This window comes from Mirounga angustirostris, unplaced genomic scaffold (assembly GCF_029215605.1).
Source record: "Mirounga angustirostris isolate CCGP_5_RB_7025 unplaced genomic scaffold, mMirAng1.0.hap1 SCAF_7, whole genome shotgun sequence".
In the NCBI taxonomy this organism is placed as follows: domain Eukaryota; kingdom Metazoa; phylum Chordata; class Mammalia; order Carnivora; family Phocidae; genus Mirounga; species Mirounga angustirostris.
The window spans coordinates 35,627,660-35,695,871 of NW_026991715.1; the positions used below are offsets into that span (position 1 = coordinate 35,627,660).

Consider the following 68,212-nt stretch of genomic DNA (forward strand, 5'->3'; position numbering starts at 1 on the left):
CTGTCCTCTACCCTGCCTCTTGGGAAGTCGGGCAGGGGAAATGTCTTCCCCTGTGCCTTCTTCCCTGGAGGGCATCTGCTTCTCCGCATCCACCTTCTTCCCGCGCGGACCTCCAGATCACCCCGTGTGGCCCTCCCTTCCCACTGCGCTCCGGGGAGGTCCCCCCCTCCCCCTCCGGCCGAAGCCGCAGAGCGGTCAGCCTCGGTGGCCGCAGCAAGCCGTGGGGGTGGGGCTGTGGAGGGGACCTTGGGAGCAGGAGGGTAATGGGACTCGGGGGCTCCTCTAGAATGAGGATGGGGGAAATCTACAAGAGTGAGAATGAGGTGACACGCCAGAGCTCGGGCTTTTCGAGGGTCCCCCTGTCACCTGCCCTCAGGGCGGGATGGAGCTGCGGCCCCACATATTTACCAGTGACATACACACATTCACAGACTCATACGGGTCCCTGCCCCACGAGGCCGCGCAGTGTCACGGCCTGTGTCACACGCCCTCACAGTGCCACACGCTCCCTGTCACACTCACACTCACCGAGTCACACACGGTGTCACACGCAGTGTCTTACACACTCCGATTCTCAGTTTCTCCAGCTCAGCTCTGGCTCTCTGGCGCCATCTGGAGGCCTCTGAGCAGCTTGGGAACTCCCTTTCCTGCGCTCAGGGTTTGGTGCCCCAGGCTCCAAAGTGCCCCACTTCCATATGACCCCCTGCTTTTTACCACATATAGGCCTAGCCAGGGTGTTCTAGGACGGAAGGATGAGGAAGGCTATCCCTGGCAAGGCCTGGCACTGGGTTTGGAAAGGCCTATTACGGGATGACTGGTTGCCGGGCCTCTATTTGTCATAGCCTCTGTCTCTTTCCTGTCCTCCCCCATTTTCCCATCCCTACCACTCTTTCATTCCCTCTTTCCTTTTTCTCCCCTACCCCCCACCTCTCTCTGGAACACTCTTCAGGGTAAGGTGGGATCTCTGGCCAGCTACGGGGGCGAGCAAGGACTGCCCAAGATCTCTTACGGAGCAGCCCCCCTCAGCCAGCCTCCCTTTCTGACCTGGGCCTTGTTCTAGTCCCTACTCCCAGCCCTCAACCCCAGGAGCCCAGGTGGGAGGCTCTGGATGGGAGATGGGGTGCGCTAGTGAAAGGAGGATCCGTCTTGTAAGCGGCTTCTCGATCTCTGTCCCCTGCAAAACTCACACTCTCCTCATCACTGAGCACAGCTCCAAGGAAGAAATCAGTGGCCCAGAGAGAAGAAATCTTCCACAGAGGAGCGGCCCCATCCTCCCTGCCCCCAGCATGTGCCCACTGCCCACTGCAGCAAACCCTCCCCAGTCGGCTTGCTTGGAGCCATTCAAAGGCTCCTCTGTTCTCATTCCTTGCTCAGGGCTGAACAAGATAGGCAGCCGCAGAGCTGGGCAGGAAATGCTAATTTCCCAGATGTTCTCCTCCATCCTCCCTGCTCCACCACCATCAAACCCAAATCCTGCACCAAGTGGTAGGAGCAGAACTGGGCCAGAGCAACACAGGGTGTGTCTACTCTTCTCCCTGCTCCCCATCTCCTCCTACCCCAGCTGCCAGGCTGGGCTCTGGGTGGGGGGTGGGCCTGAGCCTGGGGCAATGAAGATATGGGAATGGTACCGGCTCCCCCAGAAAGGAGGGCAGGCAAAGGGCAGGGACTAAGAGGAGGCATCTGAAGAGGAGAGAAGCCAGGCTCCTGGCCTCATACCAAACTGGGACCTGGTTGGCAAGTAGAGCACTGAGCACTGGGGGGCTCCCGAAACTGATGGTGCCTGAGATTCCAGCTGAGACTGTTGCCGGGGATTGGAGCCTGGGGGATGCTACGTGTGGAAGTGGTTGATATTCTTGTGGCTTTAGGTTCTTGCTGTGATATGTGTGTACCTGGGATGGGCTATGGCTAAGAGGACTGGGGTGCTGTAGGGCCGGGCGCTGTAACAGAAAGGGGGTTGTTTCTGATGGCAGCTCACAGACTGTGGCAATGCTACGAACCTGGTGTGCATAGGCTATAGTCAGAACAACCACCAGATTACTGAAGAGTCTGTTGCCGGGCCGTGTGTGTGTACATGTGTGTGTTCACGTGTGCATTTTGAGGGGAGAGCTGTAACTGGAATGCCACTGGGTCTGGAGCTCTAGGTGTAAGGCTGGCACCCCTGAGAATGGCCATAGCAAAGAAGCAGTTCTCCGAAAATATGACGTAGGTAGAGCTGTAGCTGGAGCCATTGCCTGGGTCCTAGGAGATGAGAGGCTGTTGCTAGGAGCCTGTACCTGGGAGGAAGTCCGTTACCTGGGATCAGAGCAAAGCCACTGTTGTGTATACGATTGTAGCCGGGACGCTATTGGTCCCGAAGCTATAGCTGTGATGACAGCGTACCAGGGATTGGCTATAGCTAAGATGCTGTTGCCCAGAAGGGTGGCTGTGCTGTTACTGTGTGCAGGAGTCTAGCTGGGAGGCTGTTACGCCCGCAGCCATAGCTCTGAAGCTCAAGTGTAGCCGGGAGGCCATTTCCTAGTAATATAGCTGGACCACTGTTGTGTGGGGGCTGTAGCCCAGACTCTGTTGCCTAGGAGATGAGAAGCTGTTCCCTGGGATGCTGTTCTGGGAGGCAGCATGCAACCTGAGATGGGACTGATCTGCTGTTGGAGCTGATCTACTGTTGTGCTTGGGATGGTTCTGAGTGTCTGTTGCTGCGCTGGCGGATGGCTGGGTAGGGGAAGGCAAGCGAGTTCTGCCTTGAGGTCTGGGAGATGCCAGGAGCCCGAGGCTGGGCGGGGGCTGCCGCTCTGGGGAGGCTTCAGCAGCTGCTCTGCTGTGGAGCTGGGAAGCCTGTTTGCATTACTGTTTTAACTCTTTTTTTAACCTTGTTTTTCTCTCGGCTGCACTTTCGCTCACTCATTAATTTTGGTATTTTTCTCACGGTGCCTCAGCCCCTGTCACGGCTGCCATGGCAACAGGAGGCAGTGTGCAGAGCGCCAAAATATCTGATCAAAAAATAACCAAAATAAGCAAACACCAAACCGGCTGTGCTAGGGGCTATGGCCAAGAGAGAGCCCGTGGCGCAGGTCCAGGAAACTCGAGGCTCCCAAGGGACCCCTTTCACTCCCCCCTCTTCTCCAGGGAAGCTTTGCTGAAACTCCTGATAACCTGGGAGGCCCCTTCCCAAGAGACCCCCAACAGCACGTTCTCCCAGGACTCTGAGACTTCCAGTGGTCTCTCCCCAATAGGCAGCTTTGCCTGAGGTGGGAGCATGGGGAGGGGGTGAAGGCTGGGGCTCTCTTCCCAGGAGCTGACAGTCAAGCCCCTAAGAAGTTCCCTGCTTGCCCTGGCCACACACATGTACACCCACTGACCCACCCTTCTCCTGGCCCCTCCTGCCTTAGGCTTCATCCACGTCTCTGCACCCAACCCCTACTTGGCCACCTCTACTTTCTTCTCTTCATACCCCAGCATCCTGACTGGGTGGATGGAGGGAGGGAGCTGCAGCTTTCAGGCCTGCTGCCCAACACCTCAGTGAAGGTGCTAGGGAGGGATTCCACAAAAGTATCTGACACTCCTAGGCCTCTGGCCACCTCTAGGTCCAGCTGCCTAAAGGTGATTCCTGAGCAGCCCTGAACACCCACACCAGTTCCATTTCTACTCCTCTTTCCTGCCTTCTGGTTTCCTGGGGGCCTACTTCTCTCAAGTGAACATGTCCCCAGAGAGAGGTAAAATGATAGGGCCTCATGTGAAATAGGAGGGGGCAGAGGTCTTGGTATTACCCGTCTCCCTTCCTTCTTCACCCACTCATTTCCTCTCTGAGGGGGCCTTCAAGATGTCAGCAGCACTGAGAACTGGAGGACCAAGGAGCTCCTCGACTCTGCCTCAATCACATCGTGCAGTTATATCTCTGGCTGCTCTTCTTGATGTCCTCTCCCCCAACAGTGAAAGTTTGGTTTTTCAACAGGTCTGTGTCCCCACCTGGGAATAGCTAGAACTCACCTCTTGCTCCTTACTTTCAATTCCTACTCCCTTCCACCCCCTCCTCCTCCACTCCCAGCAGTACTGGCCTTGCCCTCCCAGCAGAGCCATCCTGGGCCTGTCTCCATAGAAACTGGGTAGTCTGTGCAGTGTGGGAAGGGGAGGGGAGACCGAAGCAGGGAGGAGGGACCAGACCCAGGGCCAGCCCTGTCCAAAGGGAGGGTGGGACCCTGATTTGGGAAAGAGAGAACGGAGGTAGCAAAAGCTTGGTAGGTTCTGTCCCCAACACAGCTTGCTCTGCTGCCTCCTGAAGAGGGGACACCCAACTGTGTTCTCCCCTGGCAAGGGAAGGGAGATCCCTCTCTCCCCAATCCCCTAAAATCCTTCTTTAATGGGAACTGCCTGATCCAGGATGCAACTCTTTCCCAGAGCCACCACTCTGTAAGACAGGGACCATAGGACACCTTCCCTCCTTTAAGAGCTCCACACTAGCTCAAGCTTAGTGGCTCCAACCTCTGGAGGCTGGGCAGCCCCGGGACCCGTGGCCGCTGCTGACCCCATGGCGTGCAGCTCTCAAAGGCCCCATTCATCTCTGGGGGCTGAAGGCGCCATTGTCTGGGGCTGGGGGGGGGAGGCAGTGGGGGGGTCTCGACTCAGAAGGAAGGAATGTGTCTGGAGAAGTTGCCCCCAGGGCTCCAGTCTCCAGATCGCCACCAGATCTCCACCCGGACCCCTTCACGACCCCGAGCCCTTTCCCCCATTAGCTCCCAGCAGCCTTCACGCTTTTCCTCAGAGCGGGGAAACTGCCCCACCCCTCCTGCTCTCTTCCAGAGAACCTTTTCTGGGGCTGGGAGCTGTCCAGCACCTCGGGTCCTGATAGACTGCAGACTCGCCTTGATGGGACAGGAGGGTGCTCAGGACTCTGGGGGCTTGGGAGCTCTCCTCCACCCAGGCCAAGACCACAAACCACACCTTGCCTGGGTGGGCTTGGGTGAAGCTCTGGACATGGGGATCCATCAGTGCTGAGAACTGACCTGAGGAGCAGCTTGACCCCTGCCCTATCTTAGCAGAATTGAAGGGTTAAGTGCCACCAGGCGACTCCCCTGGAATTCTGTCTCCAAACCCGGCAGAAGAAACAACCATGAGAGGTCAGGCCCTGCCTCTCCCTGCCCCCAGTCTCTCCCCATGCCTCTGTTTCGGTTTTCCTCCCGCTCTCTCCCTCCTCCTCTCTTTCCCTCCCTGCTGGGTTGGGGGCTGCTGAATTATCATTTCTCAGCTCTGCTAATGAGCTCCCTGCTGCGGGGAGGGATCATAATTCTGGGAGATGATTAAGTTTCAAATTGTTTTTCTTTGTGTTGTGTAGATGAGGCTTTAATATGGTCCCTCCCCAGACAGGGGGCCTGGCCCTGCCCCAGCCACCTGCCCCCATCCCTCCTTTGCTAGCCCTCTTCTCTCTTATAGGCCAGGTCTGGGACCATGTCCTTTGGGGTCCCCACTAAACTTTTGGCCGGGCTGGGGGGCATGGACCTACCCCTGACTTAAAGAGGAATACATATGATGTAGTGGTGAGGAACACTGGTTTTGAAGTCAGACAAGTTAGAATTCAAATCCTAACTCTGTTGTTTACTACCTGTGTGACCTTGGATGAGTTACTTCAACAATCTGAACCTCAGTTTCTTCATCTACTAATGGGGGATAATTTAATAATTGATTCATAGAGTGCTTGTGTGGATTTAAGATGATGCATGTAAGTGCTTTGCAGAGTGCTTGGCTCATGGTAAAACTTAGTAAATGTTAGTGGTTATTAATATACACATAACCCATCCTGTGTGATCCTGCCTTCTCCATCTTCCCTAATTTTGTTCTCCAGTTCAGTAAATGTATATCTAATGCCTAGTATTTTCCAGGCCACTGTGCAATAGAGATGAAGTTATCCAGGAGTGAGGAGGTTGGTTTGCTTGCTTATCTTCCCTAAAACACCCCTTCATTCACCTCCAGCCCTCCTTTCAATTTAAGTTCACTCTCATTATACCCTCCCACCTACTTCTAGCTCTTCCTTCATTATTCCCACTCCATTCTTCCTTCTTTCACTGCAGTCTTATCACCTCACCTTGATTCTTATCCTCCTAACACATACTCATCTTTCACCTTCTACATGATTCTTAACCCCATTTGGGGCCATCATAGGGAATAAAGGGGTTGAATTTTCAAATGAGGAGAGAGAATCCTGAGTTATACTCATGTGTGTGTGTGTTTGTGTGTATGTGTCTAAGGGTCACACATCACATACGAGTTCACATTCAGCAGTCGGTCTATAGCAGATTTCTGAACTGTCATATTTGAAGATTTTATTTATTTATTTTATTTTATTATTTTTTATTATTTTTTTATTTTATTTATTTATTTTATTTATTTACAAGCAGGGGGAGTGGCAGGCAGAGGGAGAAGCAGGTTTCTCGCTGAGCAAGGAGCCCGATGCAGGACTCAATCCAGGACCCCGGGCTCATGACCTGAGCCGAAGGCAAGCACTTAACCTACTGAGCCACCCAGGCATCCCTGAACTGTCATATTTGAACTGTGTGCTTATTTGCTTGTCTATCCCCTGTGTGTAAGCTATACGATGCTTACAACAGAAGTCTATTTCTTTGCCTACCTATCTTTCTGCTCTGAATGGGAAAGCCTGCTGTTTGTCAGTAAGAGAAGCTGATTTATGATAATGAATTTTTGTCTCTGCTCACCTGGCTTCCTCCCTTTCACCATACTGGCTTTTTTGCCCAGGGTTTCCAAGATGTCATTTCCCAGTTCTTTGAGGGCTTGGTTCAGTGCAAAAACAGAAACTACTGTATGTATTTTTTTTTAAAGATTATCTATTTATTTGAGAGAGAGAGAGGGAAAGCACAGAGGGAGAGTGAGAGGGAGAAGCAGATACCAGTTGAGCAGAGAGCCCGACGCAGGGCTTGATCCCAGGACCCTGAGATCATGACCTGAGCCAAAGGCAGACACTTAACTGACTGAGCCACCCAGGCGCCCCTACTCTATGTATTTTAAACTGAAAGGAAGTTAATATAGAAAATTCAGTGCTTACAAAAACAATGTAAACAGTTGTGGAATAGACTCCTAGTAACTGTACCAAGGAGAGCTATGTATGTACCATGATCAGGAAGATGGAGCTCAACATGTCACCACTGAAACAACTGAACTAAAGAACACATTGCCAGAGATTTGCCATCTAGGAATTAGAAGAGACAGAGAGTTGGAATGGCTGTTACAGGAGAACCCCATGTCTACAGGATCCTGCTTGCCAGCAGAAAGCCCAAAATAGCAGAAAGGAGGCCTCTTCCTCCTTTTTGTCTTCCAGTTACACAAGTGACTGTAAGAGAGTCAGGGAAATGTATTCTAGCTTTCTAGTCTCTGTAACACAGTAGAAGAAAGTAGGAATACAGGATGCATGCCAGTTGACCATATTCAAACTAAACTGGACTCTGCCCTTTAGGCATTCACAAACTAGAGGAGATAACACAGGGATCAATGCAAATTGAAAGGATGAGCCAGAAAGTGTCTGTGACAGACCAAACTCAGCCACATGAGCTCTGGGACCTTAGTAGTCTTAAACTGATTCCAGGTCTAATTTAGCTCAGGCTCTGCTAATCACTGGAGGAGCAAAGCTGAGGACAGTGTACTAAGGAGAGGGGAAAAGAAGAGACCATGATCCATTGTCCAAGACAGTTCTCACTGCCAGCAAGGAGCTGTACATGGTAATCTAGGGCCCTGAGTGCAGTCCCAAGAAAGGAGGGCCTACATTCAGTGGCAGCTCCCCCGCCCCTGCACTGACTGGTTTTGGTTTATGGGGCCTTACTGGGCTCACCTGTCACCTGATTCAAGACCATCATTCTAAAATGAGCCCCCAGGATCACTGCTGGAAGAAGAAAAGCATGGAGGAAAAAGACTAAAGTGGGCCCATCTGTTGAGCAGGTGTGCCTGCGCCCAGGAGGGTTTTGCTGGGCAACTCTGAGGAACTGGCACCTTCCAGCTAACTATATCTGCTTTTTACTGCAATTCCAGATGTTTTGGCATCTCTCCTCTTCTATGACTCCAGGAATCAAGAATCGGGTCCAGGTTCTGGGACAAGGAAATAATGGCAGCTTCCAAGATCCCCAATCAATCTCAAGTCCATAATGCCTTTAGTTTATATCTACTGAGTGAGTATGAAGGTCTAAGGATAAGGACTAGACTGGCATCTCCTTATGGGCTTAAAGTGGAAGGTAGCACATGCTGGTGGTAAAAGTGTGGCCTCAGGAGTCCTGTCCTGGATTAGCCATTTCCTAGTTGTATGACCTTAGGCCAATGATCTAATCTCTCTGAGATTGTTCCCCTTCTGTAAAATAGGAATAATATGTACTTATCTCACAAGATGGTTGGATAATTAATTGAAATAATAATACATAAATATGTATAAAGTGCTTAGCCCAGTGCCTGGCATATAGTAAGTTTCAAATAAATGGTAGCTGGTAGTATTTTTGTTATTACTGTCAATATCATATGTTCTCAGCAACAAACATCTTCCATCTTAATTACCAGGAAACATATAGAAGAGGAGGTTCTTGGTGTGCCTGGCTGGCTTAGTCAGCGGAGGATGTGACTCTTGGTCTCAGGGTCATGATTTCGAGCCCCATGCTCGGTGTAGAGATTACTTGAATAAATAAGTAAAATCTTAAAAAAAAAAAAAAAGAAGAAGAAGAAGAGGTTCCTTATGTAAACCTTGCTCCAGAAATATGAGCTCTTAGTCACATTCTGGAAAAGTGGGGAATCAGATAGGCCAGGATGCCCCACAAGCCTGCTCCCTCCAGCTGAGCAGTCTGTCACCTTCAATCCTAGTGGTGTCCCTGTGTGGTTCCATTGAGCATCTTAACACAGCCCAGGAGGAGGGGAATATGGTGTCACTTGGACAGGTGAGGAAGAGAGAGACTGGTGATATTCAGAGGCCCAAGATCAAAGCAGTTTGGAACATCTGCTCCGAACTTTTGTGCCCCTTTCCCTACTCTGCTCTCCTTTCTCCAAACCCTCCAGGTTCGTTTCAGTTTTATTGAGCATCTACTGTGTACCAGGCACTATGCTAGGTACTGCTGGTACAGTAAAGAACAGAGAGAAAGGCAATCCCTAACCAACTGGAACTCTCAGTTGAATGGGGTCACAAACTATACAAATGTAATTACACAAATAATCACTTAATTATAGTTGTAATAGGTACATCCAAGGAAAATGTCAGAGAGTAATGAGAGTGGATAATGCGGGAAATTAACCTCCCTTGTTAGTCTGGGGGAAGAGGGAGCAAGAAAAGAAGGCCAGATCAGACCTGAGGATTAAGAGTCTGCCAGTCAAGGATGGGGAAGTGCCCTGGGCAAAGTGACTTCCTGCCAAAATGTTAGATGATAACTTTATGGTGTGTTGTCTTGACCAGAGGCATTTGATTCTTAACTGGGGACTCCCAAAGGGATAAATAATTAATGGTGGGATTTTTGAGAAGCATGTGACCAGCTGATAGGGTCAGGAGGCCTTCTCCACAGCATTCAAACCAAACCATGTGGCCAGGAGGCCTATCTCTGGGTAATAAGTGTGTGTGAGAGTGTGTGTGTGTGTGTGTGTGTGTGTGTGTGTGTGTGTAGGAGTGTAAATGCATGTTTGTGATTGTAAATGTCAGTGCAGGTGTCTATGGATAAATGCAGAGCTGTAACTAATAATTTTGAGATCTGGGCCAAACAGCAGAAATATATCTTTAAATCCCGGTATGCTCCAGCTCATAGTGGAATTGGGGGAGAGCAGAGAAGGAAGACTGTTTCCCCATGTGCACACAGGAGCCCCAACAGTTGGGTTCCCTGCCCATGACTTTGGACATCCCAGATCCTCCATCTCTGCCAAGTGTCAAGGGCAAAATAGACAGCCCTGCTAGGAAAACATTGGTGTTAAAGGTGGGGAAGGAGGAGAGGCTTTAAATTTCCACAGGCTGTTAGAAAGTCGGTATTTAAAATGTTAGCACCCTCTATATTTTTGTTCCTGGGCTCCTGGTGAGCTTACCTTTATTGAGACTTTGAATGTACATATGCATATATATGTGTGTGAACGTTGATTGTATGTGTTTATGTGTGTATATGTGTATTAGGTGTGTGGTTTTTTTTTTTTTTAAAGATTTTATTTATTTATTTGAGAGAGAGAGAATGAGAGAGAGCAAGCACATGAGAGGGGGGAGGGTCAGAGGGAGAAGCAGACTCCCTGCTGAGCAGGGAGCCCGATGCGGGACTCGATCCCGGGACTCCAGGGTCATGACCTGAGCCGAAGGCAGTCGCTTAACCAACTGAGCCACCCAGGCGCCCTGGTTTTTTTTTTTAAGTTTTTTTTTTTTTTATTTGAGAGAGAGGGGGAGAGCACAAGCAGGGGGAGCGGCAGGCAGAGGGAGAGGGAGAAGCGGGCCCCTCGCTGAGCAAGGGAGCCAGACATGGGGCTCTATCCCACGACCCGGGGATCATGACCTGAGCTGAAGACAGAGGCCCAACCAACTGAGCCACCCAGGCGCCCCCAGGTGTGTGTTTACAAATAGGTGTTTGGGGACTGCAATGTAAATTGTGATAATTAGGAGTCCCTGTGTGTTTGGGGCCAGCAGACATGTTCCTGCACTCCTTCTCTCCCACTATGCCTGTCTCCACTGATCTCATGAGGAAGAGAGGCTGGGATTATCTGCTGGTCAGGGCTGAGCACCTTCATATTAACAACAGTCTGAAAATGTACTGACTGCAACAAGGCAGACAGAAATAATATGCTCGCATTCACCTCCATTCCATAAAGCAAGTGGAACCTGGGCCCATTGCAGTGAATGAGCTTCAATAATTCATCCCAGCTGCCAATGTGATATTGATATAAAGCTAATTTAACACTGGGAGAACCAGGGGAGGTAAGGAGCAATTATGCCTTCACCTGCAGCACCCTCTGCTAGCTCTCTGGTGCCACGGTGGAGAGCAGAATCCCAGAGTGGGAAAAGGGTCGGAGAGGTCACTTGCCCCCTTCTCTCTTTTCAGACAGTTGACTATCTGAAGCTGTTAGAATGGTGTTCTGTTTTCTTCTCGATGATATTTTTTTTTAAGGTTTATTTGTCAGAGAGAGAGAGCACACAAGCAGGGGGAGTGGCAGGCAGAGGAAGAAGCAGGTTCCCAGCTGAGCAAGGAGCCCAATGTGGGGGGCTCGATCCCAGGACCCTGGGATTATGACCTGAGCTGAAGGCAGACGCTTAACCAACTGAGCCACCCAGGCGCCCCGCCCCTGATATTCTTGAATAGAGACTTTCTCATCTCCATCTCAGGATTCAAACCTGCCAACAGGGAAGGAGATGTTTCTTAGATCAGACCAATGTCTCTTCTCTATCTCCTTCCAAGGAACCAAAACCACTGGCACTTTCAATGGGGTATAACAGAAAAATGAGATTGAGGTTTTTGCCAGAGAGAGAGGGAATCTATGGTTAATCTCTCTCTCTCTCTTTTTTTTTTTTAAGTAGGCTCCGTGCCCAGTGTGGAGGCCAACACGGGACTTCAACTCACTACCCTGCAATCAAGTATGGTTAATATCTTAAATGATATCTTACAACCCACTTGATTTTCTTTCTCAAAAGTAAAACTCACTCATTTTATGGCCCCAAAACATTTGAGTTCCTATCTTTCTTTTTATTCAATAAATGCTTAGTAAGCACCTACTAGCACTAGGTGAACCAAACAGTCTGGAATCTTGCCTTCATGGGTTGACAGTTTAGTGGCAGAGAGAGGCATTAAACAAATACACAAATAAGTATGTAATTGCAAATTGTTCCTATTGCTACTTATTTTTATTAATGCATTAATTCAACCATCAAGTCGATGAGCGAGAATAACTATAAGGAACAGTTTCAGAATGGGAAGACTTCTCTGGGTCCTAAAGAATGAATCGCCTGGGGAAGAATGTGGAAAGACTAGATCAGGGGGAGGAAAAGACATGGGTGTGATGTTTTGCTTCTTGCTGCAAGCACATGATTAAACTTTACTGGGGCTGGTGGGAGAAAAGAAATTGGAAAAGAAAGATCTGAATTCAGATTCTGCCTTTGCCACTTTATAGTTGGGTTGCCTTGGGCAAGTTCTCTCCTTCAAGTCTCAGTTATCTCATCTATAAAATGGAGATGATAATGTCCCCCACTTTATAGAACTATTGTGAAAAATTAAGTTAAATAATGTTCGAAAGTGCTTATCAGTGCTTGGCATATGGTGTCAATAAATTACTATTATTGCTATTTTGATAATCCTCAGATGCTCCAAGTTCATTATTACCCCCAGGCTCTGGCACAAATTTGTTCCCTCTGCCTGGATCACACTCCATTCCCTTTACTCACTTATATGCATCTTCCAAATAATAGCTGAAATGTATTCCTGGAAGGACTTTCCTGACCCCTATACCACTGGCTCTCAAACTTTAGTGCATATAAGAATCACTCTGTGTGTGTGTGTGTGTGCACGTGCATGCTTATTACAAAGAAGATTCCCAGTTTTGACAAACTACCATGGTGATATAAGATGATAACATCAGGAGAAACCAAAACTGAATGAAAGATATACAGGAACTCTCTCTACTATCTTTGCAACTTTTCTGCCAATCTAAGATTATTCCGAAGTAAAAAGTTTATTTTAAAAAAGCAGATTCCTATGCAAATCAAAATAACAATGAGATATCACCTCACACTCTAAAACCAACCAACAAACAGAAAATAACAAGCGCTGACAAGTATAAGGAGAAATTGGAACCCTTGTGTACTGTTGGTGGGAATGTAAAATGGCCACTTTGGTAAATAGTATGGTGGTTTCTCCAAAAATTAAAAATAGAATTACCATGTGATCCAGCAATTCCACTTCTGGGTATATACCCAGAAGAATTGAAAACAGGGTCTCAGAGATCATTGTACACCCATGTTCATAGCAGCACTATTCACAACAGCCAAAAAAGTAGAAGCAAATGTTCATTGATGGATGAATGACTAAACAAAACATGGTCTATACACATGATGGAATATTATTCAACCTTAAAAAGGAAGGAAATTCTGATGCATGCTACAACATGGATGAACCTAAGTGAAATAAGCCAGTCACAGAACAAAGAATACTGTATGCTATTATATATATAAGGTACCTAGAGTAGTTGAATTTATACAGACTGAAAATAGAAGGGTGGATGCCAGGGGTCGTGGGGAGGGGAAAATAGGGAGATTTTGCTTAGTTTTGCAAGATGAAAAAATTCTAAAGATTAGTTGCACAACAGTGTGAATTTACTTAACACTATGGAACTGCAAACCTAAAAATGATTAAGATGATAAATTTTATATGTGTTTACCGTAATGAAAAGAAATTTAAAGGGGTGCCTGGCTGGCACAGTCAGTGGAGCATCTGACTCTTGACCTCATGGTTGTAAGTTCAAGCCCCACAGTGGATATAGAGATTACTTAAAAATATAAAATCTTAAAAAAAATTTAAAAGCAGATTTCTGGGCTTCAACTTCAGAGCTTTTGACTCAGTGAAAAAATGGAAAAGCTGATCCTAAAATGCATATGGAATCACAAGAGACCCTGAATAGCAAAACAATCTCAAAAAAGAACAAAGTTGGACCGCTCACATTTCCTGATTTCAAAACTTACTACAAAGCTACAGTAATCAAAATAGTGTGACACTGGCATAAAGATAGACATATAGATCAATGAAATGGAATTAGGAATCCAGAAATAAACTCATACATCAATGGTCAACTGATTTCAACAAGACTGACACGACCACCCAATGGGAAAAGAACAGTCTCTTCAACAAATAATACTAGAACAACTGGAAATCCACACAACAAAATGAACAAACAAAACAAAACAGAAAAACAAAAAGCAAAAAATGAAGTTGGATCCCTACCTCACATTATATACAAAAATTAACTTCATTTGAACGGAAGGCCTAAATATCAGAGCTAAAACTGTAAAACTCTTAGGAGAAAACTTAAGGGCAAGTCTTTATGACCTTGGGTTTGGCAATGGCTTCCTGAGTATAACATCAAAAGCACAAGCAACAAAAGAAAAAATGGATAAATTGGACTTACCAAAATTTAAAACTTTTGTGCATCAAAGGACACCATCAAAAAAAAGAAGACATTTTTCTCTTTCTTTCCTTCTTTCTTTCCTCCCAAATCATATATTCAATAAAGTTCTCATATACAGAATATATGAAGAACTGTTACAACTCAATGACAAAAAGACAACCCAACCTAAAAATGGGCCAAGAACTTGCATAGACATTTCTCCAAAGAACATATATAAATGGCCAATAAGTACATGAAAAGGTGCTAAGCGTTATTAGTCATTAGGGAAATGCAAATCAGAACTACAGTGAGATACCACTTCACACCCACTGGAATGTCCATAATAAAAAATAATATTGGCTGGCTGGCTCAGATGATAAAGCATGCGACTTGTGATCTTAGGGTTGTAAGTTTGAGCCCCATGATGGGTGTAGAGATTATGTAAAAATAAAATCTTTAAATAATAATAATAATAATAATAGGAAAATAACAAGTGTTGGCAAGGATGTAGCAACACTGGAGTCCTCATACAATCTTAGTCAGCATGTAAAATGGTGTAGCTGCTGTGGAAAACAGTTTGGTGGTTTCTTAAAAAGTTAAACATGGAATTACCATATGACCCAGCAATTCCACTCCTAGGTATATATCCAAGATAATTGAGAACTAGTACTCAAACAAATGCTTGTACAAGAATGCTCGCAGTAACAATACTCACATTAGCCAAAAGATAGAAACAACACAAATCTCTACTGATGGATAAATGGATAAACAAAATGTGGTATATCCATATAATGGAATATTATTCATCAATAAGAAGAGATGAAGTACTGATATATGCTACAACAGGAATGAACCTCAAAAACATTATGCTGAGCGCCTGGGTGGCTCAGTTGGTTAAGCGACTGCCTTCGGCTCAGGTCATGATCCTGGAGTCCCTGGATCGAGTCCCGCATCAGGCTCCCTGCTCCGCAGGGAGTCTGCTTCTCCCTCCGACCCTCCCCCCTTTCATGCTCTCTCTCTCTCGGTCTCTCTCTCTCAAATAAATAAATAAAATCTTTAAAAAAAATTAAAAAAAAACATTATGCTAAGTGAAAGAAGGAAGACACAAAAGGTCATGCAATATGATTTCATTTGTATGAAATGTCCAAGATAGGTAAATCCATAGAGACAGAAAGCAGATTAGCGGTTACCGGGAGAAGTTGGGAGGGGGAATGGGGTGTGACTGCTTGATGCGCATAGGGTTTCTTTGGGGGATTATGAAAATGTTTTGGAATTAGATAGAAGTAATGACAGCACAACATTGGGAATGTACTAAATGTCAATGAAGCATATACTTTTAGATGGCTAATTGCATTTTGCTTCAATTTTTTAAAAAAGCATATTCCTGGCCCCACCTTCAGAACTTTTGACTCAGTACATCTGGCATGAGGCCTAGGAATCTGAATTTTGTACAAGTACCTCAGGTTCCTCTGATGCAGGTGGGCCCAGCTACCATATTTTGAGAAACTTTACTAAATTATGTTAAACTTCTTTGATCCTCTCCCATAGATCCCTGAGTCTCTCCTTTTGTAACATACCTCATAATTGTAATTATCTTGTACCTCTTTCCCCATGTCTCCCTCATTTACCACAAGATCCCCAGCATTCGAAAAGCACCTGGACATTGAATGTCCTCAGCAGATAGAGGGTGAATTGAATTACTCAATTGGATTAGCTGGAAGGGGTGAGGGTAAAGGGGGAAAATCCTAAGGTGTCTCTAGCCCAAGAACCCAGAGTCTGTGTGGTGAGTCCAATGTTTGAACTCCCTTCTCTCCGGGACATCTACTGCATGACAAAGTGTATCAGCACACTCTGGTTTGGAAAGGCCTTCCCCAGTACCGCATACTGGGCTCTTCATGGGAGGTACATGAAGGGAGCTCCTGGCCAAGCTTGGGACCAAATCCCTGTTCTGAGACCTATGGACATAGCATTCAGAGGTACACACCCCAGTTAGTATCTTCTGGCTGGAAGACCGTGGCCAGGTTTTCTTGGCTTCCTGGTTAATCCCAGTGCCTTTTGGCTGGGTGACAGCTCTTATTCTTGGCTGCTTCCACGGTTCCTTAGAGCGCACAGTCAGCAGAATGGTTTCCCTCACTGTCACTGAGCTGGGCCTAGGCCATCCTGCTATGTCCTATGCTGACTTCTGAGGCCACATCCACACTGCAGTAAGCATGATGTAGCCACGAGGGTGTAGGTGAGATGTCTCAGGGACTGGCTGGAGCCTGATGCCTAGGCCTCCCACATGGGGCCTGGACAGATGCAATTGTCTCCTCACCGCTCTTACCCCTTTCATCCACGTCCCAGAGTCCTCCTCCCCTTTGTGTCTTTGAGCAGGAGAGTCAAGTTTTCTGACTCTGCACTAAGCTTATGACTGTCAATCATATCATCGTATCTTCTTACCACAGGTGGGAGTTCCAGAAAACAGCATGTATGGATGAAGGGTTAAGGGAATATGCAGTTCCCAGGGTGAGCTTAGAAACAAACCATGGAGTCCTAGATATGCAGCCATACCCTGCCCCATGAGGAGAGTCCCAGGTAGCATGTGCAGAGAAGCTTGGACTGGATGGGATATACATCAGGAAGGAATGTGTATTCAGTATGTGCTTCACAAAGGGATGGTGCCGTGTGATAAATCTCATACTTGGAGCAATCCCTCCATTCCACTCTGGACTGGAGATAAAGCCTTGGGCCTTAGCAACAATAGGTCTTATGGGGCTTGGTCTGTGGTAATCATGGTTTCTTACATTCAGATGGTCCCATTCAGTGATCTGTGGGTCTCCTAATACCTAGAGACATCCTCAAATAGAACAGATAGCCCTGTAAGGGGATGAATTCTCTGCACCTGTCAGGGAAGTCTGCAGGGATTAGGAGACAGGATGAGAGGACCTCAAGATCCTTTCCATATCTGGACCTATGTTCTAGGTTTAAATGGATACTGTTCCAAGGTGTCAGACATTCTGAACCACTCATTTCTAGTCTTTTCTTCTGCCTCATGGAAAAGAGGGTACCCCCTTTCTGCCAAGCTTCCTATCCTGGGAAGCTTGAAGGAGCAGCTGGACAAGGGGTGGGGGTGAGATAGGATGAGGATGAAAAAGGCCTAGAAGTGTGTTCTGGTTCTGATCTACTTGAGCAAACCTCTTAACTACTCTCGGCCTCAGTTTCCTCATTTGCAAAATGTATCCAAAAAAGAAGTCATCCCCATTTTATCGACGAGGGATCTGAGGCTCAGAGATGCTAACTTGCTCAAGAATTCATAGACTCAGGATTCAAACTCAGGTAGTCTGACTCTGAAGTTGAAGCTCTTCCTAACTAAGAATTACTACTGGGGTGGGGATGTGCAGGATGAGTCGTGGAAGGAGGAGAAACTGTAAGGTATTTCATGCGGACCTCCACTGTTAAATGTTTCCTGGTTTCCAAATTGTTAAACCGAGAGTAAGTGTTTTAGCTTGAAGGGAACGCGGTATTGTGGGTGGGCAGGAAGGAGAAGGGATGGAGACTCAATGTGATTTGACTGTCTCATGCTGTTTCTTTAAGGGGTTTACAGCCTCGGGCAGGCCCCAAGCAGGGGAACAGTCACGTTAGCACATGCCTAGGGCGCCTGTCCCCCAAGGCAGCAGGCCTTTTCTGCAGGGTGCCACTGACTCTCCCCACCCCCACCCCCCGCAAGCCAAGGTTTGGAGGAAGGAGGATGGGGTGCAGCAGTTGCCACAGTTTAGGCTTGTCCAGAGCTTCGGAGCAAGATTTCCCCCAAAACCTATATTAAATAAAGAAAAGGAAATTCAGCTGATGGGAACATGAATCAATGAAAACTCCCATATGAGTGCAAAGATTTATGTCAAAAACAAAACATCAACATCTGGGGGCTGCCGAGTCTCCTCTTGGCTGCTCGCTCGGAATGGATTCTCAGTGTCGCTTTCCGCCTCTTTCTGGCCCTGGGAGAGGACAGAAAGAAATAAAGAATGAAGCCCATTTAAGAAATAGTCATTTTTTAATCAAGAATGAACGATGTCGCGCGCCCACCTCCCCCCACCCGAGGCTGGAGGGAATGTGATCTGGGCGGCGGGGCTGCGGCGCTCGGTCCCCGGGATCGCGGGCACACTGAGCCCCCTGCCGGACGCGGAGGGGCGCCCCTCGCTCCCCGCCCCCCGCGCCTCTGCCGAGTCCATCACCTCCGGATTTCACCGCCGCAGGCAGCGCGAGCGCGCACACGCCGCGGCCCTCCGCACTGCGGCCGCGCTCGACTTCTCCGTGCCCACCGCGTAGGTGCGGGCCCGGCCCGGCCCGGGGCCGGGCGGGGGAGGCGACTCAGAAGCTGCCACCCCCAGCCGCGCGGCCCGATGCTCCTGTGGCCACAGCCAGTCTGCGTGGGTTTCCGGGGAGGAGGATCGCGCACACGCGTCTGGTGAAAGAGGAACCTAGGCCTGAGGAACTTGCGGCTCGGATCAAAGGCCGCACGCAGCTCTTAGACGGGGCCAGGCGGGCAATATGAGGGCGGGCCCTGGATCCTGAGGTTTGGGTTCAGATCCCAGCTCTGCCAAGCCAACTGTTTGGCCTTGAGCAATTTAACTTCTCTGGGTCAGGGTTTCATTATCTGTAAAATGGGAATGATAGTACCAGCTTCCTAGGGGACTTGTGAAAAGTAAATGAGAAAACATGTGTAAAGTACTTAGCATAGCCCTTCTATGTGTAACATTGAATGTTCACTATTATCATTAGGATAAAGGCTCACATTCTCATCATAGTCTGCAAGGCTCTGTCTGCATAACCCGTGCTGCTAGCTCTGTGGCCTGCCTTCATCACTGAGCTCTGGCTGCATTCACCCTGTCTGGCTGCATTTAACCACCCAACAGCCTAGTTCCCTTCAGCCTCAGGACCTTTGCACGTACTGTTTCATCTGTTTGGAAGGCTCTTTCCCACCCTCCACTCCAAACCAGCCTAACCTTTCTTTGAGCCTGAATTTACTTGTCACATCATCCAGGACACTCTCCCTGATTTTCCCCTCCCCCTAGATGTAGCCTCTGTTTTATGTTCTCAGAGCAGCCTGGGCTTCTCCTTGCTAGCAGTGCTCCTAGTTGAAATGTATCATCAGTTTTGTTATGTTTAATGTCTACCAGCCTCTGAAGAGCTTGCTCCGTGAGGCCAGAAGTCCATCTATTGCATTCATCTGGCATCCCCCAGCCCCAGAACAGTGACTGGCCTGGGTCCTCTATTTGTTGTGAGCGACCCACATGGTGAGACCCTGAGGCCAGAGGGAATCTTGAGTCTTCTGTACTGTTTCACCTGCTCCTTCCAACAGTGGCATTCAAACAGGGGCACATTCTGCTCTAGAGTCAAAGCTCTTACCTCTTTGGCCACCCTGGCTCAAAGCAAACAGCTCTGAAGTTACCCTCCCTGCCTATGCCGCCCTGCTGCTGTGGGCGAGAGCAACTGGCCACATTGCTGTCCGTAGGAAGCCTGCCACCCAGAAGGAGAGAGGCAGGTGGGAGCAAGGGGCTGAGGGGCAGGTGAAAGCTGTACACTCTGCTCCACACGTTGAGCTTAATGAGGAATGTTCACAAGGGCGGCAAAGGAGACCCGCAACAGCTCAGCTAAAAACAGGAGTTCCTCTGGCTTCTGCCCTGCCAAATCCCCAGCACTGGAGGGAGGCCCCTGCCTAAGCCAGCCTCAGCACCCTGAGGGTGCTGTTCTCACCTTTCACACCCACCTCAAAGCTCCACTGGTCCTGCTACATCTCCTCTCACTACCCCTGGGGCTTTTTTTTTTTTTAAAGGTTGGATTCTCCCCCTTCATTTGCTCTCTTAATGGCAGCCCTGCCTGCTCTCCTGGATTCCAAGAGTCAGCCAGCAAAGGGTTTGGAGGCTTAAAGGGGAACTGTTCTTCAGGGTTTTCTCGGCCGAGGCCTGGCTGAAGTGATGTGGGGGTTCCTTCAAAGATTCAATGAGACCACCCTTCTTTGTTCCGGTCCCCTCCACCCTCCAGCGCTCAGAAATCTGCATCTTCCAGCAGTATCTGATGAATTCTGACAGATGGATCTGAGGTCACAGCAGGACATCTAATGGAAAAGTCTAGCAGATGATGTCAGGTTGGAACTCAGGAAAAAGAACAAGGGTAAGGCTAATAATTGTTGCAATTTATTGAGTTCTTTCTGTGTGCCAGGTGCTGTACTAACTAAGCACTTTACATGTGATTGCTCAGTGAATCCTCGCATCAACCCTGTCAGGAAGGTACCAGTACTATCCCCATTTCACAGATGAGGAATTTAGGCTCAAAAAATTCAAGTCACTTTCCCAAGTTCACTCAGCTAGAAAGTGGTGGGGGATTTGAATCTAGGCCGTTAGGACTCTGGAATTCAAACTCTTAACCACTCCACTCTCCTTTAGGAGTCAACAACAGAAGAGAGTTCAAGAAGAGGTCAATGGATAGAGAACTGAAACATGGGCAATGCTTAGACTCCGGGTCAGGAGGAGGAAGAGGCAATGGCAGACACAGACTGATCAGGAAGTAAACAAACACGGGAGATGAAGTACAAGGGAAGCTGGAGAGGAGACAGATTCAAAGGCCTGATGCAAAAGATGGTGACTTTTTATGGGTCCTGGGGACTAGGTAGGTGTGGGAGTATTTAGCACCTTTGGGGTATCTGTGCAGATCATGAGAAAACCAGAAAAAAAGCTAGAGAGAGGAGACTCACTTGATTGAGTCCTAAGTCCACAGTCCCGGTCTTTCCTGGGTTCTGGCTGCAGCCAAACAATTGTCCCCCCACTCCACCATATCCTGATAAAACTCTTCCAAAAAGGCAGCTTCTGTGAATTTCTAATATTTGCAATAAAAGTCAAAACTAATGTGGGGGAGGGCAGAGAAGGGAGTTGAGCCAACCCTGAGTTCACGGTTTCTTTCCTGAATGGCTTGGGGAAATGATACAATTGACAGAAATAAGGAAGTGGGATGATGGGGTGGTTTTGTATGTGGAATCAGGAGTGGACAGTCAACTGAGTCAAGTGCTCTGGGCCAAGGAGATTGATTGAGCAAACGCCCACTGGTGGTTAATGAGCTGGTCTTTGATGACCGCACTGGCAGCTGTATCAGAAGAACAGTGATGGAAGCTGGGAGACAAAGCTGAAGAGCAAAGGAGTCTTGAAGTCATGGGACAGTACGTGCACTACTTAATTAAGAAATCTGGCAGTAGAGAGAATGAAACAGAATGGTAGCTGAAAAGGGCAGGAGGATCAAATAAAGGATTTTCCCCCTAAGATAAGAAAGGCTCTTATATATTTCATAGGCAGAAAGAATATAACTGGTAGAGAGACATGTGCTTTGGCATGAGGGTCAGGATAATTATAGAGACAAGGTTCTAGAAGAGACAGGAAGAGAATGGGACTAAGAGCAAACACAGTTTGGCCTTAGAACAAAGGGAAGAGACAGACCTCTCCATTGAGCTTGTCATTTCCTCTAACTCATATTCATGCCTTACATTTATTTGTATAGTGTGCAACTAAACATCCACAGCAATACTCACAGCAGCTCTCAGGTTAGAACCTTCTTCATTGTCACCATTTATTGACCATGTATGTGCCAGGCAATGTATATACTGTTATCTCACAAGGAGGCTACAATTGTCATTCCCATCTTCTAGATGAGGAAAGTGAGGGAAAATATTTTATAATTTGTTCTAAGCCCTTTAGTACTGTTTGACTTTTTCCTAGAATAGGGACTCTTTTTTTTTTTAAACATATTCTTTTTTTTTTTTAAGATTTTATTTATTTATTTGAGAGAGAGAATGAGAGAGAGCATGAGAGGGAAGAGGGTCAGAGGGAGAAGCAGACTCCCCGCTGAGCAGGGAGCCCAATGCGGGACTCGATCCAGGGACTCCAGGATCATGACCTGAACCGAAGGCAGTCGCTTAACCAACTGAGCCACCCAGGCGCCCAAGAATAGGGACTCTTTTAACCAATCATTACTTAAATGAGGGGTAAAATCCACTGAGCCTGGTCTGCTCCTTGTTCTTGGCAGGCAGGCTCTTCCTTAGGTACAAATTGTTTGACCACCTAGCCAACGTCATGTCCACATCCTACCAGGTAGCAGGCTTCCTATGACATGTTCTTTTTTTTTTTTTTAAGATTTATTTATTTATTATTTTGGGGGGAAGGGCAGGGAGGGGCAGAGGGAGAGAATCTCCAGCAGAGTCCCTGCTGAGTGTGGAGCCCAACTCAGGACTCTATCCCACAACCCTGAGGTCATGACCTGAGCCCAAATCAAGAGTCAGACACCCAACTGACTGAGCCACCCAGGTGCTCCTAATGTGTTCTTTTAAAAACAAAACAAAAACAAAAACAAAACTTGTACAAAGGAGCTTGCATTTTTTTATAATGAAAATTTCCACTAAAAGGGGTGCTGGGTGGCTCAGTCAGTAGAGAATGCCACTCTTTTTTTTTTTTTTTAGGCTTTTATTTATTTATTTGGGAGAGAGAGAGAGAACAAGCAAGGGGAGTGGCAGGCAGAGGGAGAAACAGGCTCCCCGCTGAGCAAGAAACCTGATGTGGGGGGCGATGTGGGGGGTTCGATCCCAGGACCCTGGGATCATGACCTGAGCCGAAGGCAGACACTTAACCGACTGAACCACCCAGGTGTCCTGAGCATGCGACTCTTGATCTCAGGGTTGTGAGTTCAAGCCCCACGTTGAGTGTAGAGAATACTTAAAAATAAAATCTTAAAAAAAAATTCCCATTAATAAAAAGCAAAAAGAACTCATATCAGTGCTAAGGTGATGACTCGGTCTTCTCGGTGACAGAAGTGAGGTTGGTCACTGGATAGAAGGGTCTAGATGAAAATGAAGATTTGACCCCCTGCAATCTGTCCCCCACACAGCAGCCAATATCCCTCTAGCCTGATCATGCCCCTGCTTCCTTCTTTGGTGTCACATGCCCTCAGGACAGAGTCCAGACATCTTGGGGGACTTACAAGACTTTACAATCTGGCCCTGTTTTTCTCTCCAGTCTAAAGGACTATCACTATCCCATACCATCCCCTCTACTACTACCCCCCCAGCCCCCCACCCTACTCCCCATCCAGCTAGAGCCACACTGATCTTTTTTTTTTTAAGATTATTTATTTATTTATTTAACAGAGAGAGAGAGAGAGAGAGGGAGAGCACAAACAGGGGGAGTGGTAGGCAGAAGGAGAAGCAGTGTCCCCGCCCAGCAGGGAGGGAGCCCGATGTGGGACTCGATCCCAGGACCCTGGGATTATGACCGGAGCCAAAGGCAGCCGCCCAACTGACTAAGCCACCCAGGGGTCCCAGCCACACTGATCTTAAGTTGTGCTCTCTTTGCCTCTCTGGGACTTTGCACCAGCTCTTTTCCCTGCCTGAACTGGCTTCCCCTTCCCTTCTTCATCTGGCTAGTTCCCAAACCTCATCATTCAGGTTCATCAGTTAAGCTGTTGCTGTCTCCAGGAAGTCTTCCTGACTTCCAAACCTAGATGTTCTCATAGCACCCTGTACTTTCCCCACTAAGCCACACTTCCTAGTATTTGTGCAAACCTTACACTGATTGTGGGCTGACTGTATGAACTGCCTTAGCCAACAGAATATAGGTGCAGGTTCCAGGCCTAAGGCTTAAGAAGCCTGGCAGCTTGCACTTTTGTACACTGAGAGGCTCTGAGCCACCATTTAAGTCCAGCTGCTCAGCTAGCGAGGCCCTGAGACTACATGGAGAAGGAAAGAGGCTCAGCCATTCCAGTATCCTAGTTGAGCCTTCACAGGACGCCAGCCACAGCTGCCATCTGACTGCCACCTCATGAGACCTGAAGTGAGACCAGGAGAATTACCCAGCTGAGGCCAGTCAATTCACAGAACTCTGAGAGATAACAAAATAATTGTTTTAAGCCACTAAATTTCAGAGCGTTTGTTATGCTGCACTAACTAAAACACCATGCTGTATTTTGTCTACTGAGTGTGTCTGCCCTGCTAGATTATTTTCTCGGTGAGGACAGGGACCACACCCTTTTTCTTTTTTTTTTTTTTTAAGATTTTATTTATTCATTTGAGAGAGAGAGCATGAGCAGGGGGAGAGGCAGAGGGAGAGAGAGAGAGAGAGATAAGCAGACTCCCCAGTGAGCAGGGAGCCCGACGGGGGGCTCAATCCCAAAATCCTGGGATCATGACCTGAGCCGAAGGCAGACGCTTAACCAACTGAGCCCCCCAGGTGCCCTGAACACATCCATTTTTTTAAAAATTGTAATATACTCAGGACATTCTCCACAGAATAAGCACTAATATATTTGATTAATGTAAATTAAGAGTCTCTACAAAAACAAAGACAATAAAAAATGTCTAGAACACTCACTGCGAGGAGTATACAGTGTCGTCAACAAAAGGTGAAGAACTGGGTATCTGGGCAGTAGTAGCTTCCTTTTTTTTTCTTTTTTAAAGATTTTATTTATTTATTTGTCAGAGAGAGAGAGAGAGAGAGAGAGCACAAGCAAGGGGAGCATCAGGCAGAGGGAAGAGCAGGCTCCCCATTGAGCAAGGAGCCCGAGGCTGATCCCAGGATTCTTGGGATCATGACCTGAGTTGAAGGCAGACACTTAACCGACTGAGCCACCCAGGCAGCCCTGGGCAGTAGGTTCCTAATGTTAAGTTAGACAGCTTATCTCTGTAGAAGGATTGAGTCAAAGCCAACAACAGAGAGCAACCTTCGTAGCTGAAGAAGAGAATGGCCAATGGCTTTAGCAAAGGTAAAGGCAAGGGAACAAAGTTGTCATTCTGATGGTGCTCCTCAGGGCAACACTGAACAGGTGACCTGGTGTGCCAATGAGGACTCCAGCTGCCCTTGCCATCGACCCCTCACACAAGTGGTGTTTAGATTTCTAAAGACAAGAGACGTCATGTCATTTTACACATGGAAACAAGACATCCTATCTTCACAATTTTTCAACTAGCTTCAAACATGAAGGGCCCTCAGTGTTTGTATGTGGAATGAATATGTTCCTAACCAAATCAATAAATCCCTGATTGGGGTCTGGGTGCTCTTGTCTGTAATCATCATCAGCACAAGGTGTTCAGTCAAGAGACATTGTTTGACAATTTTCGTCAAGTTCTATGTGGACACAAAATGGGAAAATGCCATCCCTCCCCTGAGGGAAAGAACTGGGGAGAGTAGACTTACACAAATGAGATAATTAAATAACAGGGCAACATATAATTACTGCTAAATTGTGTGGTAAGAAATTAAGTGCTACAGGAATTGGGAAAAGCGGAGAGCAGTGAGGGCTCAAACAGTTGGGGAGTCGTCACTGAAGAGCTGGATGTGGCCGAGCCTGGGGGCATGAAAAGAACTGCGGACAGGCTGACAGGAAGAAAGGTGCCGAAGTCCCAGGAGGAAGAACAGAGCCAAACCAGCACGCTGGTTATTTTGAGTCAGCAACACAAGGAATGTGAAAGGTGGCTGCCCCAAATCCCAAAACAAGGATATCTCTGAATAGTTTCCCAATACTTGCACTCCTGGGCCTTTATTTTTTGTTTCTTCTGCTTGCAATGGCTTTCTGCCTTCTCCACCTAGCAAACTCTTTACTCATATGTAAAGGTCCTGCTCGAATGCATCTAGTTCTCTGTATCCTTTCTCAGTATCCCATAACCCAGCATCATGCTTCTTTTGGAACATATCTATTATTTTTGCCTACTCACCTCCTCCACCACTGCAATTAACATCAGCTTCCATTTATTAGGCTCTTACTATGTGCTAGGGGCTATGCTGAACATTTTAAATGTACTATTTAATCCTCAGCAATTTCGAGGTATTTTTTCTACCATTTTATAGATGAAGAACCTGAGGCTTAAAGTGCTTAATTAAACTGCCCAAGAACACATAGCTAGGAAGTAAAAAAGCTATGATTCAAACCATTTGTGGAACTCCAGAGACCATTCTTAAAACACTGGACGGTTTATTTGTGGAGGCCACAAATACTCTTTCCTCATCTGTCTTCTCAGATTCTAGGATGGTGGCTGCCATATGGCTTAAATATTGTTGAACAAATACAACTGTCCGATCATGCCAAGGTCTAAAAGTAGGTGATCCCTGTGAACTGTTACCTCAGGTGTAGACTCCCCCCCCCCCCCCAACCAAAAGTCATGTACCTGGGGGAAAGGAGGAGGGTGGAAGTCTAAGCATCTTACATTTGAGTTCCTTTATTTTATAGATTCAAGGGTAGTGGAAGCAGAACCATTCTCTTCCACACAAAATAATGCATAGATAACATTGGGTGGGTCTGGGGAGGGCTTTGATTAACAAAGGGGGGGGGGGAGTCTCCTCTTAGGTATTTCGAAGCAACTCAGGTAGTTGCTGTCGAGCCAGCAAGGACTGGTCGAGATCACTCCATCAGACCCTATCACTGCGCAGGCTGAGGCCCAGACAGGGGAAGGGGTCGTGCGGAGGCTACTCGGTGACACAAAGCTGAGCCAGAGCTGGAACCCCGGAATCAGAACGCTGCCTTTTTTCATCGCCTACCCCGTCGGTCCGGGCCCGCATCTCCTAGTCGCGGGCCTCGGGCGGGAAAGCTCGGACGACGGGCTTCTCTCGTCGGACCCTAGCGCTCCTCTCCTCCAGCCACCGGCTCGGGTTACTCGTCCAGTGGCGGGGCTGGGAAACAGGGTTCCCCTTTCGCTTCTGCACTGGCTCTGCAAAGCCGTCCCGCGCTACCGAGGCCCCCAGGCCCGCCTCTCCGCAGTCCCGTTGCGGACGCGGCTCAGCTCGGCCACCTGCGACCCCCGCCGCTGCGCGCTCTCCGCACTGTCGGGCGGGCGGCGAGCGACACCCCTTCCAGGGGGAGGTCGGGGCCATAGCCATGCCCTTGGCGCAGTTCACCTCCTCGTCAGCCCCAAAGACGCCTACACCCCCGCTTCCTTTCGCGTAGCCCCGGCCTTCCGGCTGCGCCCCTTTCTAATTGGCTGATTGGGCGCTTCCTCAGGACTCGGCCATTCGGAGGGCGCCACAGCGGTCGGCCCTCGGTGTTGGGACTGCAAGTTCTCTATGCTGTTGGCGACGACATGTGGCGCCTCCCGGGACTCCTGGGCCGGGGTAAGGGGCGTTGGAGCACCCGGGACTTCGAACTGAAGGAAGAGGACGGGCCAAGGGGACGGAGCCGAAGCTTCAGCGGGCGGGGTTAAAGTTGAGGGAAGGCGGAGTCTAAATAGCCGTGGCTACAGCCTCCTGTCAGGGGCCGCGGGAATTCGAGGTGTGGGTGGGGCTCATGGGGGAGGGGGTGGAGCGTAGAGCCACGCAGATGGGTGGGGCTATTGGAAGGGGAGGAGTCAAATCGCCAGGGCCCGGAGTCTGGGAAAGATGAGTAGGGGCCGGTGGAGTAGGCGGAGCCAATGAAAAGAGGCGGGATTTAGAGAGGGGCGCTTCAAACATTGAGCGAGTTTGTGTGTGAATGTCCGGTAATTTTATTATAACAGTGATTGTCAGCCCCGGGAGGACTTAGGAGTCACGTGCCTGGAGTGGGGCTTTGTCAAGCGGCGGAGGGAAGATCGGTGGGGCCGCCACTGCCTCAGTTCTGTTTATGTCGAGGTGACTGATCTTTGTTGTTCTACACAGCTCTTCCCCGTCTGCTGGGGCCTGGCCTCCGGGGGGTGACCCCCAAGTCCCCCAACCCAGATGGGCTGCAGGCTGCCTCCTCCAACCTGCTGGTCCCTATCCCCAGCTTTGACAGGTGAGATACTTCCATTCTGTCACTCATCTCTTCCTCTGGCCTCCTTCTCCTCCCACTTGGGATAGAACCTGATAGCCTTTCTTGCCTCATCTAGGTCGGGCCCCCATGGCCCAGGCCCAGGCCCAAACAGGGGCCCAAGGTCTCATGGATGGAAGGATGCCTTCCAGTGGATGTCTACCCGTGTTTTCCCAAACACCTTTTGGGATGCCATATCATGGGTAAGGCTTCCCCAGTCCTGTCCCTGCCCTTCTGTGTGGATGAGAATGATCCTGCATGGAAATATAGCCTAGAAACAAGAGCGAGGGCATCATTGTTCCCACACTTGAAATTTGAGTAACCCATGGCATTGGATCCTGCTTGGTGAGATATTGCTGCTCTCCTTCCCCCGCCCTCTTCCTCCTTTTATTCAGTAAACATTTGTTTGACACATTCTCTGAGCATTTTTGTTAGGGACTAGTGACACAGTAGAGAACAAGGTAGATGTGATTCTTGCCTTGATGAAGCTTACAATGAATAATACTAAATAGCTGACATTTTATGTATTAATGTAAATATTATATATGCATTATCGTCTTTAATCCTTACAAAAATCTTGCAAGGGAAATATAATCTCCATTTTATAGATAAGGGAACTCAGGCTCTGAAACTTTAGGTAACATGCTTAAGGTCATACAGCTATGAAGTAGAGAAACCATATTTATTCTGGAGCTCATGCTCTTAGCCACCATGCTCTACAGCTTATTGTTTATTTCTCTGTGTACTCAAATTTTGTCTTTCTCCCTCGGTGAAGATGTAAACTCCATGGGGACAGAGACTGTAACTTGTCTTTGCCAGTGTACCCAGCGCCTGTTGTAACAGAGAAGTATTTGAGTGTGCACAGGAAGGGACAGGGAAAACCTAGTGCAGATCCTGGTACATAATAGTTGCTCAAAAAGTATTTGTTGACTCTGACTTACAAAGTCAGGTGCTCAGCAGCGAACACGAGGTCCAACAAGGCAGAATCTTTGTCATCCAGGTTCTGCACACATCACTCTCGTTTCTGTCACATCTCATCCCTATCACTTTCATGCTGTATACTTTGGGCAAGTAACTTGACTTCCCTGAGCATCAGTTGTCTCATTGTAAATTGGTGCCATCAGCAGAATGGAGCCTAGAATGTGTCCGTGGCGGGGCCACTTCTCTCTGTGGAGCTGTGGACTAGGGGCATAGCATACCCTGGAGAGCAGAGCATTTTCCCAATTTGCCAAAGATCTGAGTCCTAGAGCAATTCCACAGTGAGTCCTTCTAGAAACTGGGCGTGGATTCCAGGGGTCCTGATGCTGTCCCTCAGCTCTGTCACTGTTGACCATGTGAAAGGGCCTGAGTACAAGCTGTCCCCACTGCCATGGATACATGTCTCTGTTATTACATGCTGGCACCTTCTCTTCCTTCTGGTCTCAGTTCACATATCAGCCCTCTAGAGAGGCTTTCCTTGATGCCCTGTTTTCTCAGACCTCCCTCTATGCTCTGTGAAAACTCCTGATTTGTTTCTTTTTTGGCATTTAGCATAACTTGTGGTTATTGTGTTTATTTCTCTGTGTACTCAAAATCTGTCTTTCTCCCTCAGTGCAAATGTAAACTGCATGAGGACAGAGACTGTAACTTGTCTCGGCCAGTGTACCCAATGCCTGTTGTCATAAATAAGTATTTCGGTGTGCACAGGAAGGGACAGGGAAAACCAAGCAGGCACTGGGCTAGGAGCTAGCTTAGGTCTTCCACAGATCTGTCGGGGAAGAGATACCGGGACACCTTCAGCAAGCCTGTACCTGTGAATGTGTCGCTGGCGGGGTGGCTTGGGCAGAGGAAAGGGAAGACTTGGTGCCCCAGGCCAGAGAAGGACAGTGAACCTGATGGGGAACTCTCACCTGTCACTGCATCTGTGGCCAAGCCCCAGCTTACCACATTATCTTTTTGCCTGCTTAGACTTTACTTATTCATTAACTTATTATACATTTAATAAATACATGCATGTATTTATTCGTGCTATATCTTAGGACTCTCCTAGGCTCCAGGGATACAGTGGTGAGCAAAACACACACAGTTCCTGCCCTCATGGCGCTTAAGACTAACTGGAGACACAGAGCTTAGCTCAATAATTGTCGAGGTGATTATTTAAGTACCACTGTGACCAGGGCTCTACAGGGACATTTGGGCACTGGGAGAGGATTTTTTTTTTCAAGATTTTATTTATGTATTTGACAGAAAGAGACGCAGCGAGAGCAGGAACACAAGCAGGGGGAGTGGGAGAGGGAGAAGCAGGCTTCCCGCGGAGCAGGGAGCCTGATGTGGGGCTTAATCCCAGGACACTGGGATCATGACCCGAGCCGAAGGCGGACACTTAACGACTGAGCCACCCAGGCACCCCTTCACTGGGAGAGGATTAGTTGGCCATAGCCAGGAGTCAGGAAAGGCCTCTCGAGGAAGTGATGTCTGAGCTGAAGGGGGAGACTGAAGGAGGTGACTGGTGCAAAGCTGGGTCCCTGATGTGCTGTCTTTCCTAGGGCACTCTGGCCGTGCTGGCCGTGCAGCTGGCAAGGCAGATCCATTTCCAGTCGTCCCTGCCAGCAGGACCTCGGCAAGCGGGGCACTGCTCTTGGCGCTGTCCCCTGGATCGTTTCCTCTCATCTCCCTTGTGGCATCCGCACCAGTCCTGTGAGTTCTCAGTCCCAGGGACAGGAGGGCTAGGCTGGGAGTTTCTCTGGGCCAGGAAGCATCTCTGGACACACCTCAGGAAAAGAGCCATCAGCAGCTCCTTGCCTTTCCTATCTGAAGTCAGAGGAAGGGGAATGTGAGGAAGTTCTATCCACTCAGGGTGTGGGCCACACCTGCCCTTCAGTGTCCTCCCATGTCCTCCCCTCACCTTCCATGGAGGGAGCCCCACAGGGAGCCCCACAGGCTACTTTAGATCCTGGGTGTGGCTTCCTGCTTACCTCTCAGCCAGTTGGATCATTCTCTGGTTAGTCATTCATGAATAAGTGCATCTTCACTGGATAGCTGTCATGTACCATGGTACCCGGCAGTACAGCCTAGTGGTTAAGACCCTGGAGTTAGTGTCAGGGTTCAAGCCCCAGAGCTGTCGCATACTGGTCTTGTGTCCCTGAACAAGTCACTTTTAACTTCCCTGTGCCTCAGTTTTGTCGTCTATAAAATGGGGTAATAATAAAACCTACTTCATAGGTGTCTTGGGAGGAGTAACCGAGTTAATACACGTCAAAGAGTTAGAATAGTGCCTGGCACATAGTAAGTACCCAGAAAGTATTAGTTTAAGTTCTTGTTTTATAATTATAATCATGATCAATATTATTATCAAACAAAGTGCTAGGTGCTGGGGCTACAACAGTGAATAAGGTAGATATCTCCCTGCTACTGGGAGTATTCAGGCAGAGGAATGATTTATACCCAGGGCAGGAGATCAGCATAAATGGGGGCCCCTCTGGACCCCTCAGATGGAAGCCAGCAAAGGAAACGGAGGAGGGAGGTTGAGGTGTGTGAAGGAGGTGTCAGAAGGGATCCCACATTCTTCCCCCAAATCTCAGGGGACCCTCAGTCAAGCCCCAGCAAACCGAGCTGATCCCCTTCTGATGTGACTGCTCTTACTGGGTCTTTCCAGCACTTCGGAGACACATCCTCCCCAGCCCTGATGGCCCAGCTCCCAGGCATACTGGTCCCAGGGAACCTGGGCTGGGCCAGAAAGAAGCCTCCACTCAGCCCAAGAATCTCTCTTCACACAGATCTTTGAGGGCATCCGGTCTTCAGGGTCCCTCTGAGGAAGGTATGTTTCCACCTCCTAGAATCAGCCAAAGGTAGTAGAGGGGGTGGGGAATTGGGCAGATGGACATTTGTTGCTGCGTATGCCCGATAAGGGAATTGTCGTTCCTGTCGGTCCCCTGCTTTCTGGGGCACTTCAGAATGATTCTGTTTCCTGGCAGTGGCGCTGGCTGGAGGGGCTGGGGAGACTGGGATAGTGGGAGAAAAGGAGAAACCACACTTTCTCCTTTGCCCTGACTGGGTGTCACCCATTTTCCTTGTAGATCCCAGTGATCTGGGCTTCCTGCCCACCAGTGGTAGCTTCCAGTCCAGGGCAAAGCCAGCCCAGCCTCAGCCCGCTGGAGAAAAGCAGGTATTGTTCAGATTTGGCCTCTGGATCCTCATAACATTCCCCTGGGCAGGTGGCAGTTCCAATGAACTATCCCCTGGGCAGGTGGCAGTTCCAAAGAACTGTCCCATGATGAGTCTTTATATTTCTTCCTCAGGAACAAGATAAATCAAAAACGCTTTCCCTCGAGGAGGCCGTGACTTCCATTCAGCAGCTCTTCCAGCTCACCGTTTCCATTGCTTTCAACTTCCTGGGTAACTGGGTGGACCTTGCATCAAGGCAGGCGGATGGGAAAATGGCAAGGGTATGGGGTTGGTCAAACCGAGTTAGGGTAGGGAGCAATTTAAACAAGAGAGAGTTTATTTTCGCCCGGGTAGGTAGACCAAATCTGGCATGGTGGCACAGTGGTGTCAGGGACCCATCCTCATGATTCTGCCATTCTTAGAACTGGCTTCCATCTCAAGGTCCAGTTTGGCTATTCTAGCTTTTTTCAGGAAGGGGAAAGGTGGGAAAGCTAAAGCATCACTCCTTTCTAACCTACAAGTTGTACAAATCGTTGACCAGAATGTAGGCTTGTGGCCACACCTACCTGCAGAGGGGCCTGGGAAATGTAGTCTTTAGCTGAATGACCGCGTGCTTACCTGAAAATTCTGTTACTGTGTAAGAAGGAGAAGAGAAATCTTGGAGGTTACCTTGCATTTTCTGACACATTTAGGCAGGAACAGGCTCCTTAGGTTTGGAGCAGGCCCTTAAGTGCACAAACAGGACCTTCTTACCCACATCCAGAGACTCCAGGTGCTCCCCCACCATCTGTCCTGTTCTCCATGGTGACTTGGCTTAAGTTTCAGGCCTTTTAATATGGCGACTCAGTTAATGGGCAGATGCATGAGAAGCAGGGATTCATTTAGTACAAGTTTCACCTTTTGCTAGGCCCTATTTTAGGTTTCAGGGATACAGTGATTCATAAGACAGAGTCCTTACTTTCATGGAGCTGACATGTGAATTGGGGTGGGCGGGGAGAGAAAAACAATACATTGTCAAACAAGAGAATTTCCAATGGTGGTAAATGTTATAGAGAAAAGTAAATAAGGGAATGTGTCAGTGACTTGGGGAAGTCCTCACCAATGGGAAGAACTTTGCACTAAGACCTGACTGACAAAAACAAGCCAGTCTTGTTTCCATCCAGAGAAAGAGCTTTCCAAACAGAGGGAACAGCAAGTACAAAGGTCCTGAGGCAGGATTGAGTTTTGCTTGTTAAAGGAACAAAAGAAAGGTGAGTGTGGCTGGAACTTAGAGATCACCAGGAGAGTAGAAAAAGCAGGGAGGGGCCAGATCAGGCAAGGCCTTCTGAGCCACAGAGGAGTGTGGCTTTTCGAAGTGAGATAAGCCAATGGAGGGTTTTACACTGGAGTAGGAGGAGGTGCCATCACATGATCTGATTTACCTTTTCAGATTTCTCTGGCTGTTGTATGGACAGATGTGGAGTGCAGAGATGCCAGAGAAAACAGGAGACTGGGTTGGAGCTGTTATTGATGGCATAGCAAAGCCTCATGGTGGCTTGGTTTAGTTTAGAGGCAGAGGAGACAAAGAAGAGAGATGATCAGGGAGCCAGTGTGGGGAATGGGCAGGCACAGGGTGGAATCCTTCGCCCTCTTGAGTCTTCTCAAGGACAGAGGGCTCTGTGAATCCTGGACAGCAAATTTTCAGGCAGCAGGGAGGTGACTTTAATTCACTCCAGGCTGAATGGAACCTGGCTTCTGCCTCATTAGCTTTTTGTGATTTTGATGGGCAGGCAGTCTCTTCTGAGAATTTTCTTGCCCATTCCTTCATTCACATATTCATTTATTCAGCAGTGCTAAGCAGTGTGGCAGAACACAAAGGGAGCATAAACCATAATCATATTTTGCATTTGTATAGAGCTTTCACCCTGTGCAAAGCTATTTCTTCTACATTCTTTTTCCACTTCTGCTTCCAGGATTTTGCAGTCTAATTGAGGAGACAGGGCTTGTACTCTGGAAACAGTTTAGTTCATAGAAAAAGGCTTGTATATTAAGTAAATGCCAAAACAGTGTTAAAGCCGGAGTGTGGTCTGAAGGTTCCAGAGAAACAGGATGGGAAGGCCTGATGGTGGAGGCAGAGAGATACCCCAGGCAGGAGAGACAGCTTGAGCAAAGGTTTGAATGGGGACTCGGCTGTGCCCAGCCCTGTCTCTGTTTTTCGTTTGTTTGCTTGCTTTAGTTATGTTTTGTTGGTTACAAGCAGCCTAAACCCACTCTGGCTAACTTAAGCACAGAAGGAATCCATTGGGATCTATCGACTTTGCCACGTGGCAGAAAGAGCAGGAATCAGGGTAGCTCCTGGCGTCCAGGGGGCAGTAACTTAGGGACAGTGTCTTCAGAGTGCTGCTGTCAGGATAATCCTACAGAAGCTGTTTTCTCTCATGCCTCACCCAGATTAAGATTCCGACTCCTGAGTGAGGGACTTATGGGTTGGGAAGAGCACGGCACGTTGATTGATAGCACGGGTCGGGGGAGGGGGGGAAGGGGGGCTGCTCCCAAAGGCAGATCGGGATGCTGTCACCAAGAGGAGGATATTGTATAGGAGGACAGAACCCACTGATGTCTCTGGCAAACCAGTGAAACATTTGGAGGATAGAAACATGCAAAGTGTCTAGCACCAAAAAGAAAGGAAGCAGCCTCTGAGTATCTGGCCAAGGATATGGGGACGTTCACAGAGGAAGCTGTGTTTCCACCCCGTGCTTTCTTACAGGAACAGAGAACATGAGAAATGGGAACTACACGGCAGCCTTTTCTTACTTCCAGAAAGCAGCAGACCATGGCTACAGCAAAGCACAGTACAACGTGGGCTTGTGTCACGAGCATGGCAGAGGCACCCCCAGGGACCTTGGCAAGGTACTGCACCTTCTCCCTGTCCCTAGGCCTGTCCCCCATGCTGCACTGTCCAGAGCTGACCTCCAGAAATGAGCAGTGGACAGGGCCTGGGGAGACAGCTTCTCTCTCTCAGCCACGAGAGAAAAAGAAGAGACTCCTAACTTCTAGGAATTTAGATTTAAAAGGAGTCAGGGACCTTGTCTTTCTTCTTTGCAGCTGTATCCTCGGGACCTACAACCTTACCTTGATGAATGGATTAATTCATTCTAAACAAGTAGGATAAGTACACAGAGATGTTATATACAAGATTGGATTTCTTAGAATTGCATATGATGGCAAAAAAAAGAAGGAAGCAATTTGAAGTTCCTTCATAGTGAATTGGTTAATAATATCTATGTGGGTCTTAAAAAATGATGCACCAGATCTATATTTTTTTTTTTTTTTAAGATTTTATTTATTTATTTGACCAGAGAGATACAGCAAGAGAGGGAACACAAGCAGGGGGAGTGGGAGAGGGAGAAGCAGGCCGCCCGCCGAGCAGGGAGCCCGATGCGGGGCTCGATCCCAGGACCCCGGGATCATGACCCGAGCCGAAGGCAGACGCTTAACGACCGAGCCACCCAGGCGCCCCGCACCAGATCTATATTTATTGGCGGGGAAAGACATTCTTGGTGTATTGTTAAGTGAAAAAATAGGTTACAAAATTGTAAATGTTGTTCTCTCTCTCATTCTGTTTCTTTCTCCCTGTTATACACACATACATTTATATACGTCTGTGTGTGTGAATGTATGTGCGTGTATGTATAAATACATGGGTTTGTGGGAAGAAACTTGCAGAGCTGTAAACTAAAAGGTGAGCAGAGAATGATCTTTAGGAGGCAGAATTTCTTGGGATTTCATGTTTCTGTTTGCACTTTATCTGTGTTTTGAAGTTTTGGCCTATCTGTATTTTCTGACTAATCTGTATTGATTATGTCCTATTTAAGTAAAATAATTTTTACAAACTTCACTCGAAGGGAAAGCTGGCTTGCCAGGGTGCCCACTGACTAGGGCTCTCTCCCTTTGTTCCAGGCAGCCCTTTTCTACCAGCTGGCTGCCAGCCAGGGCCACAGCCTGGCTCAGTACCGCTATGCCAGGTGTCTGCTGCAAGGCCCGGCCTCCGCGGGGGGCCCTAAGCAGCAGAGGGCAGTGTCCATGCTGAAGCAAGCTGCAGACTCGGGCTTGAGAGAGGTCAGTGCCCGGGTGGGGTCTCTCCTGGGCATTTGGAGCATGTGGGGCCTGGAAGTGACCGAGGTAACCTTTTTCCTTCCTCCCTGACCACAGGCTCAAGCTTTCCTTGGGGTGCTTTTCACCAAGGAGCCACACTTGGATGAGCAGAGAGCTGTGAAATACTTTTGGCTTGCAGCCAACAATGGGGTAGGCCATCTCCAGCGTGCTGGCATGTTGGGGGATCGAGTCTGAGGAAGGAGGGGATTTGGGAACTGGTACCCAGCTCCAGGGTGCACGGGAGACGGTCGACGGGAACACACTGGACCAGCTTCAAGTCTTAACCGTCGCTGGCTCCCTGTGTGACCCCTGGGCGGGTCTAGTGGTGCGCAGGAGCTGGCTTACACCAGTCTGCAAGAGGTGCTGGTGCCTTGAAATCAGCTGTGGGAGGAGTATTTGCCGCACAGAAATGACCCAGTGCTACAAAGCGGGGCTTCCGGTACCGGCCAGCCGGTTGTTACATTTACCAGCACACTGCTGGGCCGGTTGCTTCTTGTTTTCCTGTTTTCCTCATCTCAAAAACGGGGATAATACTGACTGCCTCGCCTGTCTGCTGCTTCGCAGGGTTGTGGTTGTTGTGAGGATCACAATCTATCTGAGGTAACAGGTGTGCGAGCACTTGGTAAGCGGCCCACAGGGAGGGTGCGTCCTCATGAGCGGTGCGGTTCAGGGAAGTCAGAAGACACAGAGCAGTTTGGGGAGCGGCAGATGTCAGGGGGCATTGGCATCCAGCCAATCCATTGGACCCAGAGTGTGTTCTCCTGAGTATTAGTTCCAGGGGGTGTTCGTAAGTAATTCCGGGGAAAACATGGTCCGCGGGGTTTGGAAATATGGAGCCAACTAGGTGTCTTCAATGCAGGAGATCTCAGCGCTTTCCCTCCGTGCGAATCACCAAAAGGGCATCTCTGGTTTGCTGTATTCCTCAAGTGTACTTGACCAGAATTTTTTGGGGGGAGGACCAGGGGTACTGGATTAAAGCAAGCCGTGTGCATGGACTGGAATGCCCTGCGTAGGGGCTCCTGCTCGTCTGTGTTTTCGGGCCAACACAATGATAGCTTCATCGAACTCTTGGGCATCAGAATGCTTTATTTTTACTCAGTGTTATCTGTCGTTGCTGTCAAAAGGGGACCAGTGTCACCAGCCGGTACTGCCCCTATGCCTGCCTGCCTTGTTAGATCCCCAGAGCCTTCCTCGTGTTCTTCATGTGCTGGACAAGCCCAGGGGCCCCTTGGCCTGCTTTAGTCACCCAGCACGCTGGAAGGAGAAGTGCGCAGAGGATTGCTTGGTAACGCGGTGTTGGGCACAGTGCTCACACTCACCTACTCCAGGAGGAATTGTGTCTCTGTAGGTTTGTACTGAGCAGTGTGGCAGGGTGGGTGTTTTGGCCTTATGAGTGTCTGGTAGTTTCTAAGCTGGTCGATGGCTATGAGTCCACCATATTTATTACATAGACTTTGGCATGCATGGACCAGAAACCCTGTCCAGAAATTTAATGCTAGAAGGTAGAAGAGAAATGGGACCGTGGTTGGGAATCAACAGAGTATTTTGTTTTTTAAAGTTGGGGGCTTGAATATAACGATAATATTCCACCAGAGAGGGAGAGATTAATGATGTGGGCAACTAAAGGTATGAAAGTAATAATAACAGTAATCTAAGCACTTTCCACGTAGTAACGCATGTAATCCTCATAACAATGCAGTAAGGTACGTACTGTTATTATTTCCCATTTATAGATGAGGAAACCGAGGCACAGAGGCATAGCATAATATGCCTGAGGTTCCTCCCCAGTAGGTGGTGGAGCCGTGACTGGAACCCAGGCAGTGCTCGGAAGCCCTAACTGCTACTGCCTCGTAGTTCTCAGAGGAGACAGGATCCCAGAGCCTTCTAACCTTTCAAAGGAGGAACATTCTTTGTAACGTATGTTTTGCAGAACCTCGGGAGAGGTTCAGACAGGCATGCAGGGCCTTTGGGAAGCCTAGCCTCCACTCCTGCTCCTGGCTCTTTCAGCTGACGTAGGAGCCAGAGTCCCGGGGCTCCCATAGTTGGGCTGGGCTGCCTGGGGCCCTCACTTCTGTCCCTGCCTATGGCACCAGCCTTGGCGAAAGAAGCTGCCACGGCTCGAATCTCCCTGGGCAGAAGGATCCCCGACTCCTCCGTGTCAGGCAAACTCCGGGCCTCTGGCTTGTCGTACCTGACTCTTCCACCTTCCTCCTGCCTTCGCGGTTCAGTTCTTCCCTCCCGCACGTGTGCCTATCTGTGTGTCTGTCCGTTTTCCCCTTTAGGACTCCCAGAGCAGGTACCACTTGGGAATTTGCTATGAGAAGGGCCTTGGTGTGCAGAGGAACCTGGGAGAGGCTGTGCGATGTTACCAGCAGTCAGCGGCTCTGGGCAATGAACCTGCCCAGGAGAGGTTGCGGAACCTCTTTTCTGTGGAGGCGGCAGGGAAAGGTGCGTACGGAAGCCGACAGGTTCCCTCCCGTGAGCTGATTACCCTGTGACAGAGAAGGGGGAGGCGGTAGCCCCTGGACCACTTGCCATTTCCCGCCCCAGTGATGGGTAAGAGCACAGCTTCTTGAGTCAGACACAGCTGAGTTTTGACCCCTGCTCTGTCACTGACCCCGGACTCAGTGTCATTGAGCCTCAGGTTCTTCACTTCTGAAAGTGGGAGTACTACTGATACCTCACTCGTTGGTCTGTAAGCATAAAATGAGATGACTCCAGAGGGCTTAGCACAACCCGGCACACAGCAGGGCTTGGAGAAGCGGTAGCTGCTCTGATGATTTGTCAGGGGAGACGGTAGCCCGAGATACCGCTTCATTGCCCTGAATTACCCTTCGAGGGCTCTGAGAGTCCTGCTCACTCCTGAGTCACTCGGGCTGGCCTGGGTTAACAACGCTGGAGGCAGCTAAGTCCTTTAAGAAGTCCTTGCTCCAAAGTAGGAACCCACAGGGTGAGTAAGAGCTGCTCTCACCTCTCCTCACAGCCCTGGGCCCCAGCGACCTGGCAGTTGGAGGATTGAAGTCCTTCTCCAGTCCCTCCCTCCACAGCCTCAACACTTTGCTGGCAGGAGCCTCCCACCTCCCACACGCCTCGAGCACAGGGAACCTTGGCCTCCTCTATAGAAGTGGGCATCTCAGAGCCAGCCCGGGAACCCCCAGCAGGGCTCTCCCCCCGCACAACTACCCCTTGGAAAGGAGTCTCGTCAGACTGGGTTTTGGCTAAGGTAAGATAAGACCTAGTCACTGGTGCCTCTCACTGGTGTTGGGCGGAGAGGTTGGATGGTAACAAAAACGTGTCAGTGTCCCTTTCCAAGGTGGTCATGCCAGTGGGAGTTGAGGTTCTCAAGCAATTTCAAGTGCATGGCTCATAAATGACTTTGACCTTTCCCCCAGTTGGTAGCCTCCCAGATGAGAAGTGGAAACATTCACAGTGATCTCTGGTTCTGTGCACAAAACGGATTCATTCAGTGACCTGTGAAAAACTCTCCTGAAGGGTCCAGAGACCCTGGTCCTCATCTTAGCTTATGACCTTGAGTAAACCCTTTACCTATCTCCTCCCATGCCTCAGTTTCCTCTAGCTCAGACTACATCAGTTTTTTTTTTTCTTTCTTTCTTTTTTTTTAATTCTTATGTTAATCCCCATACATTACATCATTAGTTTTAGGACTACATCAGTTTTTGCCAACATCTGATATATGTGTCTCTGGTGGTTCACAAGAGGATTTTAGGTACTCAATATTTTCCATCTCAGTAGTTGGATATTTAATATATAATGTAAAAATGTGACTAGCACATCGTGGCTTCACAGATATTATAAATAATCCATTTAAAGAAAAACATTGTGAAATTGGATAAAGAGGAGCACAGGTCCCAGAGAGGTGGCAAAAACCAATGGGGTGGTTGCATGAATGGCTAACACTTAGAGAACACTGATTCAGGCTGTTCTCAAGATGAGACCCAACATTCACTTTTGGTCATCTCCTACGGATTCATGATCATCTCCCATTTCACCTTTGATTTGGAAGGAACGAGTTTCTTGCCTACATGCCTGATGTATCTGCTTGACTTTTTCAGACCACCTCACTTCAGCCCTAAAGAAGGAAGCCTGTGGGTTCTCAGAGAGCTACCGCACCTTGAGTCCCAGGGCAGAGGCCAGTTATCTACTCAACTTCCCAAAGCACCTTAAGCACCTGCCCCAGCACAGTAAAGAAGAAGAAAGTGTGTGAAGACCCAGGCGTTGGCCATGTCAGCTTGAAGCAGTGACCTGACCCGCTACATTGTTTTCTCAGTGGGAAACCAAAGGCATTGGTGTCTGCCTTCTACCCTACCCAGCCCGTGTGTGCCATTTTGCTGCAGAAGGGACCTTGGTCCTCACTGAAGCCCCAGGAGGCGGAGTGGTGCCCGTGGTTACCGGCTTTATGAGTCAGCAGGCCAGGAGAAGACCCCGGCCCCCTGACTCCTGGCCTGGGGCTCCTTTGCGCCAGTTCACACTGTAGCTTCACGCGAAAGTGTTCTTGTCATCCAGCCAGTGTGAGGGAGGAAGTGGAGACTGAGCGCCTGGAGACTTGCAGCAGGGAAGGGTAGATTTCAAGATCCTTGTTTGTGAAGGGTATGCCAGAAATGGATGAGAGTTTAATAAAATAGATATTGGATTATCTCATCACTCTTGCCCTTGAGTATGTTGGGGAGAGCTGGGGGTTGGGCAGGGGGAGCTGAAAGCTGAGGCTCCAACCTCATTTCTAAACTCTCCATTAACCAATTTGAAGGGTCTTAAAAGCTTCTCCAAGAGAGAGACTTAGGAAAAATGATTTCTGAGTCAACGCTAATGACTCCAATTACTGAATTTGTGCATAGCTGTTCCCTGGCTTCTGGATGTTAGCCCAAGTTCAATAGCATAGATGCGGTGGGGGTGGGGGTGGGGAAGGACTGAGGACCAAACCCTCTAGTAACTGTTCAAATGGGAAAGACTACCCAGCTCCGCTAGTTGAAAGGTGGGAGGAATTGGGCAGGAGAGGGTTGTCTGTGTTTCCCTCTCTGCTCCCTACCTCTCTCCCCAACCTCTAGTGGGTCCTACCATACTTTTCCAGCACCTTCCTCTCACCACTGGCTTCTTCCAGCTCCAGCGCCTCCGCCTGACTGCCATTCCCTTTCCAGGGCTGCCTTACACACTTGGCCCCCCCACCCCCATGCTGGTCCCCTCATGCAGCTGGCCTCCCACAGATGGGATCTGGAACCTCGTTGTCTTTGTATTCTGGTATCCTCAGCACTTAGCACAAGGCCCCATGCCGGTGGAGGTTCCATACACACATTGGTTAAAGCTCAGGTTTTTAAGTTATACAGTGCACTAATCTCTCTGCAAAAAAAAAAAAGAAAGGTTTCTGTGGTCGAATAAGTTTGGGAAATGCTGTACCAGACTTCCCTTTTTTATAGATTCACAATGCACATCAGCATCTTTAAGGTTCCAAGAAGTCCTGCAGTGAAGAACTTGGTTAACCCAATGTTTCCCAGCCTGAGCTGAGCACAGCGCCCAGCTCCATGCAGACCGCCAGTCACCCTTCCTGAGGCACCTTCTGTAAAATGTCATTTCCTGCCCTCCTGTGGAGCCCAGCTCTTCAGCCTCTTCCCTTCCTGTTGTCATTTGGGGTTCCTGATTCCTTCTGGGGGAAGGAGGGGCAGTTCACACAGCCCCAGGACAGTGGGTGTCCTGTGTTGATGACCACATGCAGCCCTCCCTCCCCCTCAGTCATTACAAGTTAAGTACTGATTCAATTCGGGGTGCCAACTGTGGAGGGGGGATACTTTCAAGCTCTCCTTGTGGAGAGGAAGGATGGAAGAGTCATGAGAGAGGTGTTGTCAAGGGACCAAAAATCCTTGGCTGTTCAGTCACTGCGGTCTCCACATGGCCCCAGGGGATGGGCTTCATCCACAGACCCAGGCGCTGCTGTGCTTTTGCCATTAAAATTCCATTATTAAGGGGCGCCTGGGTGGCTCAGTCATTAAGCATCTGCCTTCGGCTCGGGTCATGATCCAAGGGTCCTGGGATCGAGCCCCACATCGGGCTCCCTGCTTTGCGGGAAGCCTGCTTCTCCTTCTCCCACTCCCCCTGCTTGTGTTCCCTCTTTTGCTGTGTCTCTCTCTGTCAAATAAATAAAATCTTTAAAAAAAAAATTCCATTATTAATGACTCATTGTCCATGCCCTGAAAGGAAATACGAGGGGAAGGGCAGCGAAGTGGCCCCTGCCAGGAGGGCCAGCTTGGGTTAGAATACTGGGAGACCCAAGTCTGGGGACCTAGTGCCCTCAGCAATCGTGTGATTCACAGAGGTGCTGTGCTCAGCTTCACAGAGAATCATGTGATTCTCTGCTGCCTCAGTTTCCTTATCGAGAGATGCTGTTTCTGGGGAGTCCTGATGCTGTAGTCAGAACAAGGCTGTTTGATTCATTCTATCTTCAGTGCTAATACAGTGCAGGGTACTTAGTAAATGTTTGGTAAATATTTGCTCAAAGAATGCCTGGTTTTATGCATTGCTGCATTGCCCCCTCTCCACCCAACAGCACCAAGCCTAGCCAGCACATAGTAGGCGCTTTAAATATTTGTTGCATGAACGATTCTGTATACCCCCTACTGCTATTTCCAGCGCTACTTCTGACACATAGTAATCAATAAATACAAAGTGTTTGCTGAATGAATGTTTCTGATCATGGCTCCTTCCTCCCCTTACCCATTACATTGTACTCCATCCTTAGTAGGAGCTGGAAAAGGCTGACCTATTTTCTAGGTGCATACTACGTGCCAGGCTGAGCAAGTGCTAAGACACCTCCCTCCCTCTCCTGTCTTCCTGTGGGGATTGGGTTCTCTTCAGAGTCCCCTGGGTAGTGGTTGCCATCTCAAGCTTGTTTCAGCCAGAGGAGAGGTAGGGTCAGTGAGCTGCCAAGCTGAAGTTGGGTGACAGACAAGGAGGCTGCCTATCAATCTGAGCTGCCCGCAGGCTCCAAGTGAGCACCGCACTGCACTCCTTGTGCTGGAGAACGGCTGACTATTGATAAAAAATGTCCCTCTGCGCTTTCCAAATTAAGACGACATTTAACTGAGCGCTGGCTGGCTTGCCTGCCCCCTCAGTCTCCCGGGGGACAGAGCCCATCTTGGTGAAAACTGTTCTGAGCATGTCCGAAGTCTCAGCTTTGACATCTTGGCTGATGCGAAGAAGTTTCTGTAACCCTCCTGTTCAGCACGCTCCGTTCTGTCACCATACCCCCTGTCACTCTCAGCCTGTTCCTGGGAAAGGGCTGAGTGTCCCCAGGCAAGAAGGGGGCACTGACCTCAAGTACGTACGTCCCCACGCGGACCGGACATCGGTTGCCCCAGAACAGAAACAGCTCTACCCGTGAGTTGTCCAGGGTCTGTGGGCAAGGCAGAACCGAGGACCGGCAGAGAGGATCGCAGGGGTCCTTCATCTTATTTAGGTCACAGAGCCCTTTGAAAATGTGGTGAAAGCACTGACTCTTCCCATAGAAAAGTGTGCTTCCTCCAATTTTGCATACAATTCAGCTAATTCATGGATCTTGAAGCCCAACTGTGGACCCCAGGTTAGGAACTGCTGATATATTAAAAAGAACATTAAGGGCACCTGGGCAGCTCAGTCATTAAGCGTCTGCCTTCGGTTCATGTCACGATCCCGGGGTTCTGGGATGGAGCCCCAAGTTGGGCTCCCTGCTCAGTGGGGAGTCTGCTTCTCCCTCTCCCTCTGCCCCTGCTCCCTCTGCTCATGCTCTCTTTCTCTCTCAAATAAATACAATCTTTAAAAAAAAAAATCATATGAATCCCAGATCCAGATCCTAGCCCTGCCACAGACACGCCATGTGGCTTTGCACAAGGCAGCTTTTTCAGTCTTGCCTTTTCCTTGGTGATATACTGTTCTGGCTCCTTATGACTGAAATTACCTGTGTTTGTGGAGGTTGAGGCCATGACTGAGACCAGTGCAGCATAACCTTTCATAGGTCAACACGTTCCCTGGAGAATCCAATAAGGACTTCATATCTTCTGCCTAGAAAAATGCCTATACACAAGGATTTGCCTGGTAATCACAAGGTCTACAGATTAAGGACTTCTGAACCAGAGTGAAGCAGTGATCCAGGGTATCCAATGATCTAGGTGACAGCCGTGATTCCAGGTTTCTTTTTAATTAATTAATTAATTAATTAGGTTCCGGGTTTCTTAGGTTACCTCTTCCCCCATCTCTTCTTCTCTCGACCCCCCCAACACCAGCTCTGCATCAAAAATCCACTAGTAATTGCAGAGGGGGGTGGTTGCAGTCAACATTGTCTACTCTAGTTCTGTGGTTTTTAGACTTTGATTTCACATAATGGAAACTTTTTTCTTCATAATGATGTCTTAGCTAGAGCTCCAATACAGATAAAAGGGAACTCTGAAGTATTGATTTATTGATTTATTCATTCATTCATGCATTCAACAAGTAAGTACACATCAGGTGTTGTTTTGTGTCAGTCTCCTGGCTGGTCAAGCTGGAGACCCTGCCTGCTCAGTCTCCCCAGCCTCTCTCATTGCCTTGGGGAGCCCAACAGCTTAAAAATCACAGATCTTGGAAGGAAATCACTGGGGCCTGAAGAGACCCAGAGACTCTGCTCTTTAAGCCCTTAACTCTCGGGAGCCTTATTTTCGTCATCTGTAACATAGAATAACAGGATAATGGTGCCACATTGGATTCCAAGTTTACATGGCTTTCATTATCCTTGGTCAGGAGTATGATTGGCCCATTTCTGTGGACAGTGAACATGAATACTGGCCTCCAAAAGAGGACGGAAGGAGGAGCACAGAGAGGAATTTTTGCCTTCAGTGTCGAGGAGAGTCCCATGCTACTGAGAAGCTGAATGACTGCTTGGAAATTTCTAGGAAAATTATATGGCTGAGCCTTGCTAAGATATTGGCTATTTCTTTGCTGCTTCCTGCCCTGGAAGTTTTCCTGTTGTCAGTATCGATTTCAGAGACCCAGTTCATACACTGTCCTCTAGGGCCTGAATTCACAGGCCCAAACCTGCTGCGACAGAGGAAGATTTACCCATGAACGCTGGGTCTGCAAACATGACTTCTGTACCTGAAGGGCTAATCGCTGGGAAAGGACAGGAGCCTGCAGAGGCCCAGGCCTGTGTCAGATCAGATCCCAGTCCCTCTTGTTTTGTGCTTGGAAATGCAGAGCCGTGCAGGCCTGAGCCGCTTTAGAAATGTTCTTTCCAAAAGTGTTTCATGAGGGGAACTCAGACAAGTCCACTACTGAGAAAAGCTCACCTGTGGGGCCTTTTCCTTTCCTTTCCTTGGCTGGCAATCCAGTGTCAAGGTCAAGGGCATAGGTTTTGGTGTTGGTCAGTCCTGGTTCCAAATCTTGGCTCTGCCTCTACTCTTTTTTTTTTTTAAGATTTATTTATTTTATTATTATTATTTTTTAAGATTTTATTTATTTATTTGACTGAGAGAGACACGGCGAGAGAGGGAACACCAGCAGGGGGAGTGGGAGAGAGAGAAGCAGGCTTCCCGCAGAGCAGGGAGCCCGATGCGGGGCTCGATCCCAGGACCCTGAGATCATGACCTGAGCCGAAGGCAGATGCTTAACGACTGAGCCACCCAGGCGCCCCAAGATTTATCTATTTATTTTAGAGAGAGAGAGTGAGAGAGCGTGCATGTGCAGGGGGAGGGACAAATGAAGAGGGAAGGAAGCAGAAGCCCTGCTGAGCCTGCGTGGCCCCACCTGGGCTTGATCTCATGACCCCGAGATCTTGACCTGAGCCAAAATCGAGAGTCAGACGCTTAACCAGCTGAGCCACTCAGGCACCCCTCTGTCTCTACCCTTGATCTTGGGCAAGACCCTCTGCTTCTCCAAGCCTCATGTCCTTGTCTGTGAAATGGGGATAACACCTCACTCCTAGGGTTGTTGGAAAATTAAATTAAATCCTAGTGTAAAGCCTGGGGCCTGGTTCACATAAACATTCTATAAATAGTCATGCTTTTCTTAGCCCTAATTTTGCCTCCGAGAAGCAGATTATTTGATGATGTAGCAATAGAGAAGTGGGGTCAAGAGTCCACATGTTAATCACTGTGTACCTCTGCGCTCTACTCCGGTCCAGGTCCAGCATCCCCTCTTGCCAGGGAATGGGTGACAAGGAACCCTCACTCTGTTAACCTCCCCTACCCTCCCCCACCTTGACAGGTGCACACAGGAGAATGAGCCAGTGCTTTTCCTTTATTAGTAGGTCAGAGAGCTTTGCCTGGCACCCCAGGATCCAGCCCCCACCCTCAAGTATGCGATGAGGCCATCCTTTCTTGCTTAGGACACTCCTTGGCATCTGTCCCACAGGGCAGACTGACCCCCTGTGCTCTACACGTGTTTTGCCAGCAAACACTCATTTCAGCCACACACGTCTCGGTCCTCCAAAAACTCACAGGCAGAGCCAGCCCCTAACAAGGGGCTGCTTTGATCAGCCGGCTATTAGTCGTGGGGCCCCCGCCTCCTCTGCGGGGCACCATCGGTCCCCCTAAAGTTCTTGGGCCACCGCTGGACCGTGAGTTCAAAGATTTGAGAAAGCAGCTCATGTGCCAGGATCCTCAGGGCCTGGGCTCCCTGACGTCTCCCAGGGCCCCTGGCCCCTGGATCCACAGGCCCCCGCTGCCGCCGCCGCCGCCGCCGCCGCCGCCGCCAGTCCTGCCCTCGGCCGCCTTCGCTGCCCCCGGGCCCCCCTGTCCTTCCGTGCCCGAGGCCCCGCTGGTGGCCAGGTCCAGACTGAGGGTCCTCCCGCACACCGAGAGCCGCCGCAGCACTTCGGAGGCCGCCTCCACCGGCACGCCCGAGCGCTGCTCCAGCAGCATTTCCAACAGCGAGCTCATCTCCGAGAGGAAGGTGCTGGCCAGCCGCGTGCCCGTCGGGCTCAGCCCAGGCCCGGGCGCCTTGCCGAACGTCTGGAAGGTCCTGGGCTCCTCTAGGGCCGGAGCGTCTGGTGCGAACACGTTGTCGCGGTAGTTGGTGGTGAGGGGCAGAGAGAGCCTCGCCATCCAGGCCGGGTCGGGGGCGCTCAGCCGGTCCAGGGCCAGGCCTGCACGGGGAGGAGGGGAGCCGGTGAGGGCCGGAGGGGGAGGGGGGCGGGGGGGGCGGGGGGGGCGGGGAGGGGCCGGGGGCGGGGGGGGCGGGGCGGGGCCGGGCGGCCGAGGGCGGGGCCGTGGGCGAGGGCTCCGGACCGAGGAGGGAAGGGAAATGGCGGGGCACAGACGGGGGGCTGGGGGGGAGGCCCGACGGGGCGGGAAGGAAGAGGCCCTGACCGGGCAGCTCGTTGGGCAGGACGGCTGCCCACTGAAGCACCCGCAGGAGCTGAGCGGGGAGGAGGCAGGAGGAGGAAGGAGGCCTAGAATTAGAAATTGGCCCTTCTCTAAAGAATTTCCCGACCCTGCTGTGTTTCGGGCTAGGTGTCTTCCAGCCACTGCGGAGCAGCCAGGATTTTCACTCCCTCAGGGCACTAGAAGCTGCGGATGGTGGGGGGGGGGGGGGGGGCGCATCCCTTTTCTTAGCCCAGGCCCGAGTTCCTGGCTTGGTGTTGCCATCTGTTTGTATTCATAGTAAGAGTGACCATTTATTAAGTTCCTCCACGCCAAGCAATTTAACCTCCACACAAACCTTTGAAGTGAAGAGCGCTATTCCATTTTATGAATGAGGAAACGAAGTTCCAAGAAGTTGAAAAACCCGTCTACTAGGCAACCAACCCAGATTTGACCCCATAGCTGATGACTTCGGAGCCCCATATGCCCGTACCCTCCTACCCACTCTCTGAGTAGCTTCCCCCCATTACCCCCAGGGCACTCGGGGTGCACACCTGTGACCTCGGGATTCCCCAGGCCTAGGAAGGTCTGGACACATCACTATGCCCTAAACTCCTCAACCTTTGCTTCTAAACTGCAGGAAACTCAGGCCTAGAGGCAGGCTAAGCACTGTCCCAGGAAAGGGACAGGGGCAGTGAAAAACTGTCCCCTAGATCCCTAATGCCACCACCACACTTTTCCTTTTCCCATCTCTTCAACAAGAATGCTATGTCAAAAAACTAGCCCTAGGCCGGATGGTAGAGGCCAAGACAAAGAAAGAAAATATAAGTCTTATGGTTAAGAAATTGTGCCTTAAAAAAAAAAAAAAGTACAACATCCACTTCATCATGTGTTTAATGTTTGCTTAAGGTGAGCTGCTTTAGAATCTGTGCATATAATAAAAGACTAGAAGGAGGTATGTCAAAATGTTAACTGGAATTACTCCTGGACAGAAGTGATTTATTCTCTTTTCGTTTACCTCCATTTTTCTACCTTAACCAAATATTACTTTTGTAATTTGGAAAAGTTATTCCAAAATACAGCTAACAGCTGTTTATATTGATAAATGAGTCTCTGTCTTGCCTTGTCAGGGAGGAGCTGTGAAGGCTGTGAGGCAGGGCAGGCCTCTTCCCACCTAAATCCGCCTGGGATTTAGTAAGCATTTCTTGAATGACTCAGTGAACATAAATATTAACCCTGGGCATTTGGGAAATGTAAACCTTAGTTCCCTGAGACTCAGGGGTAATAAGGTTGAAACTCTTTTGGTTACAGAATCAGGCCTTTGTACGAGGGTCAGAGAGCTTATGAAGCTTGGAATGAGAAAATTGCTAGAGTGTATGAGAATGGCTGAAAAGTGACGGGGAGTCCACCCAGAGGCAGGTGGATGCCGGGCTGGCTTGAACTTGATTTCCCACCTTTGCCATTTATGAGCAGTGTGACCTTGGGAAAATTGCTTAACCTCTCTGAGCCTCCTTCGTGTCTCATGAAGTGTTGAAACAGTAGTACTCATCTTGTCAGGTTGCTGTGCGCAGTCACTGAGCTCATGCAACCATTAAAATGTTGTCCTCATCACAGCATCAGATGGATGCAGCCATGACCGCCGGGGTCAGCAAGCTCACCAAAAGCCCTTTGGCAGCTCTGCCCTGTGAGCAGCACAGGCTTTTCTATCCCTGGTGCCCTCATCATCCCCCAGCATCCTCCATGCCTTCTGTGCTGAGCAGCTGAGCGCACAGGTTCCAGCCCAGAGCTGGCCGGTTCAGACATAATGTGAGCCAGAGAGGTTATTTTAAATTTTCTAGGAGGCAGGTTAAAAAAGTAAAAAGAAAAGGTGAAATCAATTTGTAAGACATTTTAAACGTAATACCATTTTATCATGTCATGAATATTTTTTAAATTAATGAAATATTTGACATTCTTAAGTCTTCAAAATCTGAAGTGTGTTTTATATGTTTATCACATCTTTTTAAAAATAATAAGTTACACTTTTTTATGCTTTTTATTTTTATTAAGTAAGCTCTATGCCCAACATGGGGCTTGAAGATGGATGATTTTTTTTTTTCTTTTTAAAGTAATCTCTGTGCCCAATGTGCAGCTTGAACTCACGACCCTGAGATCAGGAGTTGCATGCTCTACCCACTGAGCTGGGCAGGGGCCGCCATATATCACATCTTGATTGTGACTAGCCATTTGCATACGTGGCTAGTGGCTACTGTATTGAACCTCACAGTTGTAGAGTGTAGACAATGCTGTCCTGTAAAACTTTCTACATGTGTGCTATCCAAGGCAATATCCACTAACCATAGGTGGCTATTAAGTGCTTGAAATGTGGCTGGTATAACTGAGGAACTGAATTTTTCATTTTACTTAATTTTAATTAGATTTAATTTTACTTTTAATTTAGAGCCACGTTGTCAATGTTGGGAAAATTACTAAACAACCTTGCCCCTCAGTTTTTTCCTTTATGAAATGGTGATAGTGAATAATTCCTTCTCGTAAGATTTTCTCATGAGGAACATAGAACAGGGACTAGCACATAGAAAGCTCTCAATAAATGTTAGCTATGTTTTTTTAACCAAGGAAAAGGAAGTCCCTGCCATGCTTTCAGTGTGTTTGCAGCCAGATGGAGCACATAGGCTATGTCCAGTTGAGAAAAAGATTATTATACAGAAACAGAAAACCACAGTGTAGGTATGGACAGAGGTACGGTGTGTTACCTAAAGGAGGCTGACCAGTGTCCAGCTAGCATATTCTTTTTTAATTTTTTTAATTTAATTATTTTATTTTATTTTACTTTTTTAAAAGATTTCATTTATTTGAGAGAGAAAAAGAGAGACGGAGAGAGCGTGAGCAGGGGTAAGGGCAGAGGGATAAGCAGACCCTCCGCTGAATTCAGAGGTCTGCGGCGGAGGTGGAGGCTTGATCCCAGGATCCTGAGATCATGACCTGAGCCAAAGTCAGATGCTTAACCGACTAAGCCACCCGGGTGCCCCAGTTAGCACATTCTTGAATTAAAGTCCAGATTTTGTACTTTCTATCAAAACGAATTGTTTCTCTAGAAAATATTATTTTTGTTTCGATTAGATATGTTAACACATTAAAGAATTGACTCAGTTCTCAGGATGGGAGGATATTTAAACCCACCAAAGAAACACAGATGGGTGGTTTAGGAAGTAAAGGGAGGTCTCCTGATGGCAGGCAGGCCCAGGTTGGCTCCCCTTCAGTCACTGATGAGCTAAGTGACTCTGGGCAGCCTGTGGTACTTCTCTGAGCCTCAGTTTGCTTATCTCTAAATTGGAGCTCATAACATCTACCTCCAAAGACTGTTAAAAGCTTAACTGAGCTAATGTGTGTAAGACACTTCCTAGTACCTGGCACACACCAAGAGCTCATTTACTATTCTTAGGATTTTTAAAATGAATAATCAAAGTAGAATCTGGTCTTTAAACAAATGAAGACTGTCTGAAGCGTTAGGGAAAGTAAAATGTTGCTGATATTCCTGCCCAGAAACAGAATGTTTGTGTTCTCCTGTGGAGAAGGCTGACGTCTGGACATGTGGGGGACTGTGGGGGTAGAAGCAGGCTCAGGGTCATCCTGAGGAGTCCTTACCTGTGTGTGGGTCCAACAGGCTTGACAGCTCTTCTTCTAGCAGCTGCTTCACGGACAGGTCCTCTTCAGGATCCAAGCACCCTTCCTCCTGGTCTGGTTCTGCCTGGCCCCCAGCCCTGGCACCTGGGCCATCTGGGTCTGGGATTGCGCTCCTGCAAAGCCCACAAGTGAGGAAATTACACACAGATTCATTCATTCCTGCTCATGAACATTCTTCTACTCATGCCAGCATTCATCCATCCACTTAAGGAGGTGGATACACAGCCCAGCTTTCAGAGTCAGACCAACCTGGGTTACTTGGTCCCAGGCCTCCTGCCTACTCTCCATCTGTTGCCTCATCTGTAAAATGGAGGTAATAAATAACACCCACCTCAAGGGGCAGGCAAAATGAGACAGTGTATGTAAAGAAGCTGGTACCTGGCACCTTGTAAGCACTCAGCAAAAGAAGAAATAATGAATGCATTGATATTATTATTCACCATTGTCCCTCCCATTCCTTCGCATTGCCTGGCCCAGAGTAGCAGTGTAGTAACTTTGGTTGAGACAAGGCAGTCATCTGTCCATCCAGCTATCCATCCACCTCCAGCCATCTGAGTATGAGCTCCAGTGAGAGCAGAAATTTTTGTCTGTCTCGTTCCCTGGTCAGCCAGTGCTCAGAACAGGGCCTGACACATAGTAGGTGCTTCATAAATACTTTGTGGACAAAGTGACTGAATATTCCCTACTCCCTATTTGAGGCCAAATCCCAGACCAGAAGCAGAAAGCCACTCAGACTCTCCCTGACTCCTGCTGTCTCCACCCTGGCCTCTCCCTCCCACAGACCCTGCCTGCCACCTGGGGGAGGCCAGTTCCTGGGACTGCCTCAGTATGGGGAGGCAGTTCTGGCCCCACATTCCAGCAGGTGGGAAGGCTCCCGGAGGGGCTTTAAGGTCTGGGGTCCTTTCTGCTTTTTTTCTGTGACCATTTCTGCTGCCATGAAGCGATCAGGAGGGAGGTGGCAATTTTGCAAGTGATGATGACAACAACTAATGTTTATTAAGCAGTTACTCCCAGTCAGTTACTCTCTTTAATTCTAGGACTGCCCCAAAGTCCTAGGCTTTGCAAGTTATATGCACCTTATCCTCACACTTTTCACATCTGTGAGGGGCTCTCCTGTTATCATTCCCATTTTGCAAATAAGAAAACCAAGGCCTGTGAAAATTATGCACCTTATCCCCACGGATTAAGTGTCACAGCCAAAATTCAAATCCAGGCTGATGTGACTATGGAATGTGTGTACTCACTGCTACTCTATACTACCACCCACCATCTTTGCAAAAAAGAAGCCATGAGTTGTCAAGGCAAGAGCACCGAACCTGGAGTCAGGTACCCCGAGCTGGTTCCAGCTTTGCCACTCACTGGCCATGTGACCTCGAACAAAGTCACTTCAGGAGGAAAGGACTTTTAGCGTCAGCTGTGCACCTACTATGTGCCAGTCACTGGGCTATGAGCTTAAAATACATTTGATCGTTAAATCCTTACCCCAGCACTGCAAGGAAGTATGGTGACCTCTATTTTACAGGTAAAAAACTGAGGCCCCAAGGATTTACCTGGCTTGCTCAAATTGAACATAGCTGGGCTGTATCAAACTATTTAAAGCCCCAGTTTCTATATCTGTAACAAAAAGGAGTTAGATTAGATGTCCTCTTGAGCTCTCTTTAATTCTAGGACTGCCCAAAAGAACACACCTACACACTCATGGCCTCAGCCAGGGAAACTTCATAATTGTTTAAGGGTCAAGACAAAGAAAGCTGGAAGTTACACATTTAAAGCCCATAGCCTAGCACCTCTGCAATCAGGGGACAGATAGAACCTCAGGGATTAAGTCATTTCCTTAGAGACTCTGGGTCCTGTAAATACTATAAATACAGTTGCTCCAGGACCACGCTGCCTGGGATGGGGGGATGGATGCTGTCCGCTGCTCTCCCAGGGGGGACGCTGTCTGGGATGTGCTCACCCTTCCTCAGATCACAGAGGCTCCAGGGGTGAAGGCAAGCCGGTGGGGGGCTTGAGAAGCCTGTGGGTCCATGTGTTGCTTACCTGCCGCCGCTGGGCTTGGCCAAGTACTTATTTCCCCGGTGGTTTGGTTTGGGCTGGAATTGGCCCTGATGCAGCAAGGACAGCAGCTGGGAGATTTGCTGCAAGACAGGAAAAATCTGTTGACTCCACACAATTCCGACCCAGCACACTTCCTTGCCGGATGTTTCCCTCAATGCCGGCGCTTTCTTTTTATAGTCTTTCCTCCAGCTTCAGATGTTTGTGTGATCAGAGGGGGGATGGTGAACAGTGACGGAGGCAGGGACCTGTGCAGGCAGGATCCTCGCTTTGCCAGGTCACCACAGGACCTGGGAGTCTGAGGGAGAGAAGGGGGACCCCCTGGGCCCACCCCTCCTTCTCATTCCGAGTGACCGGCTCCCGCTGCAGTCTGCGGGATGGGGCTGAAAAACGCATTTCCTGACCATAAATTCATTATTACTTCGATAAGTATTATCTTAAGGGGTTATTTCCCCACCTTCAGCAGTACTCAAACACTCAGCCAATTTTGGTGGGGCCAGATGCAAGACTCTGCTCTGGAGAAAGCAAAATGGTATCATCCAATCATTCATTTATCCATTCTTTCATTCATTCAACAAGGGTGTGAATGAAAACAGAAGGCACTGCAGGCTGAAAGTCTGGAGGAGAGGGCGGAGGTTCAGAGAGGCTGCAGAATGGGGCAGGGGTCGGGCGAGATGTCAGGGCCAGGCCCTGCAGGGCCTTGTGAAGGCGAAGGCAACAGACCAAGTCTCGGGAGGCTAAGTTCTAGTTCAAGGTCATTTCTAGTTTGTGTAATGTCAGGCAGGTTTTTAGACATTCTCAGACCTCAGTTTCCTCGTCTCTAAGTTGGAGCTGGAAATACCCATCCAGCCTTCTTCACAGGGTGGTCAGGATTAATTCACCCAGTGGTTTGAGAATTGAAAATGCTCAGAGAATGCAAGGATTATGGGTTGTTACTCTTAGAAGTCCTGGACCTACCCCCAGTCTTCCCTGAGAAGAAGGCTCAGGACGTCCCACCCAGCCTCTCTGGGCAGCTCCAACTAGATATGCCAACCTCAGGGGACAGTTGGAAGAGGGCTGGGGCCCAGTTGCCTGCCTCAGGGCAGATCACATCTCCTGACCCAGGCCCAGAAGCCCTCCTAAGGCACCCGCCACTCTTCCAAGCGTTAGCTGATAGTTCAGGGACACTCCCTGAGTGTCACAGCCTGAGCATAGTGTTGTTGTTCAGGATCGCTTCAGAGTGCAGCCTCTGCAATCAGTCAGACTCAGATTCAAATCCTAAATCTGCTGCTGCCCCAGTTCCGTCTGGATGGCCTTGAGAAATTACTTAAGCATTTTGAGCCTCAGTTTCCTCAGCAGTAAAAAGGGAATAATATCAAGGCCCATGTGGCTGTAGCTGTAAGGATCAAATGAGTGAACATATATAATTCATTTATTTATTTTTTTTAAACTTTTTTAAAGTAATCTCTGTGCTCACTGTGGGACTCGAACCCATGACCCCGAGATCAAGAGTCACATGCTCCACTGACTGAGCCAGGCCAGGTGCCCCTATGATTCATTTATTTTTTATTTATTTATTTATTTATTTTTAATTTTATTTATTTATTCATGAGAGACAGAGAGAGAGACAGAGACAGAGAGGCAGAGGGAGAAGCAGGCTCCCCGCGGAGCAGGGAGCCCGATGCGGGACTCGATCCCAGGACCCTGAGATCATGACCAAAGGCAGACGCTTAACCATCTGAGCCACCCAGGCGCCCTGATTCATTTATTAATAGATCTTTTGACAAGCACTTCATAACTGTAGGGTGGTATATAATCTCATTTAATTCTTATAATAACCCTAGGGAAAAGATACCATCATACCCATTTTGCAGATGTGGAATGTGAGGCTCAGAGAGGCTACATATCAGTTAGCGTCAGGGCTAGAATTTGAACCCAGATCTGACTCACTGTGGCACTGTGCTGCTGGAAAGACATGAGCATTAGGCATATTGCCTCCTACCCTCACATTGATCCCAGCTGGACACACTTCTTTCCATCACCCCAGTGGGTTCACCCCCAGTGCCTGCTCTCTGCTGTCTCTGTTCACCAACAACCAGCACAGTGTTTGGTTCAAAAAGCTCACTCAGTAAGCATTTGAAGAATGAATGAATGAATGAATGAATGAACGAGTAAATGGCTCTGGGCAACCCCTGGAGCTACATAGGGCTCAGGGCAAGACTCCTAAAAGAGCAGTGGGGCTCTCTCCAGGTGGCTTCCTGGGGAGGATGTGGGGGAAGGAAGCTGTGTCCTTGCGCCACAGGAAACCTGAGTTGATTGCTTGGCCAAACAGACGTGTGTCTTGAGTGGGCAGCCTGGCACAGGGAAAGTTATCTGAAGTGCAGAGGAACAGATCTGGGTGTGAGATCAGGTACCGTCCCTGAGAAAGATTTCCCATTTCTGTCTAGTAAATCCTAGGTCACTAGATACTTTGTCCTTCATTATTCCATTTAATCCCCAACCCCTGGGAGGTAGCACAGGGCAAGTTTGGAATCATAATTGCCATTTGAGGAAAATGAGGCTCTGATGTTGGACAGACTTGCCCAAGGTTGCCCAGCTCCTGAGTGGCTATGCTGAAATTTGAACCTAGAGCAGACTCCCAAGTTCTGAGACTGTTTCCACTGCCTCATTCTGCAGGCCTAGCCAACAAAGTCTAGTCTCAGGCAAGTCAAATGCAGCCCCTGAGCGCAGGGGCAATGCTGCCCATGCTGGCCTGCTTCATAGGAAGGCTGCCCAGATGACAAGAGGGCAGGAGGAGATGAAGAGCTTTGCAGAAGTCATTGTAACCATTTGCTGAGTGCTGACCGTGTGCTGGACATTAGTCTAGGCTTTAAGTGCACTCATTTCATCTTCAAGCAAATTTAGGAGATGGGTGCTATTAACATAGATATCTTCAACCGAGAAGCTGCGTAACATTCCTGTGGTTCACAGCTAGGAAGAGGTGGAGTCAGGATTTGAACCCAGGCAGGCTTATCCCAAAGCTTGTATTCTTAAACTTTTTCTGGGTTTCACTTGCGCCAGGCACATTGAGTATGTGTTTTGTAGGAATTAACTGATCAAATCCTCAGGACAACTCTGCAAGACAGATGCTCTTACCCTCGCCTCTGTTTTATAGGGAAACGAAGGCTCAGAGACAGTAAGTTGCCCAGGATCACACAGCTAGATTTCGTTAACCCCAGAACTGTGCCCTCACTCACTGCATCCAATGTACCGTAAAGTCCCTGGAGAGCCTCAGGAATGAATGTGACGAATGTAAGGGTAATAGGGGTGTCTAATGTAGTGGTCCAGGGGTGACCACAGAGAGAGCTGCCCACACCCGGTTACCTGAACAGGAGGAGAGTCCATCGTGAGCTCCTCGACAGGGTTCCGCTCCGCAAAAGCAGCCACAGATAGCCGGACCAGGCTCCGCAGGATCTGACGGGGACCTGACTCTTTCTCAGGGGTCACTTTGCCGGTGAGGTTCGGCTGCCGCCGCAGGGTTGCAGAGGAGGCCGGTGGGCTCAGTGGGGCCTCCTCGCTGCCCGAGTCTCCTGGCAGCCTCCCTGTGGTGCTGCCCGTAACCTTCGGGGGCCTTGAGCGGGGCTGGCCCATCACAGGCTGGGACTCAGGAAGGTTCAGGTTCTCCCGGGAGGCGTTCCTCTGCCTGGGATGGTTGAAAAGGAGGTTGACAGTGTCTTGCAGCACCTCTCGGCTCTCAGCCTGTGCCCCCTGGTTGCCTTGGTTACGCAGGGTTCTATACAGCGTTGGCGTGAGGTGCAAGGGGGCCTGCAGGCCCGGGTCCCAGCCTGCTTCCGTCATCCCTTCCTTGCCTGCTTCCTTGTGGGGCTGCCCGACTTCGCCAGGCTCCTCCACCCGGCCCCTGAGCACAGGCACAAGGTGGATATCTGCCTTCTGAATGTGTTTCTGGGGCCTTTTGGGCTGGTGGCGGTAGGTAGATTCAGCCTCCCGACAGTTGTAGGCCCCGTTGTCCTTCTTCTCCGTCCTGCAGATGGACATGATCAGAGCCAAGATCAACCCAAAGATGGCCAGCAGTACGACCAGGCAAATCACCGTCAGCACCGATGTGCTCAGGGTCCCAGGCTCCCGGGCCCAGTCCCTCAAGTGATCCACACTGGTGACAAACAAGACCCTCAACAGGGCTTGGGTCTGCAAGGAGGGGCTGCCACGGTCTTCTACCACTATCTCCAGCTCCCACTCACTCCCAATGAGGCTGCTGGCATTGGTGATGTTGATGAACAACTGCCCCAGGTGGGGGCTGAGGACAAAGAGATGGGCTTCATTCCCGCGCCCAATGCTGTAGAGGAGCTCTCCATTGGCCCCTGAGTCTGCGTCTCTTGCTACAATGGTGGCCAAAAGGAATGGCCGGGAACTGTGGGTTGTCAGTGGTGTGTCAGCACCCGCTGGAACCAAGCCATTAGGAGTTTCAATGGGTACCAGAAGGTGGCCTGTGGAGGCATTTACGAGCACTGAGAGGCTGGCTTTTCCATCACTGAGTATAGGATGAATCACCTCTGGGGCATTATCGTTGACATCCAAGAGGCTGACCCACACAGAGACGCTGGATGCAAGCTGGGGCTGGCCCTTGTCCTCTGCGATCACGCGGAACTCAAAACTGGCCATCTGTTCATAGTCTAGTGACCTCTGAGCAGTGACATCTCCTGTGTCTGAGTCAATAGCTACCAAGTGAGAAACTGGGGAGTCCTGGATACGGTATGAGATTTTTCCATTTATGCCCAAGTCTGCATCCTGAGCCTTGATGGTAATGAGGTGAAGAGAAGGTAGGTTGTTCTCCCGCGTAGAGACCTCATACCTGCTCCTCTCAAACACAGGTGCATTGTCGTTGGCATCACTGATCTGAATGCTGAGCTGTTTCTTGGCTAATAATGGCTGGAGTCCTTGGTCTTGAGCCAGCAGAGTGAGGGTATATTTGGGCCACTGTTCTCGGTCCAGTGTGGTGTTGGTTAGCAGCATGTATGTGTTGCCGTTGGTCCTTTTCAGCCTGAAGTGGCCCAGTTCTTGGCTCAGCCAACAGTGGACCCGACCATTGTTTCCTGAGTCCAAGTCATCTGCCATGATGAGAGCAATGAAACTATCCTTTGGAAGAGCTTCTGACACCAGTGATGGCTGGGAGGCCCATGTGATGTGGATGCTTGGGGCATTGTCATTGACGTCCAGAACCTTGATGAGTACTTTGCAGTGGGCTGGAATGGGATTGGGACCTAGGTCCCTTGCCTGGACGTCCACCTCATAGGCAGGATTCTTTTCGTAGTCTAGGGGTTGACGCAGAATCACCTGGCCCGTCTTCGCATTGATACTGAAGGTGTCCAAAACCTCTGGAGGCACATGCTTACTGAGGAAGAATTCCACCTCCCCATTGGGACCTTGGTCAGGGTCTGTGGCAGTCAAGTTTATGAGGAGAGTACCAGGGGCAGCATCTTCTTGGATTTCTAGTGCCAGGGAGCTCTCAGCAAACACAGGGCTATTGTCATTGGAGTCCAGGACATTGACCTTGACCAAGCTGGTGCCTGACTTGGGGGGCTTCCCACTGTCATAGGCAGTTAGCACCAGATCAAAAAATGAGTGGATTTCCCGGTCTAGCTCCTTCACCACCACAAGTTCTGCATGTTTGGTCTCATCGGGCCCCACGATGACATCCAGGGCGAAGTGCTCGCTGGGAGACAGCGTGTACGAGTGCAGGGTGTTGGGGCCCGTGTCTGGGTCCAGGGCTCTGTCTAGGGGGATCCGGGTGCGCAGAGAGGCACTCTCAGAGATTTCCAGCCCCTGCTCACCTTTGGGGAACTGTGGCTCATGGTCATTGATGTCCAGCACCTGGATCTCCACATGGATCAGAGCCAAGTCCCCCGTGGCAAGCACGTCAAAAGAAACCAGGCAGGGATCCTGTTGCCGGCAAAGCTGCTCTCGGTCCAGCCGCCTCCCTGTGCTAAGCAGGCCATCCTCAGGATCCACCTGGATGGGGAGTGCCTGAGACAGCTGCAGGACCTGGAAGGCCGCCTTCGTCTGCCCGCGCCTCTCCTCCCAGCCCAGTTCCCGGGACAGCTTCCCTATCACTGTGCCGGACGGCACCTCTTCTGCCACTTGGTATTTCACAGTGAGAGTGGCCACTTCCTGACCATGCCCTGGAAGGAACAAGTAGCCACCTGACCCCAAAAGCCCCAGCAGAAGTGGCAGAAGTCGCATCATGCTTACCGCCAGAATGGGCTAGACTCAGAAACCACTACAGTTCTTCAAAGGCTAGGCAAGTCCTCCAGTGTTTCCCGAGGGGCTTGATTAGCCCCGTTCTCCTGCCCCCAGACCAGCTGTCACAGCCTCGTCCCATAATTAGATGGTGATGGAAGTAGCAGGATTCCCAGGCAAGGCCATCTTCATCTGAAGAGATCTCAGAGGTCCAAGCACTGATGAAGTGGGCACCCGTGGGTCCCCTTCAGTAAATGATGGACAAGAGCCGGTCCAAGAGGGACTTGACCCAGTAAAAGCAGGATGTGGGGATCAGACTTCCAAACAGTTGCTGGGCTGGGGAAATGGAGAAGCAGCTTTTTCCTATGGAAACCCCACCTACAGGAAAAGGGAGGGCTGTAAGTTTCAATGCCAATTAGAGAAAGAGGGCTTCCCGTAAAGCCCGAGGGGCCCGCAGCGGAGGAGGATGGGCCAGGGCTCCAGGGACAGGCCGACGGGAAGGTGCTATCCACGCAAGGTGGCCCCTGAGGGAAAGGGAGCCGCTGTGTAGGCAAGTGGGCAGAGAGCCTGAGCCCCTGCCTGCCCCCATGGAACTCCAGGCCCTCCTGGGCATGTCATGCTCCCTGTGTCTCTCCTTTCCGCTGCTCTCTTTGTTTCCCTCATATCCTCATTATTCCTCTCCCATTCCGGTCTTTTCCCACACTCATCTACCTCAAAGTCCTGACTCTGCCCTGATCACCCACTTTTGTCCTCGGGAAGCAGCTGTGATTAAGAGAGCGGCCACAGGGGCCAAACTGCCTGGGTTCAAATCCTGACTCTGCAATTTACCAGCTGGGTCACGTGGGACAAGTCACTTACGCTCTCTGGGCTTCCACCACTCCGTCGTTATAGAGTGTGGATGGGAATAAGAATAGTAGCCCGCACAGCAGGAAATTGTGAGGACAAATGAAATGATGTATGAGGGGCTGGGTCCTGGCTCAGAGGCACAGGCAATGATGTTTTGTGAGCGGTGGGTGTTGAGAACAGAATAGCTGGTCTCACCTTGTAGCTCTGGCTCTTGCACTGGCCCCGGGGCAGTCCCTGCCCACATGGACCCATGAGGGTGCCCGTGGTCTGGGCTCCTGAAGCCTGGGGATCTCTCCGACCTGACCATGTACCTTCCCTCCCCCTTCCCTTCCTGCTCGCCAGCCTGGAGGCCCATTGTTCTCTGCATCTGGTCCAGCCTGAGTCCCTATCTGGGGGAATCCCCGGCCTCCGGCTCCCTGCCTCCAAGGTTTTTATACTTGTCCCTCTCCCACGCTTTTCTCGCCTTATCCTTCCCTTCCCCTGATTCTTCTCTCCCCACTGCTGTTTATGACTGAGTCCCATGAACAGTACTCCCTCCCCACCCCCAACACTCCTAGGGAGGTGGATGTTTTCAGGTGTGCCCCCCCCATTCACCTCCTCACAGAGGTGAGGCCCAGGATCAGCTGGGTGGCATTTGAGGGGGCTTGTGGCTTCTCATTTCCCTCCTCACTTGCTGCACCCAGCACCCTCCTGGTCTTAGACCCTGCCTCGGGCTGAGTCTAGAGGTTTGTAAAACACTGGAAGTGATGGGAATTTAAGGCCAGCTTCCTTTAGGTGGGTGTTTGCAACTGAGTCCTTGAGGCTGGAGGTGCCCATTGGGACACAGGGGACCCCCATCAGGGCCTGTTGGCCTCTGGCCATTAGGACAGGGGCAGCAGAGGGAGCTCCCTGGCCTTAGAGCCATCTGTGCCCATCCCTGCCCCCCCATCTTTTCTTTCCCGCGCCCTGCCCTTCACTCCATGTTCCACTCTGGAGGTTTCCTGTCCTTGTCACTTGTTGAACCACAGTAAGGGCCTGAATCCATGGGGCCATCTCCTATAGCATGGCCCTAGAGACAGAACACCCACAAGCTTGGAGACCTTGCACAAGTCACTTAACCTCTCTGGGCGTCGGTTTCCTTCTCTATAGAGTGTGGCTGTGACCCACCTCATGAGATTGTGGTAAGAATTCAGTGAGATGCTACCTATAAGGGCCCAGCACAGGGCCTGGTACAGAGAAAGCACCCACTCCATGTTACTGTAGCTTGTATTATTTTCCAGGTTTTATGCCTCCAATGCAAATGGTAATGACCTTGCATTTGTCCCTTCACTGTTTTTTTTTTTTTTTAATTTTATTTATTTATTTGACAGAGAGAGAGAGCACAGGCAGGGGAAACGGCAGGCAGAGGGAGAGGGAGAAGGAGACCCCCTGCTGAGCAAGTAGTGAGGCTCAATCCCAGGAACCTGGGGTCGTGACCTGAGCCGAAGGCAGACACTTAACCGACTGAGCCACCCAGGCGCTCCCTGTGCCTCCACTCTTTTCTCTGCCTCTGTGGCCAAGAAAGCTCATTTTCTGGGGCTTCCTCAGCCCAGGCTGGGGCCAGATGCTGCCTGTGCTTTAAGGGGAGCCAGCACAGGCCCCGGGGGCCGCTGCTCAGAGATGTGCACTGTGCTTACCGCCCTTGGGTGACAGCCTGCATGGCAACCTCACTCTCTGGCTGTCACTTGTCCTATCATGTGCAGCACAGCTAGCAAGACAAAGTGACCCACACAAGTGGCTTGCAGTCTAAGGGGGGGGGGCGGGGAAAAGGAAAGAAGGGGGCCCGGTGGCTCTGTGTTTGGGCCTGGTGGTCAGGGGAGGCTCCTCATGGAGGGCACTGGGCCAAATCCTGAAGACAGGGAGGAGTTAGCCAGAGGAAGGTGGGTGAGCAAAGGAGAAGCAAAACAGGCAGAGGGAGCAGAGTGGACAAAGGCCAGAGGTGAGTGAGCTGGTTCCTTAACAGTATCTCAGGAGGGTCTGTGTGGAGAGTGGGGAGGAAGAAGGAGGGCAAGGGATGTCAAAAAGGGCTGCCAGACCCTTGGAGGGCCTGGAGTTCCATGCTAAGGATTCGGACCTTGTCCTGAAGGCCATGGGGAGCTTTCGAACGGCCCTGAAAAGGAAGATGAGGACAGTAGCTATATGGCAGGCCTTGTCCTGAGTGCTTTACCTACATCCTCCTGTGCCACCCTCATCGGGATAAAGAAGCTGAGCACAGAGGGTTAGCTAACTTGCCCAAGATCACGCAGATTGGACCTCCAGAAAGCCCCTTGGGCTGCACTCTGGAAAATGGATTAGAAGAAAACAGAGGAAGGAGAGGGGGAGGGCAGTTGGGAGTAATGCAGGGGAGTTTGGTGCAGAAAATTCTGGTGCTGAGAATGTTTCCAGAATGCCATCTGGTGGCCAAAGGCAGAGAAAAAAGGCACAGAAGCAGAGAGGTGGGTACCTGGAGCTCACACACATCCACAGCTCTAGACCTGTGCTGCATAGAACACAGTGGAAGGAGCTTACACAGGATGACAATCACTTATCATGAGAAACCTAATGTGACCTACTGCCCACTGAAGGAATTATGGAATTCACGATTTTACCAGTGTTAACGTTTATATTCTTGAAAGGACATTGTTCTGTTTATGCTCTGTGTGTATGCATTGCCTTAATTATACCATGGATGCAAAAAATGGACTCCCAGGTCACAAGAAACGCGCGCACGCACGAGAGATGAGGAGGGGCAGAGGGAGAGGGAGAACCAGACTCCCCGCTGAGCGTGGAACCTGATACATGGCTCCATCCCAGGGATCATGACCTGAGCTGAAGACAGTCGCTTAACTGACTGAGCCACCCAGGCGCCCCACAAGAAAGTTTTTGAATTTAGATTTCACAGACAGTTTTTATGGTTGTGGTTTGTTTGTTTTATTCACACTGGGGACAGAATCCAAAGCCAGCAAACAAGGTACCAGATTTTTTAGGCGATAATCTCTGGGAATGAGGTCCCCACTTAGTAACTTTCTCTCCTCCTTTCTAGCTGCAGGGATCAGCCACATGTCGAGGGATGAATGGAACTTTCACTGAAGTTTGTCTGGAGAGCCTTAGTCCCTCTGAGTTTTGAAAATAGGTTTAAAGTTGTACAGGTACTCTGAAATAGGTTTGAAAAAGCTAAGGATGCCTCCCTCAAGTCTGAAATATTTTTTTAAAGAGGGCAGGATCTGGGCTGCTGTTTGGAAGTCTGGCTCACCATCAACCTGGAGGTCATTCACGCTTGGGCCCTTGGCTATGCGGAAGTGTTGGGGGATGAAGTGGGAGGGGTAGGGTCAGGTCAGGATTTTTTCAAAATGCCTGGTGTCCTGAGGATCCTTGAGGGGTCACACCAGCAAGGTGGGTCTCTGACCCCTGGGGGACTCTCAGGTCCGCTGGATGAAGGCTAGGATCATGCCCCACACTATGAACATGCTGCTCAGCTGGCTGCCCACCCTCCGGGCTCCTTGGGAATCTGCCCAGCAGCTGCCACAGTCACCATCGCTAAGGCTGCTTGGTGAAGCTCAGAAGCTTCATCTTCTTCGGGATCATTCCTGTTGGGAGGGTGACAGGACCACCCAAGGTCAGCCTCTTTCTTTTAGCAAGACCTTGTTGAAATTGGAGCCGGTCTGGCCAGGAATCTTGACTGGGAGACTCAGGTAGATGGGTCACCTGCTCCTGATGTGGCACTTTGTGGTGTTTGTTGGGACAGATTGACAGTTGTCCACTCCCACACAATAACACCTCTTTCTGGGCCCAGTGCAAAAAGAAAAATGTACTTTGTAGGTGGCAATCGGCCAAAAAATAGAACCTTTCAAGAAATGAAAAGGCTTTGTGTCTTGGTTGTCTTGCTTAAGAGGGGTAGCTCTCCAAAGGGGCCAGATATCAGAGTCACTTATCCGAATACCAGGGACAGGGTGAGAAAATTCATACTTTTCCCTCTCCCGCCCTGCCTAAGAGAATTTGGGAACTGCCAGCTCCATTCCCCGGACCCTCCCTTCGAAAAGGCTTCCCCTTTCATTTGGGACAGAGTTGGGGAAGTCGATTGGAAGTTTTTTCTGGAAAGAGAGGCTTAATTGATCCACACAATAAAAGGAAAGTAGGAGAGGGGCATTGACGAAGGCTGAGGAGATCATGGAGGGGGTTCACGAGAGAACAAGGTGGGGGGCTATGAAGGAAGTAGCGTGAACATGAGGACTTGCCAGTGAATCATTGCGAACCATGCATCTCCTTCATGATTTTCAAGAAAAATGCAAGAAGAGACTCAGAATTTATTTTGTGCTTTAGTAACCATAACTGGACCACATAAATTCTGAGTTGATAAGTGTTACCCATATGTTTTGTCTCTCTCCCCAACCTCGGAGGGAAAGTGGGCCACTTCCAGCATATAGATTTTAATTCTGATATACAAGACACTCTGACATGTGCCCCATCTCCACCCCAAACTCATTGAGAACCACTGATTTAGAACTTCTTAGAACTGGGGCGCCTGGGTGGCTTAGTCGGTTAAGCGACTGCCTTCGGCTGAGGTCATGATCCTGGAGTCCCGGGATCGAGTCCCGCATCAGGCTCCCTGCTCAGCGGGGAGTCTGCTTCTCCCTCTGACCCTCCCCCCTCTCATGCTCGCTCTATCTCATTCTCTCTCTCAAATAAATAAATAAAAATAAAATCTTAAAAAAAAAAAGAGCTTCTTAGAACTGCTAGCAACTTTGTAAGGGCCAAAACTCTACAGCCATCTGGCTTTTCTTTTCTTTTTTTTTTAAAGATTTTATTTATTTTTTTGACAGAGAGAGACACAGCGAGAGAGGGAACACAAGCAGGGGGAGTGGGAGAGAGAGAAGCAGGCTTCCCACTGAGCAGGGAGCCCGATGCGGGGCTCCATCCCAGGACCCTGGGATCATGACCTGAGCCGAAGGCAGACGCTTAACCGACTGAGCCACCCAGGCGCCCCTCCATCTGGCTTTTCTTACTGAGCATCCTCCTGGTCGCCACCTCTCTCTCATGCCTGTGTCACTGCTCAGCAGAAGCTCTGTGCATAGCTGGTTCTCCCCCCCATATTTCTGCAGACTCTTCCTTTGGTTTTCCTTCCTTCTGACTCCTAGGGATGGGCATGTCCCCAGATACTGTCCTCAACCTTCTCTTCTACATAGGGTTATTAGACCAGAAGTTGGGTGTCAGATTTAGCAAATAAAAACACAGGTGCCAGTTAAATTTGAACTTAGGTAAACAATGACAATTTTTTTAGTGTATTTTTACCGGGCAATCCTACTCAGAAGTAATATATACTCTCAACAAGAGTTTCTCTTCTGTTTTTCTGTTTTCTTTCCTCCCCTCCCTCTTCCTCCTTCTTTCCCTTTCCTCCTCCTCTTCCTTCTCCTTCTCCCCCTCTTCCTCCTCCTCCTTTTCCTTCTTCTTTAGAATTTTGATTTACACAGTGAATTTGAAAATCTATCAGTGAACACAGAAATCAAACATATTGACTGGGAGCATCATCTGTGCATGAATATTCAGAAGCTGACTGTGTTGATTGGCCTTGCTATGTATTCAGCATTTCTGGGTGACTCCAGGATCAAACTGTTCTCACACTGACAGAACCACCCTTGGGGAAGCCTGGATCACACTCATTCATTAACTTATTCGGTCATCCAGTCACTCATTTATCTGGTGGAATTTAGCATGTTCTTCTCTATTTACAAGGTCAATTTTTTTGGCAAGGGAAGTAGCTGAAGTTGACCCACATTTTCCTTTCCTCTAAACCATTGGTTTGGTTTTCTTTCTTCACATAGAATCTAATCAGCCTAATTCTTGCCTTGCTTCAGAAAGGTTTTTGCAGGAAGGAAAACGAGTCTTCCTGTCATTACATAAATTCTCATGGGGCTTCCCTTTATAAGTTTATGACAGCCAGGAGTTGAGCCTGGAGCTCTGAGAGAAGTAGCCACACACTGATTTATGATGGCAGCCGCTGCTAAATCTCACCCCTCTTTCCTTCTTACAGAGCCATGTTACCTTGGGGTTACAAAACTCTTTTCACTGTTATTCAGGGGAATAATAATAAAATGCCAGGTTGCAAGTATAAATATGATCATTCTGTGCCTATTATTGCAAATCAAATTTTACCTTGCATCAGAAGCACAGAAAACGTTTTATGCTGTCAGCCACCTCAAGCCTCTTTAGGAGTCTGTTTTTATATAACCCTGGGATGACTGGAGGTATTGTTTGAGCCGCCCTGACCAGGGAGGCTGGTCACACAGGTGATCAATTTCTCCTTACACACCCAATTAACTAGTTTCCTTAAGCCAAGTGTTAACTTGATCTAAGCAGAGCACTGGGGTTAAGGATGTGGGCTCAGGGCTGCAGTTGCCTGGGTCCAAAGCATTTGTGTGACACTGAAAAGTCACTTAACTTCTCTGTTATCAGTTTCCTTAGTTTTAAAATAGGAATGATAATGATGATGGTAATTTGTTTTCAGGTTCTGTAAGGTTTAGTGTAGTCAATGCACAGCATTTAGAGCAAGGCCTGGCATGTGGGTAGCCCTTTAAGGTTTAGTTATTTATAATTGTGCTTTTAGGGTAGTAGCTCCTCATTTGTTTTTGACCCTGAAGCCCCCATTGGAAAGAAAAACCAATTTTTCCGATTCCCATGTGATGATTAGAAACCTTTTAAGATCTACGTGGGGGGCACCTGGGTGGCTCAGATGGTTAAGCCTCTGCCTTCGGCTCAGGTCATGATCCCAGGGTCCTGGGATCGAGTCCCGCATCGGGCTTCTTGCTCAGCAGGGAGTCTGCTTCTCCCTCTCCCTCTGCCTCTCCCCCTGCTTGTTCTCTCTCTGTCTCTCTCACAAATGAATAAATAAAATCTTTAAAAAAAAAAAAAAAGATCTACGTGGGGAGTGAACACACATGACAAGATGGTAGTGGGAATCCAGTGATACTCCTGTCTTAGAGTGGGGCTCACCACTGTCCAGACCTATCCCAGAGTTAGGGCAGGGCTTTTCCTTCCACACTGCTACCCATCTGTTGTCAAGGCTAGTTTCAGGGCTGTTCAGGAATGGTAGCCACTGAAAAGGAGACTGTTAACAGCCGGGCAGGTGGGATGAGCTCAGCAAAGTCTCGGGAACAACCATTGCATGCCCCGGTGATGGATGACAAGTGCAGGCACTGATAAAAGCCTGCTGGTCCCTCCACTCACCAGCATATTCGGACTCACTCCTGCTTCTCTACTCAGTGGTCCAGCCATGCATGAGTCCTGACCTCTGTTCTAGGTCACACATTCCATCCTCTTCTAGCGTGAGGCTCCATCATCTACTGTGCTTGGGGACAGGTGATGGGGGTGTCTTTCTTTCCCTCTGTATTCTCATTCTCACCTAGCCTTATGTCATAAAACCTAATCCTAACTTCCTTACGGTTTTCCCCTTTCTTTTTTCTTTTTTTTAATTTGAGAGAGAGAGTGTGAGAGAGAGAGAGCATGAGTTGGGGGAGGAGCAGAGGGAGAGGGAGAAGCAAACTCCTCGCCCCAGGGAGCCCGACACAGGGCTTGATCCTGGCACTCCGGAATCATGACCTGAGCCGAAGGCAGGTGCTTAACTGACTGAACCACCCAGGTGCCCCATCCCTTTAATTCTTTTTCTTTTCTTTTTTTTTTTTAAAGATCTTGTTTATTTATTTGACACAGAGAGAGAGACAGCAAGAGCAGGAACACAAGCAGGGGGAGTGGGAGAGGGAGAAGCAGGCTCCCCGCTGATCAGGGAGCCCAATGCAGGACTCGATCCCAGGACCCTGGGATCATGACCTGAGCCAAAGGCAGACACTTAACGACTAAGCCACCCAGGCGCCCCTTCCCTTTAATTCTTAAGGCAAGAACTATTTTGTTCTCTCTGTCTTTCTGCTACAACAAACCCAATTCTCTTAGAGTCTATAGGAGAGTGTCAACCTAACGAGGAGCTGGTCCTAATCCTG

The 68,212-nt window shown here is 49.3% G+C and overlaps 2 protein-coding genes across 6 annotated transcripts; one reads left to right on the forward strand and one right to left on the reverse strand.

Moving 5' to 3' along the window:
* The first annotated feature begins 27,037 nt into the window (after nt 1–27,037).
* Nucleotides 27,038–40,773, forward strand: DELE1 (DAP3 binding cell death enhancer 1). Of its 5 annotated transcripts, none has more exons than XR_010413036.1 (13): nt 27,038–27,188; nt 27,708–27,822; nt 27,917–28,040; nt 30,363–30,513; nt 31,472–31,633; nt 31,893–31,981; nt 32,115–32,211; nt 34,727–34,869; nt 35,920–36,078; nt 36,172–36,264; nt 36,679–37,462; nt 37,848–38,031; nt 38,397–38,535. XR_010413036.1 is itself a non-coding variant. In XM_045894227.3 (13 exons), exons 1-12 carry the CDS (start codon nt 27,158–27,160, stop codon nt 39,334–39,336), a joined length of 1,569 nt encoding a protein of 522 aa, XP_045750183.1. In that variant the 5' UTR covers nt 27,038–27,157; the 3' UTR covers nt 39,337; nt 40,188–40,773. The 5 variants fall into 5 exon arrangements, 3 of the variants coding, with proteins under 3 accessions (XP_045750183.1, XP_045750191.1, XP_064452142.1); XM_045894227.3 differs by lacking the exons at nt 36,679–37,462; nt 37,848–38,031 and adding exons at nt 39,098–39,337; nt 40,188–40,773 and having other exon boundaries at nt 38,397–38,562; XR_010413035.1 differs by having other exon boundaries at nt 36,679–38,031.
* Nucleotides 40,774–46,345: 5,572 nt separating this feature from the next.
* PCDH12 (protocadherin 12) lies at nt 46,346–59,761 on the reverse strand. Its single transcript, XM_045894245.3, has 4 exons — nt 56,511–59,761; nt 53,154–53,251; nt 51,075–51,226; nt 46,346–47,212 (listed from the first exon to the last, which is right to left on the reverse strand). The coding sequence occupies exons 1-4, from the start codon at nt 59,385–59,387 to the stop codon at nt 46,728–46,730; spliced, it is 3,612 nt and encodes a 1,203-aa protein (XP_045750201.1). The 5' UTR covers nt 59,388–59,761; the 3' UTR covers nt 46,346–46,727.
* Nucleotides 59,762–68,212: the final 8,451 nt, after the last annotated feature.

Bases quoted from the DNA above. Each gene is read 5' to 3' on its own strand.
- DELE1 (XM_045894227.3), top strand. From the start codon at position 27,158: ATGTGGCGCCTCCCGGGACTCCTGGGCCGGG. The intron at 32,212-34,726 runs GTAACTGGGTGG...GCTTTCTTACAG, and splicing joins CATTGCTTTCAACTTCCTGG to GAACAGAGAACATGAGAAAT. The intron at 36,265-38,396 runs GTAGGCCATCTC...TTTCCCCTTTAG, and splicing joins GGCTTGCAGCCAACAATGGG to GACTCCCAGAGCAGGTACCA.
- PCDH12 (XM_045894245.3), bottom strand. From the start codon at position 59,387: ATGATGCGACTTCTGCCACTTCTGCTGGGGCTTTTGGGGTCAGGTGGC. The intron at 51,227-53,153 runs GTAAGCAACACA...TGGGCTTTGCAG, and splicing joins GCCAAGCCCAGCGGCGGCAG to GAGCGCAATCCCAGACCCAG. The intron at 47,213-51,074 runs GTAAGGACTCCT...CTCCCCGTGCAG, and splicing joins CCTGTTGGACCCACACACAG to GCCTGGCCCTGGACCGGCTG.